The 68,343-nt window shown below is 39.4% G+C and overlaps 5 protein-coding genes across 19 annotated transcripts in view; 2 read left to right on the top strand and 3 right to left on the bottom strand.

Annotated features, from left to right (window-relative positions):
- Positions 1-12,961: 12,961 nt before the first annotated feature.
- On the bottom strand, positions 12,962-28,105 carry LOC105561768 (homeobox protein B-H2-like). 2 transcript variants are annotated; one of them, XM_012012061.1, is made up of 4 exons: positions 26,443-28,105; positions 24,249-24,326; positions 16,062-16,207; positions 12,962-15,965 (listed from the first exon to the last, which is right to left on the bottom strand). In XM_012012061.1, the coding sequence occupies exons 1-4, from the start codon at positions 27,827-27,829 to the stop codon at positions 15,603-15,605; spliced, it is 1,974 nt and encodes a 657-aa protein (XP_011867451.1). In that variant the 5' UTR covers positions 27,830-28,105; the 3' UTR covers positions 12,962-15,602. The 2 variants fall into 2 exon arrangements, with proteins under 2 accessions (XP_011867451.1, XP_011867452.1); XM_012012062.1 differs by lacking the exon at positions 24,249-24,326.
- Positions 28,106-36,981: 8,876 nt separating this feature from the next.
- Positions 36,982-50,458, bottom strand: LOC105561766 (phosphatidylinositol 4-phosphate 3-kinase C2 domain-containing subunit beta). 6 transcript variants are annotated; one of them, XM_012012057.1, is made up of 26 exons: positions 50,376-50,458; positions 49,603-49,844; positions 49,243-49,455; positions 48,732-48,969; positions 48,564-48,608; positions 47,990-48,260; positions 47,592-47,812; positions 47,417-47,525; positions 47,184-47,345; positions 46,868-47,097; positions 46,541-46,640; positions 46,029-46,448; positions 45,740-45,941; positions 45,490-45,663; positions 45,098-45,364; positions 44,827-45,015; positions 44,513-44,744; positions 43,933-44,079; positions 43,604-43,852; positions 43,080-43,516; positions 42,791-42,947; positions 41,629-41,864; positions 41,290-41,490; positions 38,999-39,195; positions 38,204-38,454; positions 36,982-38,093 (listed from the first exon to the last, which is right to left on the bottom strand). In XM_012012057.1, the coding sequence occupies exons 2-26, from the start codon at positions 49,842-49,844 to the stop codon at positions 37,920-37,922; spliced, it is 5,364 nt and encodes a 1,787-aa protein (XP_011867447.1). In that variant the 5' UTR covers positions 50,376-50,458; the 3' UTR covers positions 36,982-37,919. The 6 variants fall into 6 exon arrangements, with proteins under 6 accessions (XP_011867447.1, XP_011867448.1, XP_011867445.1 ...); XM_012012058.1 differs by lacking the exon at positions 50,376-50,458 and adding an exon at positions 49,939-50,150; XM_012012055.1 differs by lacking the exon at positions 50,376-50,458 and adding an exon at positions 49,947-50,150.
- LOC105561765 lies at positions 39,207-41,263 on the top strand. Its single transcript, XM_012012054.1, has 3 exons — positions 39,207-39,633; positions 39,726-39,876; positions 40,327-41,263. Exon 3 carries the CDS (start codon positions 40,332-40,334, stop codon positions 40,779-40,781), a length of 450 nt encoding a protein of 149 aa, XP_011867444.1. The 5' UTR covers positions 39,207-39,633; positions 39,726-39,876; positions 40,327-40,331; the 3' UTR covers positions 40,782-41,263.
- A 2,833-nt stretch (positions 50,459-53,291) lies between the features above and the next one.
- LOC105561763 (probable cytochrome P450 6a13) lies at positions 53,292-61,205 on the bottom strand. Of its 9 annotated transcripts, none has more exons than XM_012012052.1 (6): positions 61,113-61,205; positions 57,374-57,788; positions 56,689-57,268; positions 56,396-56,617; positions 55,954-56,205; positions 53,292-54,138 (listed from the first exon to the last, which is right to left on the bottom strand). In XM_012012052.1, exons 2-6 carry the CDS (start codon positions 57,722-57,724, stop codon positions 53,972-53,974), a joined length of 1,572 nt encoding a protein of 523 aa, XP_011867442.1. In that variant the 5' UTR covers positions 57,725-57,788; positions 61,113-61,205; the 3' UTR covers positions 53,292-53,971. The 9 variants fall into 9 exon arrangements, with proteins under 9 accessions (XP_011867442.1, XP_011867441.1, XP_011867436.1 ...); XM_012012051.1 differs by having other exon boundaries at positions 61,062-61,156; XM_012012046.1 differs by lacking the exon at positions 61,113-61,205 and adding an exon at positions 59,007-59,713.
- Positions 61,206-62,475: 1,270 nt separating this feature from the next.
- LOC105561762 overlaps positions 62,476-68,343 on the top strand; it is a 10,294-nt gene continuing 4,426 nt past the window's right edge. The window contains exons 1-9 of the mRNA XM_012012044.1: positions 62,476-65,557; positions 65,976-66,164; positions 66,430-66,665; positions 66,923-67,134; positions 67,205-67,281; positions 67,389-67,585; positions 67,668-67,828; positions 67,919-68,087; positions 68,165-68,343. The exon at positions 68,165-68,343 is cut by the window's right edge and continues 15 nt beyond it. Of these exons, the coding sequence (XP_011867434.1) occupies positions 64,159-65,557; positions 65,976-66,164; positions 66,430-66,665; positions 66,923-67,134; positions 67,205-67,281; positions 67,389-67,585; positions 67,668-67,828; positions 67,919-68,087; positions 68,165-68,343 (2,819 nt within the window). The 5' untranslated portion in view covers positions 62,476-64,158. The remainder of the gene's footprint in view (positions 65,558-65,975; positions 66,165-66,429; positions 66,666-66,922; positions 67,135-67,204; positions 67,282-67,388; positions 67,586-67,667; positions 67,829-67,918; positions 68,088-68,164) is intronic.

Here is a 68,343-nt window from a genome sequence, read left to right as displayed (position 1 = left end):
TGACTGGATCGGAAAACGGAAAAATACGTATTTCCTATTTTTGAAAGAGCTATCGAATGATACCAAAATTGACCCCCCACCCCCACCCCTGTGGGTGGGGCGGGGGGTCAATTTTGGTATCATTCGATAGCTCTTTCAAAAATAGGAAATACGTATTTTTCCGTTTTCTGATCCACCCACAATTTCTCGGGATATTCAACCGTTCCGGGACTTTTAGACCACCCTATATATCTTTATTATAAAGAAAATTTAGAAATACGACAAGTTTATCATACGATAATACGATTGTATAATTAACATTTACATAATCAGTATTCATACAGTTACGTATTGTACGTCAAATTTTGATATATCAAGATTAGAAAACAGGATATCCATACATCGTGCAAAATGATTTGTTACTATTTACCACAAGCGATCCAGGAAAACTGATAGAACACGTAGATAATTTCAAGTGCGCTTTGAGTAGAATGTCATGAATATAATTAACTTAACATCCAAACATAATGTAATAATGTAATACTGTGTGTTCATTAACAAAGGTATTCAAATACTAAATAGAATAATATTTCAATTTCCCTACAATTTCTTGCTAAAACTGAAATCATTCTCTTTCTGTTGAACTTTTATGAATTTTTCACATTATCCTTTTACAATTTTTAACATATGATATTAAATAATTTAATTAGAATATTAGAATCAAGTTGATATTAGATTCTTTTAATTGTAATTAAGAAAACTACGATATACAGGCAATGGGAGCCAGTCATGGGATTTTTAGTGAAGACATTTAAAAAATTAGACAAATGAAAAATAAGAAAATATTACAATAAACAATTTGGTCATTAAATCTGACCCTCTTCAATAATAAATATAAATTAATTATAAATTGCACAAAATGATCTCTTACATAGGAATAGCTCGGTTAGGCAACAAAAGTGATAATGTAGATACAGTTTAGAACATGATATAGCGGTGTGATTCGATTTAGAAATAATCGAAGTTCCGTCGTGTTATCCACTCGATGCAAACCGTCGACTTGGTGTTTACAATTAGTGGGGTACAAGAGTTCAGATGAGATCAACTAAATGAAAAATAATGTGCTAAGTCGACGCATTAAAGAAAGTTGGTGGAGAAAAAATTACTTACAGTGAAGAATATAACGGGAGGGACGATCGACAAGTTATATACGACGTGTTTTCTTACTGATGTTTCAATTTGAAATGTCATACATGTGTATAAAATTTGGACGCAAGTCAAATTAGTTGACGCTATGATTCGATTATAGTGAAGTCATGAATAAAAACTATGTACGGGAATTTGCGCACAGAGTAAAGTCACAGCGAGTTTTTAAATTTGTTTATAAGCGGGAGATATGTCACCTAAAAATAGCGTGTTTGTTTGAGTTGACGCCATTATCTTGTAGATTAATACACGTATAACATTTCTGAGATTAATTACCTCAAGTAAAATGGTTCTTTGTCTAAAATTTTTACATTGTCAAAATCGAATTCATGATCGTATTGTAGTACATGTGTGAGTGTATGTGTGTACAACTAACGGGTTTATATGATTTAGTTTTTTGTGTTCTTTCACGCGGGTCGCTAATTGTACGACACATAAATTTTCTGACATTTGTTAAATAATAAATGATCGCTAATAGTCTGCCCATCTGTCCCGTATGCCGCAGCACGATTTCAATATATCCCTTTTCTTTTTATAACAGAGCTATCGAAAGCTGTTTATGCCAATAATATTTCGCTCGTACCACAATCATTTTTATTAATGCAGAAAAATTTCTCTTGATAAAATATTTAAAAAACTAATATGTGCACTAAAGACGCACTAAAATTTCTTACTGAATACTGTATTTGCTCTTGCCCGATAACCCTTGAAAGATCAAACGCTTCACTTATATCAATACGTCATAAAAAGGTCAACGAAGATAATAATTTCTTTTACAACTTTATTTAGTTTTCAATTGGAAAACTAAAAAAGTAAAAATAATAAACTTTATTTAGTTTTTAATTTTCAGAACAATCTTTATTCAAAAGGCTGGCATCTATGTTGATTAGTCTAATTAATAATTAAGTTTATTAGAAGAATTGAACTATTAAAGTTGAATAATCCTGCTAAGCAATTAGCTTCGAACAAAAAAGATCTTTTAATATAACGAAATTATTCAGGAAACAGAAATTATCATGTAAGTCCACATTTTGAATCAAACAAAACGGCGAAAACTTATCATTCTTATTAGTAAATAGAAAGTTTGAGATGTTAGTGACAAGCGATGTAGCGTATAAATGGCAAATGCATGCGATATATGTATAATATATCCAGTCAAGTATTATAGATAATAAAAATGAGAATTTTAGTGACACAACTGACTCTCTCATAAATTCGAGAACGTTTCTACTGACCTCTCCTAAGTTTTCGTCAAAAAGATTTCTTGAACAATAAACGGAGACAAATTTATTTAAGTCACGTTTCCATGCGATCACGCTTTGAAGGAGAACGATTCCATAAAGCAAATCGACACCTGCACGCGAATCAAAGTATCTTGAGCCTTCCACGAGCACATATTCATCTTGCACCTTGGTCATTTAACAGTCGTCGGACCAAATAACGTATATCCCCGCTTAATTAAAATAAACTTGAACTTTTAATCGAAATCACCGCGTGTAACTATCTTCACTTTAATAGTGGGCTTTACTATATCTTTGGTGACAGTCGACGGTACCAATTATCATTTTGTAACAAAACACTGTAGTGCATTGTATGCTTTCTGTGCCTGGGGCACTCTCGGTGATCTCTGAAGCGCTTCTCGATAGTCCGCAATTTCCAGCGAGGGATTCAACGCGGCGACGACCGGCTGCAGATATTCGACGCGCTAATTCTTAAAGCCACGCTCCCACGGTTTCACTGAACCTTCACGAGACTGACCAGCTGTCTGAGACTGTCTGAAACGCCTCGGAGAACACGTTTCCGCGCCGAAGACGCGTTCCGATGATGCGGTAGTGGGGTACCGCGAGTCGAGACGACCATGAATCGGGTCATATCATTCAACTTGTCCCAGGTGGCATGCAGAATATCGTGGTCTGACGAGTGCAATGAGGAAAACAGAAGATAAGTGTGCCTCGAGTACCCTCTCCTCCCGGACGATTTGACACGAGAAGGAAGAGAACTGGGGAATCTGCGGATGCACGTTCCGATGAATCACGACCAGCTCGGCGCGTCGCTTCGCCATCAACGCGACTGTGATTACAGAGAAACCCAAGACTTATTAGTGTACCTTCTCGACGCGCGTATCCAACCAGTTATGCAAGCACGCGAAAAATCACTGTCATGCACTTTCCTTATTTTTCTTCTTTCTCTTTCGTATCTTCGTTACTTCTTGCTTGCCCTTCCTCCACTCGCGTCTAAGTGACGTCGAGCGACGGCTAAAACCTCTTCAAGGTCACTCAAGAGGGTGACCTTGACAATATATGAGGCCAAGATTATTGGGATTAGGACCTCTAATTGGCTAATTTTACTTTCTTCAAGTTTCAAACGAGCCAGAAGATATTTCTTTGCTCTTTCTTATATGAAACACATTTATTATGCGGTTACCCGAAAAAAAAAAGAGTATTATGTTCAACTCTTGAAAGAAAATGTGAAAAAATTGCGCTTGACCGTGCAAATTTCTTTGTACAAATCGAAATTGCTCATTGTGCAAACTCGTTTGCAGCATCGGCACAGAAAAGAAGAACAAGAAAAAACAAGATACTCGACAATGTGGATTGTCCGTCCCGAGTGGTTCGATGGGTCGAAAAATCCGGAGAATCCAGAGACACGTTGATGAAACGCGCTACGTGCCACGTGTACCACAAAAAATCAACAAAGAGACGCAGTGGTCGTCACAAAAATACCTCACCATACAATAAAAATAGCAAATACGAAGGAATAAATCATCGAAATACAACTCGTCGCTTATATTTATGCTCATTGGGATCTACAGCATGTTGCATGGCACTTCAGTCACGCTGGATCAACTTTTAATGGGAAACTCTTGATGAATTAATGAAATTAACTTTCCTACATCAAGTATATGTCAAAATAGATATCTCTTTCAACTATTCCCAAAAGAGTCCTATATAAAATTTAATCTCTTCTTAAAGAGATATTAATCTCAAAATATAGCATCTACTTTAAATGTAATATTACACTGAAAAAAATTTCTGGTTGAATATGGACGAATCAGATCATTCCTTTAGGATTTACCAGAATTCCTTTAGGATTTACCAGAATTTTTGTAGGATTACAGGAATTCTGGTAAATCCTAAAGGAATTCTGGTAAATCCTAAAGGAATTCTGGTAAATCCTAAAGGAATTATCTGATTCGTCCATATTCAACCAGAAATTTTTTTCAGTGTACGAAAGTAAAGTGAGAATTTATAAAATTGTTAGATTTCTCCTCGTTACTTTCGATTGCGAAAATAGAAATAGATATAAGCGTGGTTATACTTTCGGTACAAACGGCAAGGAAGACAATGTAAAATGGAAATGGTACATTGTCAGGAAAGAAGTTTATCTTGTAGTTGAATTATTTTTATTACGAGTTTCGGTGCAAATAATAGGTCCAATATTCGAGACAATTATGGTACAAAAATTCTCATTTTTCATTACTCGATTTTTAAAAATAGGTTCTATATAAATGAAATAATTGATCAAAAAGATTTTTGTTCTTGTTTCTTCGAAGAGTGTACATGTGTGTGCTTATGTAAATGTGTGTTGGAGAATAACGGAAACGCTAAAGCTTGATTCATAACTAAAGAGGTTAATGCATCCACAACTTTTTTGCTGATTCGCCTCCAAATTGTGCTAATGATGCAAATTACATGTCTTTACTTTGCCTTCACCAAAAATAGAATATAAGTAAGGTAATATACATATATAATCTTATAATTTTATATTTTGAATAGTCTAATAATAAATGTACACGAAAAATAGAATAGTAAGAGCTTGTTCTTTTGTATAGACTATATAGTTCTTATTAAAAACTGTTTAAAATACATTAAATTGCACTCTTAAAAGGGAAGCTAAATTAAAAGTGTTGTCTCCAGTAATAATTAAGTAGTAATTCCATTCACGTTATTTTACAAATAATATTATCATTGAAAATGTGATCAATCGACATAATAATTTTGATTTTAACACTAAAATTTTTCAAAATTTTCTATAATTTTTCAACAATGTAAAATTTCAGATATTACCATCGAATATCGTGATTACTACTTCGATTGTAAATGTTTAATTTGTATTCACGTTCTTTATTGACGTCACTGTTCACACATTTAGCACCTCAATATTATGGTACGCGTCACCGATGACGTCTGTCAGTAAAATGTTCCTGGAGACTTACGAAAATTATATTTGATTATACTTTGATTATACTCTGCATGGTGTTCCTAAGAATTTCATAAGATATATAGTTTCCTCGTTGAGTTGCGTTTAATTAATGCAGACTAGTGTTAAGTCGATAAGAGAATCATAGATTTACTTGCATAATAAGCTGTTCGGGAATTCCCTATACATACGTACTGCAACATATGTACATTGATAATCGAAGAATTCGCAACAAGGAATATACAACGTGCAACCATGTTGAACAATATGTGTTTTGCATTTTAATAATACTTGATTGAATATTCTTGCTAAGAAAATTGCAAAATTTCAAAGATTTCAAATTGCTAAAAAAATATATAAAACTAAAAATTGCTTACAGCCAATCCACAATTCGGCAAGTACATACTAAGAAAATTGCATAAAATTACAACGAGTCATTATGCTATACCGTGCTACACGAATAATAAAAGCAACAAGTTTCTGAACAAAGAAGCAAAGCGTTTGTTATCAGATATTTCATGTTTTATTCAAGCTTTAATATTCTAATGTTTTTCACGTTTTTAAATTCAACGTTTATAGAGTTAGATTTTCAATGTTTATAGAGTTAGATTTTCAAGAAAAATTACCACATTGTAATTTAGTTAACCGGTTAAATTGCATAGCAGAACTTTTACCATCTTTCTAGTGAAATCCAGAATTATCTATTCATTTCACAGAAAACTCACTGAATCAAATGTCTATAATAATTTTTAATTAAATGACACTCGTATTAGATTAGATAGAATAGCTATTGCGATGTTATCCTAAAATTTTTTTTACAAATTTTATACAATAATTGTGAAATGTAAATATAGAAATATCGGTACAATGAGATATCCGCGAGAAATATTTTCTGGAACATATCTTGCGTTTAAAATAAAAATACACGTTTATTAACACTTGTAATGTAACTTTTATAATATTTATTAATATTATATTTATTAATATTATGAAAGTTACATTACTTGCTTTAGCTTTCTTTACCATGCTCGTATATGCAATTTTTGCAACCAATTGAGATACGTCTTGGATAATTTAGTTAATGTGTTTTTACGCTTGCTCATACTGTCTGCGCTTATTCTAAGAATAATATGCGGAAGAGACGATCGTAAATAACCAGATATTCCTTACGTTTATGGTATTCAATCATTTTATAAAATTTATACAGTTTCTTGTTACGATGTACGTCTTTGCAATTATAGAGATACGAAAATAGATATGATTTAATAGTACAGACAAATATCCTAGCATACTAACTATCAGTTGAAGATATTGCTATACCCTATACTTTCGGTATGTGTGCTATTATTTTTGTTGCAAAGAGCGAAGTTATGAGAATTATTACAACATACGCGTTTCAAGTCAATGTATCGGGGTTTTCTTGAATCAATTCCTAGAATGTTGAATGTGCAGACTTGAATATAAAAATATAAATGTTAAGGAAAACCAACAAAGTATCAGGAAAAACATAACGAAGCGATAAGCGAAAAGATTGCACTATCTAAAATAATAACCTTTCAAACTTCCAAAAATTACGATTTCGAGAATTCAAAATTGTGAAAATCATGAAAGTTAAAATAAGAAATCGCAGTATCAAGAAAATATAACGTACATGTTTATACATTTATTTTTGTATTATATATTTAAATTATGTACATATTTTAACGTCAACATTCTTTATGAATCATGACGAAGGGAAGATGAATAGATTTGCAATTATAAACTGCAATTATGAAAAACAAAGATATAATTTACCAACAGTTTTGAGAGATAGATGTGGCTACGTAGTTTATATCTACTTTCTCAGTTGGCGGTAGTGTACAGGAGATTAAAATGATCTTGCGAAATGAATCGGTGTAGCAGCTTTCTGGCTTCTCACAGGCTGTGGGTTTCTTTTTGATATTTTTCAAAGTAGAAATGACACAATGTAATAATGAAAACGAATGAGGAAAATATGCCCAGAAATTTATTCGGTAAATTAACTTATTAGTAAAACTTAACGAAATATGATCTTTGCTGACGAACGATATCCTTTCTAAAGTACTTCTTCGTAAACTTAAAAATATCTTGTACTTATTCATTATAATTAGTTATATTTAATTAATTGTTACTAAACGTAATGGAATTTTTATTTTTAATTAATTATATTTAATTTTAAATTGTACAAACAGATGTGATGAGTTTATTAACTACGTACGTTTCATTTAAATTATTTTGTATGTAGTTTAAATAATGTGACAAAATTTGTTTTCAACAGATTTGATTATTTAAAAAATTGTCAACATGTTTCCAACAGTTTGCTCACTGAAAACATTTTGCTGACGGCAAATAAAATTTTCTTTTTATATTATATGCAACCGTAAAATTTTTATCAGCTTAAAACTTGACAAAATAAAATTCGACAGCAAGAAATCAATTAAGTACTGGTCTCCGACTGATGCGATAAAGAAATTGATTTGCATAGGAAACACACAAACATATGGAAAGTATCATGTTTTTCAGGAGTCGTGCGGCAAAAGAGCAGAAGATCTACCTGATCTACCCCGCGTTAAGTGTAAGAATGCGCAAAAGGATTCCAAAGTACGTACACCGGGCGAACGTTTTATTACAGTTTTCATCCGCAGATTAGCCCCTTTGGAACCATCGATACTCGAGAATCGAGATTCCGGCAGTTTATAGCCCCCTCATAAAATCTATTTGGTGTTTCCGACTTGGGCCGACTGGACTCAGGCAAGATTCGAACAAAAACCTTTACGTACCTTGACGTTGGGCGTAGACCCGAAGAATTTCCAAGTATACGCGCTACGTAAAGTCTGTGTTACGCGGTCTCCGGGGTCTCCAATTACGCGCAGGTTGCCGACCGGGTGTCCCTTCCTTTCAGAATTCAATCCTTGAAGATTCCATAGGTTGACGCCGATGCACCCATCTCCGGGCCTCTATCCCACCCATTTTTCCTCCCCGTTATCTTTGACGCCGTGTTTTCACATGCGTTCCGCGAATATCATGACAGTCCCTACTGCCTTTTGTAGTCTCCTCGCGTTCCGAAAAATATGGCAGGGGTATCTGCCTCTCCTCGATGCGGCACAATGGTAGACAGATGCGCTACAAATGTATACTCTCTTTCGTACCTTTTTTTATTTCAAAACTTAATAATTTCTTAACTTGAAAATGTATAAAAAATATTTCAGGATCTATCAAATATATTCATATAATTTAAAAGGTGCGCAACAGTCTTAGGGTGTGCACAATTAATTTTCTTCGCATTTGCTTATCGAGATAAGTGATTTCGTGTTAACACCTTTATCGGCATAAAGCACGACTACGCGCCTCAGAATTTATATTCATTTTTGTTTGTTATGTCGCGGTTTTAAAATGAGCAGCGAGCGGCCTTTGTCGGCACGACGTCGCTGAATACATTTAATCCGCCTCCTTTTCGGCTGTACCTAATGCTCGCTACCTCCGATACACCGCGCGTAATACATAAAACATGTAACATCAAATCGCTATTAATGTTTTCTAAAATACGGCGGGTAAAGGAGTAAAAATCACGTCAAAATCTAGATTACGAAATTTTTATGAGACGCGATGTCGCGCTATTGTAAAAAATCTTTATGTATTCGCGGTATCCGTCTAGATTCTTCTGTCTAGACGTGTGAATAAATATCAATCGATTACTCCTCCACGGTCGTCCTTGACAAATAAGTTTGAGTGGAAACACGACGCAAAAATTTCGACGTATCTGCGCTTTTAATGTCGCTCGCGCGGTACCCATCCCTTCGCGTACCTTTTTCGCTAAAACAATGATACATCGCCGACGGCGAGGTATTATATCGAACCCTCGTATAATCGACACTAGCGGTAATTGGAGCACGGATACGGTTATGCATAGCACGTCCATTAATTCTCCGCAGCGCTCATTTCTCATTCCGTCGGGCGCAATCGTCAGACTCATCCGAGACCTTGCGTTGTTTGTTAACGAAATTATTCGGGCACAGATAGAGCAGAATAGTTAGACAAATAATATAAATATTTATATATTTCTTAATTGGGTGTACTCTTTACATATTTAATTACTTATCTTGATGAATATTTGAAATATATTTCTTCTACATAAAAAAAATAAGATGAGAGACACCTCTCGATACTCTCGATGAAAAAAAGATTACCTTCATTCGCTGGCAATATCGTCTGCGGTTAAAAGTAGAGCGTTCCACGTAATGTCGGGAATTTCTATCGAAATATCCTTTACACATTTTTTCCAATTTTTTTATGTTGCCATATTGTTGTATATTATACATAATAATGATTTATATAAATTTAGTGCTGATTGAAAAACCATTTGACGTAAAACGTCTAATTAAAACTTGCTTCATTGTAGATTTGTTTTCTGATTTTAGAAAAGATATAGAGGAGAGTTCCCTGTTATGAGATAGGCTTCTGGTGTGAGACAGCAGGTTTTCAACATCTCAAATTCAATCACAAATTTATTTCCGCAACGATTACGCGATTGAACAATGAATTTTTCACGAAACAAAAAAATTTTACTCCGAGGACAATAAATTCATGGTGGACCCAATAGATGATGTCTAACTTAATAAATTTGACAGGAAACCCACTGTCTCATGTCGGGATCCTCTCTCATGATAGGGGACTTTCCTCTATAAAGTTTTCATTGTTCCCCTAATGAGCACTAAAATGTACATCAGCAACGCAAAAAAAAATGCGTTTATCTGCGTTTCTTACTCGCCTGTGATTTTTACTACCACTAGCCATCGTGAAATGCGAGGAATTCTTTTAAAACCATCACAATCGCGACAGTCGTGTTTACGGAGCTTTCGTCTCGCCGTCGGCGTAGAAATCATCGGGCTCGAGCCGTGCCGCATAAACCGCGCAAAGTTCTCGGTTCGCCACGACAGACCGACTCGATTGCGTCGAAGTGCCGGGGGTTGGTTTCAGGCAGAGGGAGGAAGGGGACGAAGGGGGACAGGGTGGACTGGGGTCGGACATCGATCTGGTAGTTAACTTCAGTGCCCCCGCGGGACTCGTTGCCACCTTCGTCTGCGCTCGCGGTATGCGTGGATGGGGGATCGGGACCAGGACGGGGGGGGATGATTCGCGTGCTCGGATAAAGCGCATTATGCGTTTTTACGTTTGTGTTTACCGCGGGATCTCTAACGAGAGATCGTTCGCGCCCACCGCGGCAGCGGGCCGTCGCCGGGGAGCGACAAACAATTCGCTAAAGGATATGCTCCCCCGTAATTCCTAAATCGGGATTAGACCGTCCGTGTGAATTGGATAATCTCGGTCCGACCGCTTACAGTCGCGTTCGACTTTCACGACGCGAAGAACGCGATTAACTAACGTATTGACCATCGCGTTCGAATCGATATATTATTTCATATTGTAAAATTATTATTGAGATAACGAACGTGCATTGATTATATGCTTATTCATCTTATTTCGCATTTCTAATTACAATCCGACGATTGTCTAAAGCGGACTCGGCGCTAAACAAATTTATTTACCGTAATTAATATTCCGTTAATTCACTGTCCTCTTATTCTTATTCGCTTCTGAAGCTTTCCCGTATATATGCATGTAAATGTACACGTGCTCTCTAAAAATCAATCAGTGGATTATCACTGAAAACGGTGGATAGTCACTGCAATTTTCAGTGGTACACTTGTAACTGCAAGTCAGTGACTATTCACTGACTTTTAGAGACTGCATATATAAGTAAAAAATTAATTTTGCTTGCCTAAAAAAAGAAATCTTGTTCATTAAGAAATGACTGCCAACACTGTACCCACTCTTCTATCCCAGACAGAGATTCGCACACACGTGTCGCGATGATAACGTACGGAACAATTAGCACACTTCGGCGCTTGGCCATCGTTCGACTTGCACTCGCGAGACCTGTTCGCGCTCGAATTTCACGAGAACAATCGAGTTCACTGTCTCATTTTTCGACGCTCGATTGGATTTGCACAAGTGCGACGTGCGGATAACATAAATAACATAGAATGCGGCACGCGTCGACGATTATATAAATTTCGAAATACACGCTCGACCGCGTCACCGCCGCCTATTAACGAGATCGAGAGGTGCATTTTCACCCCTTTAGAAGCGACCGTAATTTTTGTTACGTGTTTGAGTTTGAGTTTGTAGGAAGCGCCGAAAAGTAGTGCACATTTTTATAAAGATGGAACTCTCTAAAAGTCAATCAGTGGATTATCACTGAAAACAGTGAATAGTCACTGATTTACAGTTACAAGTATACCGCTGCGACTTTCAGTCGTATACTTATAACTGTAAATCAGTGACTATTCACTGTTTTCAGTGATAATCTACCGATTGACTTTCAGAGAGAACAGATTCGCAAAAATGCCGTTCGAAGGTATCCATATATGGCGCGTATATTAAAACTTTTTAGTAATTATCTAAAAACAATTGGAAAATAACGTACTATCTTTTCGCCCGGGACTGTACGTAATGTTCGAGTCCGTAATTTATTCGCCCGCGAAGCGATCGTATTCGATATCAAACGGATGGAGCTATCTCTATGATAATCAGTCGTTTCAGAATCGCGATCGATCGCTTTACTTTTCGATTATTCTACAAATCCTCGATCATCTACTTTAGTCGCCTCCGATTAAATGCGATAGCGATGTCAAGGGACGAGAAAATAAGCGAAACAATATATAATCTTCATAATTCGTTAAGAAATACGAAGAAGACAATCCGGTCGTTTCGGGTTGAAAAATCCGACAATGTATCATGCTAGAGGCTGGTACACATGGGCCATGGCATAATGGCGAATATTTTAGAGGTTCTCGTCGGTGTTTTTTCTCGGTTTCTTATACAGTGTACCCTTCCGGACTTTTCAAAATCGGCCAAACAGTCAATACCGGTCCAACCGTGAAGTAATAAACACATCATCGGGCACGTTCCCGGCATTGTTCTCTGTCCCAATGTCCTCACGTACGGTTGCGGAAGAACTTAAAAACACGTCGCCGACGGAACGACTCGCCAAGTTTTTATAACAGAAACGGCCTTTTTCCAATCGCGAAGGGAAGATTTAGTGCGCCGAGGAAAAAGTAAGTGCGCCTGACGCCACGTGGTCCAGTCTCGAAATCACCGAAATCTTGGACTGGTCGGATTCTCGTCTCCGCAAGATGAATGAGATCCCCCGCATATATCTTGTTTTTACGCGCGCGGTCCACATTGCATTCGTATTTGCATTAAACATGTGGAATCATCGAACAGAGACATGTGTCGAAAAGCGATTAATCCAAAGCGACCGCTCGAATCGATCGAAACAGTTTCTAGATATTAATAATATTCGGATAACTGATAAAACGGATTCGTGTCCGCCATGATGGTGAACGTGGTCGCACCGATGTTAGCGACGACTGATATAGGCTTAGTGAGTTCCGGTCCATTGCTGTACAAATATGGGAAAATAGGATTGGAGCAACGGCCGCTCGGTCAAACAATATCGCGCGACGGGAAGAAGCAGCAATGATGAGCGAATAGTGAGTCAATTCTTTTTTATTATAAAGCAACGTAGCGACTGTATAAAATTGTGTATGTTTAAATGATAGATTATTCGTCAATAGGCGAGTAAAAGATATATAATTTATTAAGAATTGACAAAGAGATGGCTCGGACAATTGAAAATTTTACTTAGTTTCTTTGCGCGAATATATGCGGCTATTTACAAAAAGGAAATTATATTATTACAATACATGCTATTATTATTATAAAATACTGTACAGAAACGTTATTATTATTATAAAATACTGTACAGAAGCGTTATTATTATTATTATAAAATACTGTACAGAAACGAATCACATCTCTATAAATATTACGTTAACAATATCACTTTGTATTTAAAGAATGAATTAAAAATGCAGGATCTCTCGTCCACGAAAGCGGCGTTTACTATAACAATATAATCCAAAAAAAGACTGGACAGTTTTTGGATTGCAATAGAAAAACATTCTTATAGATAAAAGAGGATTATAACAGATAAGATTTATTCCTAACTATTATATCGGAGATTTAAATATTACATCGTTACTTTTCTCATGTTATAAAACAATGAACGATGTCGTCTACTAATTTTAAAAATTATGGAGATAGCGTCCCGTCGATGCGATCACCATTTTCTTCGTGTAAATATTCGCTATAAGAAATATACGAAAAGTCTAGGGAAAATATAGACTTCGCGGACGTTATCGTAATATTTCAAGCAACACTTGCTCTGCTATTAACAAATGTAACATTATATTGTGCCATTTCTAGTAAAGTATCGAATTAGAAATGATTATCCTCATATCGACATTATCCAGTATTCGATCTACATTTTACCTTAAGGCACGTATCCCTTTTAATTTCATAACTTATGACTTCATTTTGTTTGCACCACGTTTATATACAAATGCATGTATTTATAATATACTATATTAACAGAAAGGTCTGCGCTATTTACGTACGTAAGCGGTTCCGACTTGATCTCTTTCGCAAAATCGTATCTCGATTTTACGCAATTTTCAGTTTTTCCTGTTCAAACGCTTATTTAGGACCAGAACGAGCGTTTGAACAGAAAAACCGGAAATTGTGTAAAGTCGAGATACGACCTTACAAAAGAGATCAGTCATGTTTCAATTGCCGCTATTTTCTCCATCTCATTGTAATCGTCTGATTATGAATACTCACTTATTGGCTTTTTCGCGATGATAAGAGAAAAGACGATAAGAGAAAAGACGCTCCAATGGACCGACACGATGGATTTTCTTACCGATTTGTTAGGAAGGACAATTAGATTGAAGAAACAATGAAAAAGAAAAAGGCGCGCGTCGTAACGGACATGAAAGTATGTGCTTTCCGCACGCGCGGATAATGTCGATACAGACAACTAACGATTAATCACAACAAACGGAAGAAAGAGTAATTTGTGTAATGTCATGCGCACTTTTCGTCTACACCTAATACGTTCCATCGTCACGTGTACACCTTACCAGTGTGCATCGTACGTTTACGAGCGCCGTAAATTAAGTTGACTAGTGACATTACGAGCGATATCCAAAATTTTCAACCGTCCAACGTTCAATTTCAATCTCTCTTTGTTTGGAATTGAATCTGGTCCGAGTTCAATTATCTCTTCAGCTACGAATGCTGTGCGCGCACCTTTATTATTTATATATTAAACACAATATACATTTAATGTATATTCATATATGTATATAATAGGCGCGCGTGTGTGTAGATGTGACAGAGGAATTGAAACAGTTGCGGTAAAGGCAAAGTGAAATTTACGACGCTTCTCGCGGTTAATTTACGACGTCGTTTTGTGCCGATGGAGATAATAAATCCGTGCAATATGCCATAATTGCGGGATAATTTTCTTTGTAAATTACTTAAGAAAAAAAGCACTTTTGCATGCCGTGAAAAGAGTTAATATATATTTGTTTGGATAACTCGATTATTTTCGGATACTATCCCTATCTTAAAGCTAGCGTCAAGACTACACGCGCGTACCTCTCTAATTTCGCGCAGACGGTCGAATCTCTATTATCGAGATAGTCAAACAAATTCTCTATTTTTAACTCTTCCCCTCAAATTCCTCCTAATATCCAGGTACAATTACGAAACACGATCGTGTAATAGGCTGCATGAATATCTAGATACACACGATGCGAGCGTACATTTAGATTCCATTCGGAATTGCCAAGTGCGAAGGCATCCATGCAGTCCGCATTCGACATTCGCTTCCGGCGTGGACTCTTGCGGAATTAACGGTGTGCCGAATGCAGAACGTAAAATATCGAAGCACGACCGTCATATTAACGGGAAACGCTGTGGACGTGTGAACCCGACGAGATTAGCGTGAGATCAGAGCGTTTTCTCTTTCTCCACGATATCTGCAATCCACGAACGATCCGTTTAATAACGGTCGCTTATCACAGGCCGTTGTGTATCATGTGCGAGCTACACTTAATTACCTTACGCCTCCTAATTATTTTACGCGGTGTCCAGTTTGCTTGTCCGTTCGCGAACCCTTTGTACGTTGTGTCCGTGGTGGCGAGACGGCGAATGAACGCGCCACCATCCCATCGCCCCACCTCGTGAACCGTTCGAATTCCCGAGGAGTCCTCGACAAGGGAATACCCTTTACATTGGATTAGAGGGGCCCGGATATTGCATAGGCAGTGTCGTGGGCAGCGACCCGGGCTGCGACGTAGGTTGCGACGTGGGCAGAGATGCAGGTAACGCGGGCAGAGACGTCGACGTCGTCGACGTTGCTGGATGCGGTGCGGAGGAGGTGCTCTCGTTGGCCTGCATCAGACCGCCCAGCATCCCACCCATCTCCGCGCCGGCGGCGGCAAAACCCATGATTCCTCCAGCCATCGCCTCCATCGTGGCGGAGGCCGCCACAACGTCCTGCGCTCTCATCTGCCGCTCTCTCGATTGCTCCTGCTGCTTCTTCAGCAGCTTCCGCTCCTTCGCCCGTCGGTTTTGAAACCAGATCTTTATCTGCAAGAAAGAAGAGAGAGAGATGGTTACGTTAGGCGACTCGTTCCGCCGTGATAATTCGGGAATTTTCACCGATCGAAATGAGCAATGATTTACCTGACGCTCCGTGAGACCGAGCTGCGTCGCGAGGTCCGACTTGCGTTTGATAGTGGTATAGTGATTCATGTGAAATTCTTTCTCGAGTTCTAGTCTTTGATAGTCCGTGTAGACCACTCGGTATTTGTCTTTTGTGCGAGTCTTCCCTGAAAAAGACGCAGATAACGGCCGGTGTTATTACGCGGTTAATATCTATCGTGCTGATTCTCTTGTCAATAATGCGTTAAAGAGATAACGTTTTCAGCGAGCGCGTATACCGCGTGGCGACACTAACAAAGTAAAGGATGTTTCGTAATTAATTTTACGTAGAACGAAGAAATGTGGAGGCGCAATTTGCTTTAGCCATTTCGCAAGACGATCTATGCCTAAATAATCACCTGCCAATTCTAAGTGCAAATAACAAATATATCACGTCCAATACAGTAGGTTAAAATGAAACAAAGGTGGGGGAAATAAAATGGTAGGAACAGCTATGTAAATTTTTGTCCAAGAATGTTCTGATTGCAATTCGTTTCGTTTAAGATTTCGTCCAAACGCGTATTGTAATAAAAATTATTCTATTAGCTACAAGTAACATTAACTGTTAAAATAATATTCGCCGTGTAAAAAATAAAACACTTTACATTTAGCACAAATTTAATCCAATAATGATATTTACAATAATTACATTTAATACAAATAAAGTTGCAAGAAAGAGAGTTTAAAATAGAGAACAGCCGCGTTTACAATTTAGTAATTATTTCTTACAATGAAGGAAATTGATTATCTTAGAGTGCCAAACGCTTATTAGGTTACAAAAACAAAATATTAGAAAAGGATGACAATTGAGGAAGATAAATTGCACATCATATATAATCCTGCCTTTGAAACTATTACAATCATGCTCTAAGCACATAAAAGTTATGAGAAGACGTGGACAGGGAATAAAGAAGATGATCGTTAACTTCTAATGCGGATTAATTTATACTTTACGGTAATTATAATTATTATAAGTAAAGAGCTTACACACATACAGATACATATGCAAAATTACGGTAGCTCGAAGCAACAGCATTCGCGGAACGACAGATGCATTTATTTATTTGCAATAAATAACGCGAAGCACGATTAATTCTTATGGGAGAAAACGACACGCCAGAAAGCGGCAAAAAAGAAGAGGTGCGTTGGCAATCGCACGGTGTGAATGCGTTTCTTACGACGTGGTGTCTTGGCGGTAACATACGCACAAAACACAGGAGAGAGACAGAGAGAGAGAGAGAGAGAGAGAGAGAGAGAGAGAGAGAGAGAGAGAGAGAGAGAGAGAGGCGCGGGAAACACGAATATGAGTGTATACGTGCATGTGGGAACGGCAAGAGATGGCTCAAGAGAGAGGGACACGATTAGATAAGACTCCGCCGGCGAGATCAAAGGCGTGCACGTTAATCCACCACTCCTCGATAAGGGAACTCCGAGGCCTTCGCAGCGTTACGAATAAGCAAGCGACCTTAGACTTTTCGCCGGTACACAGAATGGCTACAGTCTGAGCCAGCATGGCTGATATCGGGTCAGCAGGATATCCTCGTGGCAAGGATGCGCAGCAAGGATGGCGAGAATAAATAATGCAGTCAAAGGAATCCATAGAAGCCGGATGCTTCAATGAAAGGAATTCATAGAATCGTATTGACATCCATTCCCATCTGATATCTGGTAATCTGAGAGATTACTTTGTTTCTCTTTTTGAATTTTCTTTGTATATACAATATATGTATATATTTTTTTTAAATTGATGCGATTGATTGCGAAATTTTACCATCTTGATGAACAAAGGGAGATAAACTGCCAATTTACAAAATAAATGTTTCATTAATTTGTTTTATCTAATTAATTGTCTGATTGAGGATTCCGTGAAATGCGAACTTTTACGAAAACATCATGTCGGTCAGAGATTTACAAAGCAAGAAAGAAACCTTTCATAAAGTCCCCCTTACATTTTCTAAGCATAAAATAATCATATATTTCAAATATATATATAAACGCATTTTAAGAAAACATGGATTCTAAATCGAAACTTATACACGCGATTTAAAATATGAACTTTACATATCTCTACATATGTCTTTTTATAAGTCCCTTACGAAAGATTTATCTTATTTGTAAGACGTCTTTCTTATATACGATTGTGTAAAAAAAATTCATGTAAAGTGATGTGAGAATTTGTGAAGAATTAGGCGATACGTTCGCGTTTAAGCGATATATGTACACGTCGACGCATGCGGTGCGCGTTCGCGGTTAAATCCGTGTAATCTGTTCAAATAACGCGGCAATATATTACGGACTGTCTGGTTTTGAGTTTTCATCTACTCAGAATGAGATTGAGAGATCGTTATCGCGGCCACTTCCAGCTCTCCGTATCTATGATAATGCTTGAATCACGTCTTTCTACACATCCCGTGTGAGAGATGTGCTGTATAATAAATCGACATGTTCACCACTGTATCTTATCCGCTACCGAGATTTTCGATCAGCTGGTTTCCAACTTCGATCCCGAAATGTAAGCTGCGACGAACGTCAGACCTCATTCGCGCACTTATATCAAAGTGCAATGGAAATAATACACGTAAAAGAGGCATAAGTCAACTTCCATACGATTATATTTTTAGAACTCGTGCTGTTTCTTTTTTAAGAAAAGTATCGTGTCCAATTTGAAGATATTAACTAAGCGCACCTGCCAACTACATCCAATCCGTAATGATTTTGGAGAGAGAAAAATCTAAGAACAAATAACTTCCTCTGTTCGACAAAAAACAAAATGTTGTCACTTAGAATAGATTCATTTTACGCGATGATCAATTACTTTTGTGGCTGCGTAATACTTAGTTTAAATCTCTGTTATATCAATAAAGTGTTACACCAGATAAACGAGGAATAAATATTAGACAGCGTTCGCCATGGTTTTTGTCAATATGATATCACGTAATGTAGCTCGGATTTTTTTCTTTCTCCCGCTTTTTTTTTCTGTTACGTTGCACGCATTGTTAGACGTGCAAATATTTGACGCGTTAAGAGCAAACGTCGCGCAGCCTGATGCACGTAAACAAACACACATGAAACATCCTTAAACCTTATCAAAAGGCAGACTCTTTATCTTTGGAGATTGTAATCGAATCAAAAAAAAAATTCCAAACTGTATGCGGTACTGGCCTTAATTGCGATAGATTTCTCGTGCGACAGGCACACTCGCCGTGTTACACTCGCAAAGATAATTTCGCGATTCCCAATCAATTTTTATCGCGAGGCGAAAGAAGTTACACCACTCACGTATAATAAAAATTGAACTGAAGAAATCAGCTGTTCAGAGGTAAATATTAACAGCAAGCTGTCGTAAGAAATAGCAAATTAAACTTCATCGCTATGCAATTTCAGTTGCGATGATGTAAAAAATTAATATCGTCTTGTATAATTTTATCAACTAATTTTTAATCAAAGCTGTATTCACATAGCATATTAGCCGTGGCAGTGAAAAAGACGAATGATTAATATTTAATTAAAGATGAGTAATATTGAATGTAAAATTGAATTAAAACATTTTAATATCGTAATACAACAAAAAACTGATAAAAATCACTATTCATTTAGTGGCAAATATGAAAGCAAACTAAATTCGTACGAAGTAGCAAATTCAATTTCGTCATTGTGCAGTTCTTGTATTGATAATTTGAATAAGTGATAGCATTGTTTCTTAAATTTTACCATCAAAGGTATAAATGTAACAATTAACTATAAAAAGGAGAAAATAATAGTAAAGTCGAATTAAAATATATTAATATCAATGGTGAATGATTTGGCTCTCTCTCGCTGTAGTAAAACTCGACACGAAGGGGAAGATTTAAGAAATCGACGTTTCTAGTCCCTGGAACTTTTTCACGGTTAACGGAGCAACTTTGTGCGAGTTGAACTTTTTACATTCGGAGACGTCCGTCGGCAAGTCTCGGATGGTTTGCGTTGTTCGAGAGGGCAAGTCGTCGATTTTTTTTATTCGCCTCACGCACAGACCACATAAGCGTATGAGTTAGGGAAGGATTACCGTCGGCGTTTTTCATCTTGCCGATATCGCACCTACGGTCCCGCCTATCCGGCCCCGGCAACGCGTCGATGTACCAGATGCTCTCAATAGCTCTCAAAATTATGTAGGAAAGTCCCTTATTGTGTGAGATAGGTTTCTAAATATGAAATAGCAGGTTTTCAACATCCAAATTCAATCACGACCTTTCTTCGCGGCGATTACACAATCTAACAATGAATTTTCCACTAAACAAGCTCTCTCACTCCAAGGACAATAAATTCATGACGTCTATTAATTTAGCAGAAACTCCGCTATCTCATGTTAGGAGCCTATCTCATAGCAGGAGACCTTCCTCTATTTTAACCCGGAAAGAAGGACAGCAATCGACATAATTTTAACCGAGCCTACATTCTGAAATCAGCAATTAACATTCCTCGTCATTCAATCTCGAATCTAACGCGACGTCGGCTATTGCTCGCTAAAGTTCATCGCCGCGAGCGGAGCGTCGGGACGATTTCTTAAAATGTATCTAGCTCGTTGGTCCCGTCATTGTCTATACTTTCGAACGAACGAAATCCACCGGAGCTATTTCTCCCGAGTATCCGTGCGCGAAATACGAACGAGCGCGACGAGCGGCGAGAGGGAGAGAGCGAGAGGAAACGCGACGGATTTGACGAAGGCTACGAGACGCGGGAGGACAGAGAGACGCGGGGGAGAAAGACGCGAGCGAAGGGGACGAAGAAACGATGCTCCTGGGACTCGTTGCCACCCCATTATAGCGTTTGCTCTTCCATTTCACGCCGCGGAATGGCAAAAGCGCGTGCCCCGCTTTTCCTGCGGGCGTTTGACAACCCCCGACGATATCTCGCGTCGGCCTAGCCGGAGCCGCGCGCCGACTCGCGCGGGTGCCATTCGTCAGCGGCGTCACAATTACCTCTATTGTGCCACCTCGCATTTGTATATCGCATATCAAGTGCCTGCGAACGAAGAGAGACGGAGAGAGAACGAGAGGGACGGAGCTAGACATTTTTTTACCGCGCACTGGTAGCAGTTTATGTTGCGATGTAACTGCACGACTATTTGTTTCTTTTCAGCATTTGAAAATTCTTTTCACTCGTTCTTTCTTTTTAATATTTAATATAACTCGTTAATATTTTTGCAATGCCCAAAATGTTGCCATATAGATAATATGTACAAATATATATTATAACGTCGTAGAATTATAATCACGTTTGACGAATTTAATTTAGTTATAATTTTATTTATAAAAGTTTTTGAAATTCTACTTTAAATTATATCGTATCTTGGTGAACATGGATAAGATGTACGACGCAGAGACTAAAGAGAAAAACTATTGAGGATTAAGAAAGAATAAAAAGTTTAACAATGCGTGCTAATTGGTGGGAAAAAAGCAACAAGTATATGCGATAAATAGATTAACATCTATTTCTCCTACGCTCCTGTACTCAGTGACGAATCGCAATAAACGTGTACTGGCAGACAAAAGATTAGAAACTGTAGAAAATTTCGTATACCTGCGTAATCTGCGGAACACGTGGGCCAAACGAAACTCAACAGTTTCCAGACATGATTGATGCGTCGTCTCGTAACATTTCAACTCTACGGCGAACGATGACAAGAAGAATATTATCGTAAAATGATTAAAACTATTACCTAACCCTGGACACTTAGCCGACACACCTGATCATAGAACTATACAACAATAAAATTAAGTGTCGAAGCTATTTGCCAAAAGATTTCTGTAAAGCCCCAAATTTCTCAATGGTCGCATTCCATTCTGTCCCGATCAAAACTGACCCAGTCTCGAGTTGAATTTTTCATCGAATAGCCAGCGGAGCAGCCTCGTGAATGAGCGTTGAAATTTTCTTGCGTGTCGTCAACACTTACTTTGCGTCCACTGCAACCCGGCTCGAGACCGACCTCAGGACCCCAATAATAAATCGTTTAACTTCTTTTAACGCGACGGGAAAATGTCTGATGGCGTGCTGCGAGTCGAATGCCGAACCGAAACTCTAGTGATTCACAAGTTCTTGCTGTGGATCGGCTGACGCCAAGGTTTAACAAAAATTGATCTTTCGAAACTGCTGTCAAAACACTCGACCATAATGAAGAGTTTTAGTTACGGACACACAGTAGGTGGACTCCCTTTTCCAGATTCGTAACAAGATTTCACGTTAAATCCTCCTCTAAAGAAGACGTTCACAGGATTAGAGTTCACAGGATGAATGACGAAGAGAATGCGAAACTTGAAGAAGAAAGGACCTTAGGTTTTGACAAGATGCGAAACATGGTACACAAATAAAGGGCTGATTATTTTACTTTGAAATGATTACTTTCCATAATTATGGATAGGAATAAAGACCGATGTCTTTAGCTGAGCGATATTGAATCTTTGCTCTTTGTTGTTCACCCATAATCGTGGGTTCACCCATTATCGCCGATAAGGGGATCGTGGCCGGACGAAGGCGTCATAAAAGCAGTAGAAATCGCGTGCTCGCGGAGGCTCGCTCTCACGGAACGGAACGGAACGGAACCGAACGGCGGCGGCGATTCGCGATGCGCGAACGAGAAAGCGTATGCACGAGGCCGTCCCTCACGAAATTGTAATGCACGCCTCGCGTTTTTGTGTCGTTGTGGTGAGAGGCTCTGCCACGCGGCTTCTGCCCGCAATATAGCCATAAAACGCAGATAATTGCCGCTGGAAGGTACGGGACGCTCGTTTCAAGGTACTTAACGTGCGTACTTGCTGCACGCGCGTGAGGTAAAATGCAAATAGGAGAACAGAAGGGGAGACGGCGACGAAGGTGAAGAATTGGGATGAATTCTGCGAAGCGCCTGATGGCGAAGTGCATCGGGCGAAGAATGACTTGGGATTTGGGGCAAAGCGGTCTGAATGTATTAGCATGTTAATCCCGAGAGCGGTTAAAGATTGACCGACACAAGGAGAACAGAGAGAAACTGACATTATCCTCACTTTTCCGTTCTCCTTCGTCCACGAGGGCACACCCGTGGCTCTGAGCTTTCATTTAGAAAAGGACATCCCATGTTGACAAATTCAAAATGCACCTTTCGACACGCTGTTCACGTTTTCGCCTACTTTTATACCTGACTCGAAGGCTACTGCAAGAAACTGACACGAGCGAATTTTTGGACAAAAAGTTATCAGATTATCGTTACTTTAAGTGTGAACGCGTGGTAAAAAAAATGGCGTAAAGATGAATAGGTATTAAGGTCTCGATAAAATGTAGGCAGAAACACGTTCCTTGTGAAGGAGCACGTCGAGCAGGCGACCATTTTTTTGCTTATCCCAACCAAGTCTTTTTCTCCGTGCACGGACATTGCCGGTTTTTTCGGAATCTTCCGAAGGGAAGTGGCAACCCCCGAGAGAGTATCCTGCCACGCAATACCCTTTTAGGGGTACAGCTCTCCAGATTGGAGGTTTCCTTCGGCAAGGTTCAGCAGCCCACTCTGAGGATGAAGTAAAAAAATGCTCAAAGTACCAGAACGAACTGAATAAAAGAGGCTTTAAGCCTAATACCCGAGGACGAAGAAGATAATCTTTATTATCATCTGTTACATCGGTGAGTTTCAGGCTGTAGTTGACACAGTTTCTATAGAAGTCTGTGGTAGTACGTACAGCCAAAAACTCAGCGATTTGTACAGATGAGAAAAATGATGATAAAATGCAGGTCCAGGCATTAATGAATAAGACTGTACACCAAAAATTGATTTTAGAAATCTACAGGTTCTCTAAGGTCTTTTAAGCCAGCGGCCCACGAGGCTTTTTCGCTTGCTGGTTTGCTTGCGCGCACCTTTACTAACTGGTGAGAGCCAATCAGGATGCAATCTTAGCTCATCTGACCTATCACGTGGAATCCCGATTGGCTCTCACTAGCCAGCAAAGGTGCACGCACGCGAATCAGCAAGCAAGAAAGCATCGTGTGTCGCTTTACTCTTGATCGTTTTGCGTCATTTTCCTTGGACGTTTGCGAACCGACGTGTAACTTCAATGAAACGTTTCTACCAAAGAACAATCGGAAGCTGCATGCACAATCGAGGTACAATGCATGCAAACATCAAAGATAATACGGCATACACGACAATCAATTAATTGTGATTCGTACCGAGAATTTCAAGCCGGCAACAGAGTTCGTTAATTGGCGACGTTGAATCCGCGCCGCCGACAGTCTCGGCGTTGCATGCTGCAACAGTGGAAAGAACATCTCTTTCGTTAAAATGCTGTCTCTCCAGCATTTCTGTAAATCTGCATTTATATCAATAAATGAAGGAAATTGACCGGATTTCGCGCGGCTCGTGTGTTACGATCCCGCGAAACGTAGCGAGAGTTAATTCTTCCTCGTCGCGCGTGTTGATTCAGGACGCGTTCCGTGCGAACGGATGGGACTTTCATTCGAATCCGGTGAAAAATCGAGGTGGACGACGGCGAGAAAGAATGGGAAGGAAGGAGATTATCTCACAAATATTTGAGAGCAATTAGATGTTTGCTCGTCCGTTACCGTGTTTACATGGTTCGCCGTATCTAGACCGCTGGAGACGTGTTTATGACCGCGCGCGATATGCACGAAAGAAGTGCTCGTTAGGTGCGTAACTTCGTCACGTGGCTTTGTAATCCGATTTCTTAATCGAGCTCTTGAAACGGAGGATTAACTGTTCATGGGCAAAGCTCGGCCACGCGAGTCGTTTGCACGAGGCTCGCAATCGCGATTTGGAGAATCGCTATCTCAGCACTAAATTTCGTAGACACTCTAACAAAAGTTTTATTGATACAAATCTGCAGTATATACTGTCCAAGTAAATATTTTTTCAGAAAATACAAATATATGTGAAATATCGAACCAATTTTTCGTTTAAATTGTTTCGACGATATTTGTTCAATTTTCTCAATTCAGAATTACGGCAAAATAAATAATGCTAAAACGTGATTTGTTGAAAGAACCGCATCTGACAAATTATATTTGAAAATTTCTAATATACGTATATTTCATGAGTCTTTAGGATTTTGTGTTACGTTAATAGATATTCATTATATGTTCCTAATACTTATCTTTAATAAAAATTTATGCGATTTAAGGCCGTAAGAGATCTGTATTCTTTTCGCGTTAAAAAATAAATAACAATGCCATGGTGAGAAAGAAAGAAGAGTTTATGTTATACATTCGATATCTAATAATGTTTAATTAATTTCGCAATATGAGAACAAATAATTACATTCTCGATTATTTATTTCGTTTAATTTTATCAATAAAATTACCAGTATACAGGTAGTTTAATTAATAATATTAATTGTAACCTAAAAAGAATATATTTATATGATATCTTTATCATTTCATATGAAAAGCAAAATACGTACACTGATGAAGTTTGATCAGATATTTTAGAAATATTCTGTACATCCTAAAATAATTGTTTTCACCTCTCAAGTTAAATCGTTTAATTGTGATCTACAATAATTTTCACGTAAACGTTACACTTCGTCAATTGCAAGATAAGATAAAAATAAAGTGGAACCACGAAAAGAGAAGTGATAAACCGAGGTATAAAATGATTCCGACGGCGTGCGCTGTATTCATTATTCACGTTGTTAAAATTTATTTTTACCAAATCAAGATCATTGCAATTTCACGAAGTAAAAGAGAAAAGGAGAAAAACAGCCTTCAATACATACAACGTAAATTATAATATGTAATCTATCGAGTTTTGATGGATAACAGATATTTCCGATATCTATCAATTATGCTGTGAAATGAATCAAATCGATATTAATCAAATTTAATATTATTTTCGATGAATTTTAGCGAACCTGCTTGAAAGAGATATTGAAAAAGTACTCTTCACTTTTATTTTACGCTACAAATTTTGTTATAATTTAAAAAACTTTTTATAGTAAGTGAATTTCTTTCTTTTAGCATAGATGAGAATTTTATATCAAATATAATATTTATAACAAAAATTTTATATATGTAGCACGTTGATTTTTTGCTAAGAAAATATTTGCTAAGAAATAAAACACAATTTTTTTCTCTAGTCCATCTTTTTCCGCTGCTTCAACAATTTTGCTTCTTTTAAATGTTTACTGTCAACAATTATTCTTGCGTACAAAAGAAGAAAAATAGGAGGTGAAAATACTATTGTATGTAGCGAGTGTATTCTTTCAGCGTTTGAAATTATTATCATTTGTTATTCGTGTATGATTTTGCAAATTAAGATTAACTTTTAAATACTTTTATGTTTCGTTTTTAATTTCTCGAAAGCAAGTTCAAAGAAGACTTAGTGATGGTAAGGTGAAGTTTCACTAACCTGGTTTAGGTTGGCTTTGGTACGACGGCCTCTTCATCCACTCGTACGGACTCCTTCTCCCCTGGATCCTATGGGAGGTGTACAATTGATGCCGTCTTGTGGACATGTCTCTTGATGTGGACGGCATATCTCTGGACGGTATGTCTCTCGATGTAGACGGCATGTCTCTCGATGTGGACGGCAGGTTCATGCCTGCCGGTAGCAGGTTTACGTTGCCGGATGTGGACGACAGGTTCATGTTGCGAGACGTACAAGGCAAGTCATCGTATGGCATGTGGAAATTGGTTGGCGTTGTGGGCGAAGTGCTATTGTTGCTGTTGTGACTGCTACCGTTCATGCTACCGTTCAGGCTGCCGTTCATACTGCCGTTCACGTTGCCGTCTACGTTGCCGTTCATCCTTGCGGTCGCTGACGGATGTTGATTACGGAGCGCCATATCGATGTTCATGTTTCTGATGCCCCATTTCAACATCCGTCGCCTGTAGGAAATTTCATAGTCCTGTTCCCTCGATGGCACTTGGGACTGGAGATATTGCGGCGGCGAATTCTGCTGGAAGAACTGCGGCGGCGAGTTCTCCTGAAGATGGTGGTGCTTCGGCAACGATCGTTGCTGGATGCGTTGCTGCGGCAACGGATTCGGCTGGGTGTGCTGCGGCGGGGAATTTTGCTGCAGCTGTTGCGGCGACGAAGCGGTCAGCTGCTGACTGTGCTGCTGACACAGCTGAGGCGGCGAGCTTTGCTGCAGGTGTTGATGAGGTGACGGATGCTGTTGGCAGAGCTGTTGGGGCGGCGAGTTGTGTTGGAGGTGTTGCTGCGGAGACGGGTGCTGATAGAGTTGCTCGGGCGGTGAGCTCTGTTGCAGATGTGACTGCGACAAGTGTTGCTGGATGCGCTGTTCAGACGGTGAATGTTGCTCCAGTTCTTGCGTGTGATGTTGTTGCGACTGCGATTGCGTTTGAAAGTGTAGGTGCTGCGGCTGATACTGATGTAGGTACGGCGAGTACTGGGTCGTGTAGTGCCATCCTGATATCATTTCCGGGTTGAAGAACTGCGGGGGAATCGGGCTCGGCTGATGCTGAGGATGCAACGCCGGTGTCGCGGGTATCGCTCTGGACGGATATCCGTACCAATACTGGGTCCCCTCAATGGCGGCGGGAGCCGCAACCGCAACCGCGGTGTGCGGCTGGACCTGTTGCGTCGATGCTTGCTGATGTGCTTGCTGCATTATCAGTTGATGTTGCTGCTGGTTGTCAGCGACCTGTTGCTGCTGTTGGCGATACGCGAGGCTCGTTTGATTATAATGCGGCACCATATTGGCGATGTTGCTGAGGTTCGATATAGCGTTCGAAGATTCTCCAGAGATGATGTCGTCACGAAACGATGGCATGTCGGTCTCCTGCGAACTTGAACTTGGCCTGGCACAAATATAAACGTCTGTTTCTCATGCACTACTAATTGGAGTCACCAAAAAAATGGAGGATTAACGTTTGTCATTCACGATTCACACTTAGCCGATACACAAACGACGAAAATCCGGCGCACATGAAAACGTACGTACGTTATTTCTGGTGCCCGACAAACGCGTTTTGTCCGATATCGATATTGAACTGGCACCGTAACTCCGACGTTTACAAGCCGAGGAGTAAATCCAACAGACACGGCTTGGTGGGGATCCGCTGGTAGGCTCCGCCCCTACCGAGCGGCATCGAACGACCAATCTACATCCGGCACCCAACATAATGGTGTCCAACGAGAACGTCGCCGAACAGTAGGACTGTCGCCCGCCTACAAAAAGAGAACTGGAGAAAGAGTGGGAAGCGGTTCTCTTGTAGCTCCACCTTCTCGATAAGGCACGCTGTTGCTAGCTTTAAACATTTTTCAGCAAGTTGACCGGTTGCTCTCCTCGTGTCGACTCCATTACGAAGATACGACTAGACCTTATTACTAATCCTCCAATGGCGAAAATTAATTCCTACTTGTTCATTACATTTTAATTTGTTTATTCCAAAGTGTGATGTCCAGAGATGTCCGAAGAATATTCTGATTTAATTGTGCATTTATTTACAGTTTAGATAAAAAGAAAAGTTGCAATTAAATTTGATAACCTGGAATTTTAGGATATTAAAATTTGCGGCCTTCTAAACACAGGTGGTGACGATTACGATGGTATCGATTAAGTAACCCAATTTTCCTCCGATGACGCGCATGTAATTATTTTCACACGCGCCGTCTAATGAACAAAATGTTTCTTACTTTCTTCACGCTTTCTTTTTCTCAGGTAGCTGCCTACGAGAGATTTTTAAAAAGTGATAGGAAAATTTGCATCTTAATATTAATTATTTAGTTTTATTTTTCTAGTGAAAACGAGTTAGCAGAACAAAAGCTGTAATATTCTTAAACCCTTGATTAGCATACGATGAAAAAATTTCTTATTCGCGTCCGCAACATGCTTTTCTTTTTAGCATAATATAATTTATTTTATAGTACAGTAATATTATAAAAATGTAATTTTCTTTCTGAAATAAGGTACTTCTGATTGTTATTTTAAAGTTAATACTTCATTATTAATAAAATATTTAGTATTCCTACATTATGTTTTTATAATATATCAATTTTTTGAAGAACTCTTATTAGAGAAATGATAAGTTGATATCAGAATGGCACATAAATCACGGCACGGTATACGCATCATATATCTACAATATCCACACTATTTACAATATTAATCGGTGCATTTGCGTAATATATTATTTTACTGCGTGGTCGTAACAAAATCATATACCAATTCTGGGATGTATAACACTTATAAACTGTACGAGAAGTCCATAAATCATTTCGCCGCTTAGATGATTTAGAACCGAAAACTCAAGTTTATCGCGGCTGCGATTAAGATCGATAATCATTGTTTATTGCGTTTACTTAAGTTGAAGTGGGAACGCTATGTGTTTAATAAGAGATGAGTGTGTAACAAACTACTTATACTGAATGATGCTGATAAGTCAATGACTTTCTTACTTTGCTCTTAACGCACAACGTCGATAATCTTGAGTTTTTCATTTTATAAGAAAGTCTTACGTACTTTTTAATTAACGAACTAGTTGTAATTTTAGGACGACGTAATTATCTATTCCAACGAAGCCACATACTTGAAAGTCTACTGCGTGCTATTGCGCGATGAATTTAAGTCGCTCATACACTTTTCAAATTGATTGCATATGTATATCTATATATATGTATGTGCATATCATAATTATTATATATAGTATATCTATATTCATGTAAAGAATTTTATCAAAAAATCGGCCAAATTTGATGAAATTCTTGTATGTTTGCCTTCTACTCTTTTAATCTTTCTAAAAAAATTTTTCCATTTATTCCGATGTATTGGAAATGTTAAATTTTATTTGATTGCCAAAAGATGCTTGCATGTTAACAAGATATATTTTAGACATGATTTTATATTATTCTAAAGTTATTTGCTCTGCTAGACATTAATTAATTATTTTACAATTATCTCATAAAAAAACGAAACAAAATATTATTGCGTTTGCTTATATAATTAAATGTATTAAAAATTAGTAAAAAATTTTGTATAAGTACATAATTATATAATATTTATAATTAACATGTATAAAAGATATAACATACGTTTCGCCTGTATTTTAACTTTATGATTAATCCTACGTTTAAAAAAGAGATTGCGAGCGCAAATAAGTTTTGCATTTAAATCGCGGCTGCGATTAAGATCGATAATCATTGTTTATTGCGTTTACTTAAGTTGAAGTGGAAACGCTATGTGTTTAATAAGAGTTCTATTTCGACAAATATTTTGCATTTGTCTGACTTAAAAATTTGGTCTCATTTTTATATTGCAGTGTGTTTTACGGGTAGTGAGAGATCTACCAGTGAAAATTAATATTAAATTGAAATGGAATCAAAGTAGAAATTAAAATAAAATGTACTTTGAAAGGGTTGAGAAAATCTCAATAAATGGTCTAGACCTTATTATATGCAGCCACTGGAAGTCCTATTGTAAGTCTTTTGTTATGGATGATTTTTGTTCTTTGTTGCTGACATGTATTATTCTTATAATAGGTAAGCGTAAAAAAGAGGTCAAAATTATGACTACATTCTATTGTAACTTTCATTTCAGGTTCGCCTTTTTTAGGAAAAAGCGATCCCGCATAACTCAGTCAGAGAGCAGGCTTCCTCACGTTCACAATGTGAGACCTTTAGTAGCTAGGCAAGTTAGATACGAATACCACATTTTCGAGCACTGTTCTACAATAATTATGAATTGATTAATAAAGAGATAGTTGAATGCACTTTTGGATGCAATAGCTTATCACAATTTTGGTTCTTTTAAAACTCGTTTAATTTCTTCGCAATTTCGTATTCACAATTGTGCACAGTTATATTTATCCCACAATTATTTATTAGAATGTTTCATTGCAAATAATGAATTCTATCTCGTTACGTATTTGAACGTGATAATAATGTTTATATTACGTAATGACTTTGTAAAATTGCAGTGTATACATATACTTTTTCTCCATTTTTAATTATATTTAACATTATTTGCGTAATGAAAATATTGCAATAAATCGCAAAATGCATATGAAACCTGTTTCTTGTTTCTCAAGTCTGTAATTTTAACAATACTTCTTACAAATTTTCTAAAAACATACACTCATTATACCTGACATTGTAATCGAAAGATTAATAATAGATGTATTCGCGACTCACCAAGAAATCGAGTAAACATGTATTTGTCTTCATAAGCGATTATACGGTAACTGTCATGAGTAAAATTTTCGCTGCGATAATGGAGGCTCACCACCAGTCAACGCTGTGTCAAGCATTTACCACTTTATGTTTATTTTTATTGCAGTAATTTAGGTACAGAGAGCAATATACCCAGTTTACCTGTCGAATAAAATCGCGTAATAACGAAACACACCTGACTCTGTTGTTAATAATAGAACCAGTTATATAGGAGGATTACCTAGTATTTACAGCTGTCACGCTGTTACAAACTGCACCTCCGTATTTCTTGTCCTGTGGTTTCTTTTCTGTACTAATTCTGTATAATATCAGAATACCATAGCTGTATGTTACAAACATATGAAATCTCAAAAATCTGACCTGATGGCGGGAAACGGGCGACGGATTTGAATTCGGCGCGCAAAAATACGTGAAAAAATTCTCTTGTCTTCTCGGGTCCAAGAGTTGACCGATATTTGTAAACCTGTGTAATTTTCCGCGACTTTAAGTTACATGTACTCTACTTTCTTGTCCGGAAGCGGTCAGTTTTGATCTTCAATTTACGTATTTGGAGGATCCCTACCATTCCTTTCTCTCTGGTCACCCCAACAATAGCCACAAAATGTTCTTACTGTTGGGTTAGAATCTATTGATGCCTTTGTACATCTAGGTTTTATGGAGTCCATTTTTTCTACGCAATGCCAGATCTCTGTTATATTTAAAATAATTAATATAATTTTATTTACTGTGTGTGTGTGTGTGTCTGTGTGCGCGATGTAAATGTTTTATCGAGGGGTAAACCGCTGAGTGGTGTACAGATTTGCATTACTGGACATTACTAGGCATTTTTCGAGCACTGTAAAATAAGATAAAATAAAATAAAACAAAATAAAATAAGCTAAAACAATATAAGTAAAATAAAATTTGTCACATAAGATAAGAAGTTAAAGTAATGTCCACTGTGCATTAGTAGGCATTGGTGTACATGATTTTCGTCAGCGGTTTACCCCTCGTATTCGACATATAAATATTCACGTTAACTTTCTATTTTTCTTGTATTATGATTTCAGCATCGTTGCATTTTTATTGAGATTATGTTCACGTCCTGTGCCTATGATCTGTCTTTAAAGGGGTTAGCCTAGGCTATCCTAGGTTAGTCGTAAATGTTTCAATGACTCAATCAGTTATAGTTAACCTCTCGTCCTAACAGTCACTTTTAAATCACGGATACTAAACTTTATGTCATACCAATAATATTTACAGTAAGGATAGACTGGAAGGTAAAAACGTCAATTTATTGAGCTCATGCCGTCAGTCGGACAATAAAACGCATAATTACTACACTTATCACGCGTGATACGTTCCTTTATTACAAATTGTGGGTCTAATGTACACATTTAGTAGTTTATTTTAGTTGTAAAATTTTTGTTTTATAATGTTCTCAATACGTGCTCGAAAATATCAATCACTGACCACATTAGGTTTGAAGCTTACCCTTTACAATAAACACCGACACCGAAACGTCTCGTATAATAATCTCTGTCAGCAAATGAATTTATTCACTTCTTTTGACACATCATCTGCAATAAAATTTCATAAAATTCTATAATCCCTTTTAATTAGAACAACACATAACCGTAACAGAGTGCAAAAGCCTGTAGAAAATGACAGAATTCAAATAATTCTTCAAAGGTTATCATTTTAATGCTATTAAAATGTAATCAACGAAGTCCCTGTCGTAATTAGTAATACATGCAATTTTCATAATTTGCAATCAAAAAATTTTAACCTCAGGGACTTTTCTTTATATCCTTTTACTTGTGTGACTTTTTGTCCGTGACTTTTAGCCCTGTTCCATTAATTTATAAGTTGCATCTTCTATCTATAATTTTATGACCCGTAACTTCGTGCCATTGAATATAGGAGAATAAATAATTTCCCTCTCTTACAACGCTAAACGCGCGAAAAGAAGGGAAAACTTGAACAGACGAGGATAACTCGATATACTCGTCGCGTTGTGCACAACCGGGGAGTTATAGTTACGTGAGGCTACGGACATTAATTGGCGGACATCTTCGTTGCTCCGCCGAGTCGGCTTTAATGATCAGCCCGTAAAAATGTTTCCTATTTTTATTTTTTTATGATGCCATAAACACTTCGCCGCTGAAGGCGCGCATAGTGCCTGTTGCAGCTTGTTTATACGGCGATATCTTTTCATAGCATTTGTAATTAATTCAAGTTTCGAAATATAAATAAATATATTTATAGTATAATTAAATAAATAAATGCATATATAATTAAATAAAAATCAACCAACATCTACTATGTATGTACTGTTCTGAACGAAAACTTCTTGCGAACAAATTTACTCATCAGAATTTCTTCACATATTTTGCTAGAGCAAAACAAGTCTTTCTGTAACACCTAACTATCGCAGATTTATTTGATCTCTCAAGTCACAAATGTGTATAATACGCAACGATGTTGCTGCGATTGCTTAATTGTTTTTTCTCTGCGTACGCTTTAGGGCCAGTTTTACAAACATCGATTAACTGCTAACCGAAAGTTAACTGATTCTCTGTCTCTTCTTAGATAATAAGATAGAAAAAGATAGGGAGTTGACTGAACTCTGGTTAACAGTTAACCGACGTTTGTGAAACCGGCCCATAGCGATTAAATTGTGCCCGAACGCTATTTCTATTCCTAAATCTATCTACTTTCGATTTTCACTTTTCATGTATGTGTTAACTTTTCACGGAGCTCGCGGGTTATTTTTATCGAAAGCTCTATCATCTCCAAAAGAGTCGGGATTTCTGGAGTCAGAATATTTAGTTATACTGCAGCGTGGCGGCTGTGTGGAGCGCAACCTCTCGATTACAGCACCTGCGGGAAACATGATGGCACATCGGAGCGCGCCGCAACGTCTCATAACTTTACATAAAATTAGTACCTAAAAGCCCTTCGGCCTCGAGGGCCGCGGAAAGCTCTCGCGCCGGCATTATGGCCGGTAGGAAGTTCAAATGTTTAATCGGCGAGCATAACATTAGATCCTGGAGATGCGTAATAACATTGCCAGATTTTACCGCAAATGTGATTCAAGATATACGATTAAATTGAAAAACTTGAATATTGGCCGCGTGCAAAAAAATTTCGCACACGGAGAGAATTTTCTCTTAAAATTGATCCCGAAAATCGTGTAACTGTTTCGAAGAATTTTGTGAGAGCTTTTTGAAATTTTACCATACATTTTACTAGTAAAATTTCAAACTGCTCTCATAAAGTTTCATAAAATGCCATGTTGTCCCATATGATTTTCAGGATCAATTTTAAGAGAAAATTCTCCCCGCGTAAATTTTTTGCATTTTACATTTTTTATTATATTGCGTCGCGCCGAAATAATTAGAATTTAATTATTTCATTGCATTTAGCCGTCGCATATCTGACGAAATATTGAAAAAATGGGCCTCTTTTTAAATTTAAAGCTAAAAAATTAAATGAAGGAAAAGTAACTCGTGAGAATTTTATATATAATATTTTCGTTACTGAAAGCTTACATTATACGTTGCGTTTATTTCGGGCAGCGATTCATGTCAATGTGTTTTTGACATTTAAAATCGTGTTTGCATCAAACTCTGCATACTTCGAAACTCGACGCTGTCGAAGAAGCAAAATTAACAAAATAGCGTAATTTTATACGCACGACTGAAATGTCTATGGCGTGCGCTGTGTCATATATGTCACAGTTGTCGCACGATCGCGCGTGTACGATATCTCGGTGAGCACACACGAAAGCTATTAATTGCGATTGCATAATATTTACGACGGCGTCTCAAATAGCGACTCTATCTCGTTTCGCGCGTGTGTGTTGCCGGGATACTTACCAGAAAATTACTCATTAAGCAGGGCCGCCGAGAACAAATCCGCGACGAAAAGTTTTTCTCCCCTCCCTCTTTCCCTCATTCGACAAGGATTTATCTAAAGGGTTGAGAAAGGGCTGTTGGGGAAACATTGAGGCGAAATGCCTTTGGACGGAGACATCCGGAATGCGCTTTATTTGATTGGCTTTTTCCGTGATTTATATTTAGACATTTTAGCGAGACGAGACGCAAAGACATAATTTTCAACCCGGCAGTCTAGGCGCGGGCGGGTATAAACGGTCGCGTTTTTTAAAAGAGCAACACAATACTTAATTTTTTACCAAAAGAGATACCCAAGGAAAATGAAAAGTCAAGATGATGTCAATTTGATGTCATATTGACCAAATTTATGTCATATTTTGGTCAATATGACATCAAATTGACGTCATCTTGACTTTTCATTTTTCCTTGGGTAGCTTTGAATCGGCCCGGCGTAATTAGTTTTCAAATAAATTGCAGCTTTCCGCGCGAATCGACGCCCCTCGCAATCATCGTCGCTCTTACCTTTCCGAAGCAAGGATCATTCCTGGCATGCGAAATAATTCACTTCAGAGCGCGAGTTTCCCACCGATAAGGCGACGTCGCGAGAAATGACGCATTATGTTTGCGGCAGATAATGAGTCGGACATTTCGTGAAGCGCCCACAATTAGCGGTGTCTGATGTTCTTAATGCTTCGCCGACGGAACGCGTAAAATTACGCTATATACGGGCATAAAGTGTAGGCATAGATTGATGATTATTTATAACTGCATTAATATGTAGAGGAGAGTCCCCTATTATGAGACAGGTTTCTAATATGAGATAGCGGGGATTCTGTTAAATTAACAAGCATCATCTGTTGGTTCCACCATGAATTTATTACTCTTGAAGTGAAATCTGTTTAGTGGGAAATTTATTAAGTTAGATCGTGTAATCGTCGCGAAAAAAGATTTATGATTGAATTTGAACGTTGAAAATCTATTATCTCACATTAGAAGCCTATCTCATAATAGAGGACTTTCCTCTATTAATGTGTAAAACTGTCCTTTCACAACGAACAGTTACATAAATATTATATTTTCCCACTCGATAATATAAATGTAATATAACACATGTACGTAACAGTTATATTGTTACATTGTTGAGTGGAAAATTATAATATTGATGTCACGTCACTGTTAATTTATGTTAATTGATGTTTGCGGTTTACGATAGTTTTAAAAGTTTTTAAAAGTTAATAAGTACACGCTTGAAGATATAAAAATTACAATAATCTTTTAAAAGCATTTCTATTTATGCGCGCGACTGGATTGTACCAGCCAAAGTATTAGCGCATTAAAATCTCAAACGTGGTGAATTAGAAATGGTATCTTGCCTCCATCTTTCCTCAAATATTTACTGCATTATTACTCATATAAACATATGTACGTGGTTGTATACGATGTGCAATGTGTTTGAGTCTGTAAGTTAGATCTAAATATTGTGTAGATTAGTTGGCGGTGCAGCACTTCTTTCCTGTCCAGTGAATTTCTGACTTCTGCCTTTGGTGGATCAGTAGTCATCCCTGTGAGAAATTCTGTGGCCAGGAATTGAAGTATTAGTGGCGCCTCGGCTACAAGGGAATGCTAACTAAATTTCATCGAGATTATATTTGTACGTGCGTTACCTTTCACTGATAAAGAGGACGATTAAATATGAATTATAATTATATGTATATGTATTAGAAACACATTTTTTTCGTTTGAGCGATACAATTGCAGTAGAGGCAATTATTTTTAAGATAAAATAGTAACATTTTCGGGACTTGTCAGTGATGAAACTAATCCTAAAAATATATAAATGTATAAGCAATACATGGTATAACATATATGCGACGGATAGTTTGAAAATGATTTATTACACATATTTAATAGTATAGTATTTACAAGTTTTATCAATAGTACAATGTTGTTTATTATAAATGAGGCCATTACATAAACAGACAATGTAGATTTTCCTCCTAATAATAAAATAACACCATAAAGTCCGTGAAACATGATTCTGCTGTATGTCGTGTATCAAAATTCAACTTTTATATACTATTTTTATACCTATTTTCATGTAATTAGATACATGTAATTAGATCTGTAATAGAAAACTGCAAACTCTTTTTGTTCGGATTGTAGAATTGTTTGTTACAAATAACTTCATTATATGATATAAAGTACATTCTATTTACAATTGGTGATCATTAGTCAGTAAAAAGTGATATAAATAAATAAGTGTATATAATTTTGTATAAAAGAGTAAGCTTCCAATATAAATCTAATGAATTCATGCTGAATGTCATATTTTCAGATATAATATGTCAAAGATACAATTAAAGGAGTGCGATATAAAATTCTAAACTATTGTTACAATTTTCTTTTTTTTTCGTAAATTATTTGTTATGCAGGCTTGATTTAGATGCTTTTTAGATACTTGCTGTACTATAGCCATTGTGTATACACTATCTCTTTTAGTAATTATTGTAGAAGATGACTCTCCTTCTGCGTATAATTATCTTCTTTCGAATATCACACAGTTTTTCACATTTATCAATTTCGGATCTTTACTCCGTCAAAGAAAAACGAAGCTTTGATAGATGCACGAAATCATATAAATAAAAGTTACTTTTATGTCAAAGCACGGTGATTATTGCACCTGGCTGTGCATAATAAAGAAGTTTTAATATTGTGCGCTAATAGTATGTCATCTATGTCTTAACAGCAATATCTCTCTTTATGAGCATTAAGGAGACTTCTATGCATACATATCCTCCAGTCTTTATACTTGCTTCATCGAACGTTACCTAGCGGGAACCATTCAATTGTTTCGTTCGTCAAGTCGAGACGTCCGAGCGGCAAACTTATACCACCGAGAAATTCATTCTCCTGCAAAGTATCGTGATTCCATATCGTTGCTTCGAGGGTTCTCTCTCTGATCACTTCTAAAGGCATTCTGTACTCCAACTAGTGCAAAAAATTCAAGTGAACAGTTACATGGTGGATTGTATCTTTGTACCTAGTGCTGACCCATTTTCAACGTTTATAATTTATTATAAAAACCTGTCTTCACTTACCATCTCCATGAATGATGGATGACAATTCTTCTTCACTACTTTCGTTTTCCGCTTCGTCGCCTTTGTAGGATCGGGCTTGAGGTATACTTTCACATATGTGTTTGGCTCTTGAGCATTAGCCACTTTGGGGAGTCCTCGGGCGTGACAAACCATGACAGATAAGGTGCCGCGAACATAGTGAAGAGCCAACTTGATCTGACCACTCTGGACGTTGTCTCTAACCCTCTTCTCGGCCCACCAATTGTTTCCAACTGTTATATAACAGCGACGTCATTTTACGTATTATTCCATAAATTATTTACTTTATTATACAAATTTCAAACGCTTGGACTGTTATAAAATCTCCAGATAAATTATATAATTTTTGGCTTAAAACACAATTTTATCAGGTATTAATCCTATTAATATATAGTACATATTTACTCTAATCATTGTAATATTTGTCACAATAAATATTCAGTTTCTGCACAATTTATTATTAATGCTGCAGTCGTAAGACTCGTAACTTGTTTTCGTAAGACTCATAAGAACTAACTTACGAGTAATTTGCAATTCTATGCGTACCGTGTACGTGTGCTTAGCATAGAATTGCAGTTTACTGATAAGTTAGTTCTTATGAGTCTTACGAAAACAAGTTACGAGTCTTACGATTTTGCTTCGAATTGCGGCATATATTTATTACAATTTATACAAACGTATAAATATTGCTGCATTTAAGAAGATATATTTCGAACTGCTTAATAAATGGCGCTTACAAATAATGATGATAATATATTTAGAGAATTCAAAGAATACCTTTGACTTTGCGTAAACGAATGTCGGGATTCTTTTGGTCTCGTAATAGCGGATGGAAGAAAGTGTACACCAGATCACTTTGGGATATTTCCGGTGCCATTTTAAACAAACTTACAAGAAACTTTTCTATATCCGCCCGCCGTTTATCGGCTACTTGCTTAATATTAGAACGTCCGACACTAATTCCACTTGGTAAACTGTAAAACAAATTGAGAGGATCAAGCTTATTCTCGCAGCACGAGCGAATACGATGTCCCTGTATTCGTAAACATTCCTATATTCGCGCCTCACTCGGTAGATTAACACAGATATCGTTAGACGTTATCGTTTTGTAAATAAACAGTAGAGGCCAAACGGCTACATTAAATAGTAGTCACTTTGTGAGATCTCTTTGTAGCATGAGGAAGAATGAGTTGAAACTCAAGTGGTTGAATCTGAATCAAGTGTCTTAATTAATTTCAAGTGTTTCAATATACGAAAAGAGTGTATCAATTAACTTCGGATTCGTCGTATTAAGTCCTTGCATCTCTTCAACGTTTAACGAATTGTACCAGGTTCGTCATTGCATGACTAAGTCTGTTAAATATGAGATATGTCTGACTATATCAGATGATCTGAAGATAACATATCAAAAGGTATGACATTGTGTGCCAAGAGGTTTTGCATTTAAGATATTCTTTCGTCACACTTCGTATGACATATTGTCTTCGTTCTGCGTCGTTTTTAGGATCGCAAAAAGTAGTTTGGTTTGTGACAACGAAGCACGCAGTTTTCCGTTCAAAACTGTGATTAACTCAGCTGAACTCAGATCAACCACGATATTTTTTCTTGTGAAACAAGTACGAGCGAGAGGACAGTTGTACTGACAGTTCTATATTGTAAGTACATAGATTATTTTTGGGAGTAGCAAGAAAACATTTGTCACTTTATATCAGGAAAATTAATATTATAAGAAAATAAAATAGAATATATAACGTAAATTTTTAGGAGATAAATTACGTTCAATAAATATACTTGACTCAGAGTTCTGTAAATATTACAAAAACATTAACATTAACATAAATATTTGATAGTTCTTTGATATTTCTTTAACATATAATTATCAAGTTGCGATTCCTCTCTTTTAAGAATTAGGTATATTTGTTAACCGTAATTTATATCCTAAACATTTTTGTAATATTTACAGAAAGTAAAAATTGTGAAATATTTTAATTAGTTATTCAGTAAGAATATGGAAATATTATCTCTAAATAATGTAATTAAGACTTACAAATCTTCAACACAAATTAACTGATTTCCAAAGAGACATTTTAAACACAAAATTTTAGAAAAAATGGGCCTAAAATGGTTTCGGGCACGTCTATCGATCGAGAAAGCAGCGGCCAAAGTTCCCGAAATGGCGGGCCTATATCGGAGAATTTCTTTCTCCGAGTCGTCAATTCAGAGAACTGCAGAAGTCTCAGTTTCGCCTGTTTCATTCGCAAGTTATTCAACGGCAAGTGACGATAACGAAACAGTACCATATGACCGTTCGAAAGAAGAGCTTACAAGTCAGTCATCATTGTCAATTAATGATTCGGAGGAAATTACGATAAAAAACAATGATAAGAAACTAAAGATAAATAATCATGCAGTTGAAAATGCGGAGCCTTCTACTTCTAACAAAGATCTAAATATAAAAGAGCCATCGACTTGCAACAACGAATCAAATAAGATAACTAAAAATCAGAATGATGTGTTAGATACAAGTCCTATCTGTGCAGATAACGAGTTAGTGATTTAATAAGAAAAGAATGTTAATACACGTATATAAAGATATTTTGCATGGAAGATGGATATTTTTGTCTCGATTTGGATATCTCTATTCACCATCTTCTTTCTTTCTATATGTTTACTTAATTCGCATTTATTATTATTTCTATATTATATTCGAAATGAAGATGTCACTAATCAAATTGAAAAATAATTAATAGAAAAATTTGCTACTAAATTAATTCACAGTATATCTTTAAGTATAGATATGTATTCTAATTATTATAAATCGAATATAATTTAACTATGTATGAGTTAAATATGCAATGTGTTAATGTTATACGTTTATACGTAAACGTAATGTTTATTTAAAGTATTTTAGTATATGAGGAAATGTTAATCACAGCTCGTACGTTAAAATAAATATAAGATTGCGATAATTTTATAATATTATACTGTATTAAGCATTACAAGATAAAGATGAGAATAAAACTGGGAATGTAGAAAGCAGGATGTGCGACTGATATACGTATATTTACCTGGTCACTTTAGCAAGTGGAAAATGTATGCACAATTTCTGATAGAATTCGCAAAACTCTTTATACGATCGAAATAGATATGTCGGGTCCGGTTGGCCCTTCCGTTGTATCCGTAAAATGTACATGTAATATTTCTCCGGATCGTAACGCTTTTGATATCCGTGAACCTGGACGCTTGTTAACTCACCTTCCTGCTGCATTCTAGAATAATTACGAATATATTAGTATGTGTATTAGTGGAAAGGTCAGGAAAAGTCTTTTATGTTTTCCTGATCTTTTGCGGCTGATACGGTCAGCTTTATGCTTGCCCATAACATTTAACGACGGTGAAAAACTTACGTGTACGTGCGTGGAATAAAGGATAATAGCTCCCCTTCAGTGTGCTCTCCAGAGAATCTCATCTGCGCCAGATTATGCAGGAAGAAGTTGAATTGCGTGAACCAGCTTTTCAATGAGCTTTCTATCATGCGAGCGAAGGTCGCCGCTGCTTCGGGATTCGTTTGTCCGGGGAGCAAAGCTTTCTGCACGTAACTAACCGCGTCCACGGTCACCCCCGGGATACCGGACGAAGTCATCTGCGAAGCCGTGTACACATTCATTCTTGCCTTGTTCAAATGATCCTTTATCTCGATATCGTGCAGCTTTCGCGCTATGATACTTTGCTTGTGCAGATCACTGAGAAGATTCTTTCGCGATATTAAATTATCCATCACGATTTACTCGTTGGATATTAAAAGAATGAATCTATTTTTTTGTACACCGTGCAATCTTTATGTAATGCTGTCGGATCTTATAATAATTCCTCAACTTTTTTCTTCACTCTCAACGGTACTTTACTGTTAACATGATTGACTCAGACTGCTGCAGCGTACGATACTATGGGAGTGCGGGCGATAAATACTAATTAACTACATCGCATATAGTTTCATGAGATAGCGGTCCAGTTTCTGATAAAGCACACGGATATGTTCTTCCGTTGTGGTTTTATTGTTTTCATAGCGGTGTGGTAGACCACATAACTGATAGTGACCATACAACTGATAAATTCCTTACTCCAAATATATTCTAATTGCTTGCAAAATTAGCATAAAACGCATTTGCATTTGTAATAATAATTAATTCAAAACATATCATCTAATCATATTGAAAATATATGTATTATTCCAACATGATTTATTCAATAGCACTTAAATTTGTACTGCTTAAAGTTCATTCACCTTAAGTGTAAAATTTAAAAAAGTCACGTTAATGAAATTGAAAAACTGTGGTATAAAGCTATTTGCGTAAAAAATGTATTAGACACTAAAAGAAAGCAATGTTATGATTCATTATGACACATATTTTGCACGAAGATTACAGAGAAAGATGTAGGTGATTTTTGGGAAAGATTAAGTTCGATTGTCAAAACGCACTAAATATATGTTCTTGTGTTTTCTATGTTACTTGTGTGACATAGTAATCAATTATTCTCCTCAAAGAATAAAAATATTTTAAAACATACCAATCCAAAAAGATGAAGAATAAGATTTCCATGTTTCCGCACTATATTAAAAGCTTGGCAACACAAGTCCACAAAATGATGAAATTTCGCCGAAGGTTTATCACCACCGTTTATAACGTATGCCATATCAGACGTCAGCACAAATGGCGTCCTATCTCTGATTAAAAATATAACATAAGAGATAGAAAGAAAGAGAGAAATCTCATCCTTTTTATTTAAAATAAGGATACAGTACAGCAGTGTAAATTCAGAAATAAATTAAATGCAATATATTGCGGCATGTACTCACCTTTTGAAGTTTCCAAACATTTGTGCGTCACCGAGAAACTTTCCAAAGTCAATGTGAAACAAGTGACCAGACGTCTTCAGCATGATATTATCATTATGCCTATCACAAATTCCTAAAATATAAGTGGCAACGCTATAGCCTGCGCAAGAGGCAGTGAAGTTTTCCACCGCCCGCTCGTATTCCAGTTCCGAAGGGTTGTGTTTCGCCAGCCATTCCGCGATCGGTCGATCTTTAAACGACCCAGTTAGCCCAAACTCGACTTGGATCTTCCGTAACGTTTCGGCATCTGTCACCATTTCTATCATTCCGCGTTTGTGGCCGGTGGGCACACAAGCGAAGGTGACCATTTTCAGATCGAGGCCTTCCTTCAACCATAATTTGTCCATTATGCGTACCATCTGGAGTGTCAACATATCCTGCTGCAAATCGTCGCCAACCTGAAATTGAAAAGTACGATATGTGTTAATGTCGAAGAAAGTAATGTCCTGCACAACATTTTTACGGATTATTCATCGAAAACGTACCTTGAAGATTGCCGGACTTATAACATTGTCACAGCTGATAAAGTTAATTTTCAACGGAAGAGTAAACGACGGGAAATAGGCACATGTCTGTACGTTGATACCGAACACTAGTTTACTGGGAGACAGTGGTAAGCACGTGCCATCGTCTTCCATTAACTGGCAGTGTATATTTTGTAAACCAGTTTTAAGCGTATCCATTCGTAACGATTCCTTTGTAACTTTGATATTTTCAGCCACTTCGTGCAGATTCTGTACGGATTATGGCTTAAGATATATTTGAAATAGACGAGACTATTTGAAACAAGCAAGATACAAAACTTAAGAAGCACCTTAACCAGCAATTGTTGGGTGAGGAAACTCTTCCTCAGCGCGTCTCCGATAATAGCCAATAACGCTCGCAACATTAGCTGCAATCTTCGTTGATAACGAGCACAACTGATAGCTTTGTCATCTTCCGCGGCAATTTCAGCAGAATTCTAAAAAAAAAACATACTTTATTTAATATAGAAAAGTTTACATTACTAGAGGAAAGTCCCCTGTTAAGAGATAGGTTTCTATTATGAGATAGCGGACTGCTAAATTCTGCTAATTAATAGGCATCATCTGTTGGTTCCATTATGAATTTACTGCTCTTGGAGTGAATCCGTTTAGTGGAAAATTGATTGTTAAATCGTGTAATCGTTGCAAAAATAGATTTGTAATTGAATTTGGATGTTGAAAACCTACTATCTTATATTAGAATCCTATTTCAGAATAGAGGCCTTTCCTCTATTAATATACATTGCATGAAGCAATTCTTTACTGCGTTAATTATATAGTTAACGTGATCTTTCATCAGCAATCTGTACTGTAAGCATTGAATGCGAATGCGTAAGCATTTAATAACGTCACCAATGCTGATCACCCAACCTGTACCTGGGGACTTTGTCCCGGTAGTGCTTGATTTAGTAACCAGTAGACATAATGAGCCACTCTCGGTGAAAGTAAGGCACGTTCTAATAAGAATCGAGTTAGAGGCGATGCTTCGTACGTCTCGTGTTTCATCGCTTGAAGTAGCTGCGGCAGATAATCGACCAGTTCGTCATTACTTAACTCGCGAATCCAGTCAACTGCCATCTCTCGAACTTTCATATCTGGAAAGCTGCGAGAAACAGAAAAGGCAACGTTCTACGATAAGATTCTTCAGGAACCGTAATAGAGAAATGATCAACAGAAATACACACCATGGTAAAAGTAATTGTAACGCTTGTACTGGCGGTAATGGACTCCAAATTCTGAGCGACGCGTGTAAATCTGGTAGACACGCCCAATCCCAACTGTGTGCCGCTAGCAATACTTTTGGTAAAGCTTCAGGCCTGTTGTGCAAATAATGCCTCTTCTCCCATAGAATTTCCCTTTCATCTATAGGCGGTCTGGAAATAGGAATTGATCATTGCAAAATGTCATTTGAAAAGTTTAAATCTTGCCATGGTTTTAATCACATTATTAACGTACCTCGAGAATGTATCTTGCTGTGTAATGTCTATCAATAGTTCTTGTGTATTTTGATCTAACGAATTGAAGTCTAACGAGTCCACGTCGTAATCTCGCAATTCCGAGGAATTGGGGAATAACACCTTTCCCCCATAATCAGGCAATTCTACTCCTATTATGGGATAAGTGTCGCCACGTGGATGAATTCCAAGCGCTGGCGCCGGACCTAATCGTTTGTCTGCAATGGCTGGCCAGAGGGACAGAAAAAAACTGCCTTGGCTCATGACGCTAGAATTAAAATGAAGGTAGATCATAAACACGAGACGGTGACGCAACGAAAACACGTGGTAATAAAAGGATAAAAAGCCGAATGAGAGGAACAATTTATGAAATGTAACAGGCACGTTAATTACCCGTCATAATCGAAGAATTGTATAGCACCCCATCCCAACTCTTCTTTCTGCATTGCGTTTTCCGAGGACGAATTGGACTCGTGCTCCGCAGGCTGTAGCGTGCGTCCGTAAAGAACTAACACAAGTCGAGCTTCCCGTGGTACTTGACACACACTTATTCCGCGAAATTCCAACCTAGTACAAAGTATAATCTTTGTTAAATGTCCAACTGGCAGTCTAGAGCCATGCAAGTGCGCGTTTTCGTACTCACCACGAATTAAATAAAATCCTTGGGTGAAAATTTGTGCTAACCGTCATTGGTTCCGATAAAACTGGATTTCCCACAGGTCTGGTACCGTGAAAGATTTGAGCTGCCACTATATAATCGTCATGTTTCCACGTGGCCGGTAGCCTATGCAGAGCTCCAACGCGCACCAGAATAGTGTCGATTACTTCCGTCGCAATCAGTGTATCTGTTAAGAAAAAACGTATTATGATTATATGATAATTTTATCTTATACAAAGTATATTATTGTATATAATTGGATTGGCCTTCTCACTTGTCGAAAATTCTCCTTTGTTATTTAATTGAAAGTCGACCTTAAATGCATGGCAGTACGTCTCGATGAGTTCCTGAATAGCATCGCGAAGTTTATGACAATGAGAGGCGATCACATCAGGGAACTTCTTCCTTAAAGTGACCACAGCATAATCGCCATCTTCGTGTATAATCTCGGGCTTTTTACACTCTATATTAGCTGTGTGAGCTTGCGGCAGAAATTGGCAGCAAGCATTCACGAAATTGTCGACAGCTTCCGTGATCTCGAACGTCTCGATGTTTCCCATGAAGGCACACACCGCTTTAACTGCTTGTACCACGTAGTGCGGTTGAAGCTGAGGTAATAAGGTAGAACCTTGATTTGTGGTTGCCAGTTGTAACGCTGCAGTTTCCACGCGTCCCATTTCCCTCTCTATTGTCTCTATAATTGATAACACAATATTAAAACAATGTTATATAAATATTTTATGGACGAACAATTTCTCTTCACATATATGTATTTGTATAATATACCTAATAAAATAAGTAACGTATTATATGAAATAGGCTGCGACGGTTCGCTTGGTAGAATATCTTCTAATTTTAGAGACTGGTCACAATTATCATCTTGTAGCTGGAAAAGAAAGAGCAGGATCATGATTTAAACAGTCTGCTTGCTACACATTGCAATAATGTTTAGGCCCGGTTTCACCAAACGTCGTTTAACTTTAATCTTAGTTTTATTCACGTTTGTCTCTTTCCAAAGTAACAGTTAGAAAAAGACAAAGAACGAATTAAGCTAAGTTTCAAGTTAAACAACGTTGGTGAAACCGGTTCTTATATAATATGTATGATACTGACCGTTCGAGCAATGGATTGTTTAATTTGTGCCCTGGTCATTATAGCTAACTCGATATCCTTTTCTAATTTAATGCATAGATGTATGTACTCGTATTGTGCTAACGTTGTGTTAGGTGCAAGGTATTCAGCTAATCCCCACACTCTTAAACAGTATTTTTCTATATTTACTGTATCTTCATCATCCAAGGAACAGGCGACGTTCAAGATAACATGCTCGACACTGCAGTTCACTGAAACACAACGTTTGAAACGATTTGCTTTGAATGTAAAAGAAAGCAATTTTTCTTAAAAAAAAAAAATTTTCTTTTTAACTTACCATTACAAGTGAAAGTAATAGATGGTACGGGATCTTTGTCGTTATTGGGTAATAGTGGATGAACTACTAATTTTATACTTGTACCATCTGGATACAGATTCTCCATTATTGGGCTAATAACGTATCCAATATTTGTACTAGGATTGTTAAACGGAAATTCGCCTAAAATTGAACAGAGTTGTGAGCGACAGAGTGTACCGGCATACCATAATAAAACAAAATTCTCTACTAACTTCGTATAGACTTTATCATATTGTGAAACGCCTTCAGGTCACAATCGTGCAGAGATGTTCTAGTTTTTATGACTGTTATATTTTCATTTAATCGTGTTTGACGCTTCTGCTAAAAATAATATTCAAGTATAATAATTATTTTATGGAAAGTTGGGCAAATTTCCTCGGAACTTACTCGACGGTCTAGAGAAGTTCTTCGTCGCTCTATGGTATTCCATGCAGCCGAATTTCGAGGGGGCAGTGGAGGTGGTGCAGCTGGCGATACAGCTGGCGATTTTGCAGATTTTTCCACAGCAGCATAAACTGGATCCGAATTGACGCTTTCATTTGTGCTATACATATAATCAAACGGATCGAATGGATCATATACACTGCCACTAACTTGTGATTGCGAGTCTGCAAAAATTATTCAATAATATCAGAATAATAGAACATACTTGCACTTTCAGCCATAGTTTGACATGTAAATTTGGCATTCTTTTATGCTACAATTGTACTGTAATTATTGTATTGGGTGTACAACTTTGTATTATATTAAGAATTTAGAAAGGACAGCAAGAGTGTGACGTTTACCATCTTTATGCTCTTGCAGGGAAGTATGTCCATCGTCAGTCTTAATAAGTAACGGATCGAACGCTTCCAATACGCTAACTCGTACATTTGTTTTGTCCTCTGTTCTGTCATCTGTTCTATCCTCTGACTCGAAACTATTCAAATCTATAAGATTGCTATTTGGTTTTTTCTCTATCACTTTTAATACATTCAACTGTTCATCATCCTTACAAAACGGAGCACATATGGCAGGTGTGACAGTTGGTCTATAATTCGTAGGCAATGGAGGAATCTAAAAAAAAAAGTATATAAGTATGTACATATTTAAGATAATATTGTCAGACTGTTTCATTATTAATTAATGAATGAAAATGTCTTGCTTAAAAAAGTGGCAAAACTAACAATATTTGTATTTCAAATATTTTTGCATCTGAAAAGACTTTGCATTATATACAGCTATATTTTTAATATTAAAAATTACTTAAAATACAACTTATTAATAATACTATAATAAATACTAATAATACTGTAATAATACTATGCTAAAGAAGAAGAAAAAAAATGAGCATCTACCATATCTCGGGATATGATATACCTGCGTGAAGAAAAAATGCTTAAAGATAATAGATTTCCATGCAGGCTGCAAAGAAGAGTGTTTTAACGAACTCTGCATTAATTTCCTCCACAAACAAATTGAAAAAAAGAAAAAGATTTTATGAGAGAATATTCATTTCAAGGCAAGAGGGATAGAAGTCTTTATTACCTGTGGTGCAATATCAGGTACATCATTGCTAACGCTACTAGCTCTCGACATGATGGGGCTAATTCCCGGTGTTCCTGGCGTACATGGTGCTGTGGAAGATCGCGGGCTTGGGGAAAGAGAATGATACCTGAAGTCCCTAGAGTGATACCCGCCGACTGAGCTATTGCTTCGAGACACTCTTGATTGTTTCTTCAATAATGACGGATGGGTATCCCATTTAGGTTCTACCGATGCTTTTCTGTCAATAAAAATGAAAATTTTAATAAATCCCAATCTCTCATGTAAAAATAAACTTACGAACGCGTTTCAATGAAACCAGTAAGATTCATCAGACAGACACTGCGACGGTTGCTTGAATTGGTGCTGTACACGCTTCATGATTTATTTCAAGATCGAAATAGAAATAATGCATTGGAGTAGAAGAGAATTGCGAAAACATGTTTGCACAAGTTTTTTGAATAATTGTCCTGTCGCTTGCAATTAAATGTACTTATTCAAAAAATATATTTACGGCAGTGGCGGAGGTGGAGCCGAACAATATTCCGCCAGATTATCCTGCTTTACTGGGCTCGTGAAGTTGATCAGGTCCCTAGAGGAATCTTGATTTGACGCAGTAGTCGTCGAATTTCTTCTACACGGTATTGGCGGCGGCGGTGCCAATATTACGGTACTCTTTTGATTTGTGTTAATGGATCCTGGTCTTGGCCGACTTCTGCATTGAGACCTACAAGCGTAGCACAGTGAATCATCTAGTTATCGTCACACGGTGAAGAATTGCATTTCGAGGATAAAAATTGTCAAACTACATGATTAATGTAGCCAAGTTAGAAGCATTGGGAGCTACAAGCGTCGAGCGCTGAGGAATACACACCTCTCTCCCTGCGAGCTGTCCACCTCCGACGCGCTGTTCGCATTGCACACATTGTTTTGCGCGACACACGCCTGTTGCACGTTACTTAGCTCCAGCCGCAGTTTCTCCAACCTGTACTTCTCCAGCGCCAGGCTTTCCAGACTGAGGGCCTTGGCCTGCTCCAGGTCCTCCTGATACTTTTTCTCATGATCGATCACCGCCGTGTTTTGATCGCAGGTGGTGTCTCTACTGTAGCGTGACATCTGGAATCAGATTTCGACCATTACGCTCGTTTCAACGCGCGGAGTAGAAGAAATCGGGAGCGGCGACGGTGTTGCGTGTCCCGGTAGGTCGTACGTTCTAACCCATATCGAGTCGCGGGACATCGACGGGACAACGGGAGCGGAGGCCTCCGGCTACGACGAGTGAATCGCTGTCGGCGAGTCCACGAGGACGGGAGTTACCTATCGGCCGTGGTGCATCTCGGACGCGTCTCGCGTCACCCTGACAAAACGTCGCTGCCGCGTCGCGTCGGACGGGTCTCTCTCTCTCTCTCTCGGGTCGTCGCGGACGACGCGTAGCGACGCGTGCGCTACTGGCTGCCAGCGCGGGTGACGAAACGCCGCGCATGTATCGTATCGACGGACAACGCGACCGGGGGAGACAGGGACTAATGACAAGCAAGAGAGGAGAGATCCGGAGCGGTGCTCCGGTGTGGCGGGCGCGTTTAAAGGGCCGTCGGTCCGTGGGGCCACGAGGCGAACTCTTTTGACAGGCGATCCGCGCACGCTCACCGTGGCATTATTCCCCGAACAGATGCTCGTCGTCCCTCGGCTCGGCTGACAGGTGCTCGCGAAACACCGCGCCTGCTCTCTCTCGCTCGCTCACTCACTCTCTCTCGGTCCTCCGCCTCCGTCTCGCTTCCTCGCTCCGCCGACGCGTGACGCGCGCGCGTTCGGGAAAGTAACGCCCTCGGCCGGCGCTTCGTTCCCGGTCCGGCTAGGCGCGATTTTCGTCGCGCCCGGGATCTCGCTCCTCTTCCCGCGAGCTCCCGAGCCGCTCGCCGAAACCTCTCGAGACTCTCGAGCGTCCGGCGTCACGGCAGCGGACGCACTGACTCGCGACACTCGGACTGGAGTACTGTTACGACCATGAACGTAGGAAATATCTGGACGGAGCGTAAAGTACTCTTGTGGGCGCGGGGAGTTGGCTCTGAAGGGTGAGGGGAACCTATCGTAGCGACCATCTTGGTGCCGGATATTCAGTGTCTATTGCCAGATCACGAGGCATTATACCGATTATACGGCGTGAACTGAGGCCGTTGCAGTAATTGCTATTTTCTGATTCCAGGTATTAATTCTCGATAAATATTAAAGTTGTGATTATTTGATATGTATACATGAATGTTTATTCAATATGCATTTACGAACGTTTATGCTATTATATGTATATAACAAATTTGGTTATCCGCATTATTCCGAATTAATGCACATTAACGGTTGCGACATGAAAAATACATGAAAGCGATGGCAAAAAAATTTATATTTAACACCATATAATAAAATAATATTTTATACTTTTACATTTTAATATAAAATTCCAAGAATTGGAAATCCGAGAATTTTAAACTGCAAATAGCGAGAATTGAGAATCTCGGAAACTGACAAAGTATCGGGAGAACATGATCAGCAAAGAGGTCACACTATCTAAAATTCCAAGAATTTTAAACTTCAAATAGCGAAAAGAATTTTTGAAAAATTCTTGGAATTTTAGATAGTGCGACTTCTTTGCTGATCATGTTCACCCGATGCTTTGTCAGTTTTCGAGATTCTCAATTCTCGCTATTTTAAGTTTGAAACTCTCGGATTTCCAATTCTTGGAATTTTAGATAGTGTGATCTCTTTGCTGATCATGTCTTCCTGATACTTTGCCAGTTTCCGAGATTCTCAATTTTCACTATTTGAAGTTTGAAACTCTCGGATTTCCAATTCTTGGAATTTTGGAAAAATTCTTGGAATTTTAGATAGTGTGACCTCTTTGCTGATCATGTTCTCCTGATACTTTGTCAGTTTCCGAGATTCTCAATTTTCGCTATTTATAGAAGTTTGAAATTCTTGGAATTTTCGAAAAATTCTTGCGCGTGCGAGGGTGTGGGTGGGTGTGCGTAATTGTGGATCGGCGTGTGGTGATTGTGGGTATTCGCTGTTCGGTAATATCGATGGGTCTTATGTCTACAGCTCATTTGCTACTATTAACAATGCCTTAGAAGCTACGGGTTCGCGCAGGTGTCACGGTCGTGATGATGGTGTCGGCGCGACCGCGGTCGCGGGGTCGGCGAGGTCGCGGAATCGGTGTGGTCAGGTCTGAATCACTCGGAAGCACCCGAGTGAGAAATCTGCACACTGGGAGCGCCTGGTTGAAGGCGGGAGACGTCCGGGAGCACCTGGACGGTAGGTATAGGGAACGGTCAGGTGGGCCAGCCGGGAGCACGGACGAGGAAGTGGCTTCGTCGATCGTGCGCTGATCGCCGCAAGCGGCCACGTCGCGTCGCGTCGCGTTGGCGAGCCTTATCCGATTCAATTTATGGAGCGCGTAGGCTCGCGACCAGTTGCGAGTTCCGTTTACCGTATCCGCGTCGCGAACCGCACACTGTATATGTAACTGACAATGAGCCGCGTTATGTGCCTCCTTCTCGTATATGGAAGCGCGTAGCTGCGAGCTCACGCAATTTCGTTTGCTTATACCGGGTGATTCACAAAGTCGGCGTTCGTTCGCGCGCGCGCGAACCGTTATCGTCGAAAGAATGACACGGATAAGGAGAGAAAGAGGATTCGCGTCGATAGAATACATTCGCCGGTACTTTATTACGATAAACTCCGCGTTTACATAAATATATTTTACAAAGGCGAAGATGAAGTATAATACGCTGCCCCACGTGGAAACGAGTCAATTCTAGAATTTTATGTGGCGAAATGAATCTTCGGTGTACAACAAAAACTGTATAAGTATAGCGACAGGCAGAATTGTTGCGACACTTTTTTTTTTAAGGAATTTAGGAACGCGCATTTCTTCTCCGAGGAATATTTCACTCGATGGCCATTCCGAAATCATTTTGAGCGGTTCCGATCTGTTTCTCGAGTTCCTAAACTCATTTAAAAAAAAGTGTCGCAAGCATTCTGTCCATCACTGTGCATAGAAATGGAAATCGCTGACAGCAGTGACTTAGCGTTTCTTATAGCAGAGATACATGTCGCTTTTATACATTGATATCTTAAGACCGAGTCATTCCTGCAGAGTTTTTTCTTTTCTGCTTGATAATGAATAAAAATTTAACTATTTGAACGAGTAAACTTAACTCGATTTGCCCTCATCTTATACACTTTTCATCTTTCAGTTAAATTTTGTGTCCTCCGCTTATATTACTGTAGCGCAATAAACAACTTTATTCTCCTTTCTCTTTTAAGCGTCTAAAAATATCCCGCTACTTATGGGGAATGACGCGAGCCACTCGGAACCCAAACTGATTACAACTCCATGAATTAAAGGGTGCGTTTGGAGCTCACTATCAGCGCTATTTAGCGCTAAAAGCGTCACTCTATCTTTGCTGCTGTTATGCGTCGAAGACAGACGATATTTTCGGCGCTAAAGCCTGATCTACAATGTGCTCCTTGCGTCTAGAAACATTCTAAAATAAAACATTTTACAGATTTGTGCAAGTTGATAAATTGTATACTATACATTGTACAATCGTACATTGTCGGCAAATTTTTTAAGCGTTCTGATTTGTGTACATAAAGTAGAAGCTTGAAGCGCGCTCCGCGAACGTATCCAAAAAGGAGGGAAAATTGACGAAGTTGTTAATCGTGTGCTCTGGTACTAAAATCGAGAAATGTACGAAAAGTGAAGAAAATCACGTTTGACTTATTCTGGCAAATTCAGAAGTGTATCAGCTCACTCGCTATTTCTTTGACTGAATACGATAATTTTTCGCAGATATCGCAATAAAAATTGTATTTATGCGCGTGGCATAAATCCATAATGCGCGATTGCAAAAGTTATACAGGTGGAACATAAATCGTCGATAGCTTCGATGATCTTGTTTCGTTTCCCTTTTCAAACGACGAGAATTCTTTTACGGCTCTAGATATCGGATTTCGACTCAAAGCGTCAGAATTAGAAGGAACCAAGACACAAAGACTTGTCAGCAGAGCGAAAAGAACTGATGTGACTGTCCGATTGAATTCGCAAGAAACAGCCGACAGCTGACGCTCTATTTTCCCGTCACGGATTAAGTACATTATCGTAGCGAGTTTATATACGCGTCTATTTTTAACGTCATTCACCGGTTTCTCGAAGGAAAGTCAAAGAAATGCTAAAATACAATCTGCACCTAGGAGAACGAGGTGATGGCGAGCCAAAATCCGGCCTCGCTCGTGGTCACGAGACTCCGTCTGCTGAACTTGATCGGCACCGTCGACTTGTCGCACTTCTCGACCCGATGATCCCTGAGGAACGATATTATCCCCATCTTGATCTGCAGCAACGCGAACCGCATGCCTGGAAAGGTTGCGAAACCGTCATAATTGCGTCGCGATTACGTCGGTTAATTGCCGACTTAACGACGAAGCTCGAGGCGGGCTTATCAAATCGGGATGCGAAGGCGTTCCCCAGCGAGAAACGACTCGTCGCTCGACGCCGAAACGATGTCGAATCGACGTCAATTTGACGGCGTCGACGTCGATTCGACATCGATCGACGGATCATTTCTCACTGGGTCGCATCGAACACGCGCATACGCTACACTATCAAGGTCGTCGTCCTCCGCCGCATAAATATGCACGCTCAGGCGGTCTCTCGGCCCTCCCGAGCTAATAATTGCCGAGCGAGTTATTTAAACGACGAATTTCGCACGCCACGCGACAGCTACAATACGCAATCTGTCGTCTCCGTTGATTATTAGTTGAATTAACGATCGGTCTCCAAGATAACGAGTCGGAATATTGGCTGGACGTGATTCAACAACGTTGGCACGCTCTCGCGTCAAGTTGTGACGGGCGGAGATAAGGGGGGAAAATGTATGAATCGATAAGAGGAAATATATGAATCGATAAGAGGATCGACGCGCGTTTGGGAATTCTACAGTTGGAGGATTCTAACACGAGACAGCAGGTTTTCAAAATTCCAGTCCAAATTCAATCGCAAATTTTTTTTCGCAACGATCACACGATCTAACAGTGAATTTTCCACTAAACAGATTTTACTCTACAGGTAATAAATTCATGATGAAGTCAAGATGACGTCTACTAATTGAGCGGAAACCTCGCCATCTCATATTAGGAGCCTGTCTCATAATAGGCGACTTTCCTCTATTATTTCTTATCGACATTGTGAATAATTCTGTCGCGGTCCTCGAGTGCTGACACCGGAATCAACAGGCTTTTTTTTTATTCGGACGACGTAGCATGTGATATCGCGCGACGTAATACTGAGTCAGCGGATTATGTATTCTGGATTGACTGTTTGCTTAATCCGCTACTCGAGATTGTACTGCGATACCGTTCGCAGCCGGCTTATGGAAAGAAAGAAATAATTTCATAATTCAGACTCTAGCGAACCGCTCGTGCGAACGACACGAGAGTCCGAGAGCTGCTCCTAAAATATATTTGGTATAAATAATGTCGAGCAACTCCCCTCGGATCTGATAAAAACGTAAAATTTACGACATTTCAAACGAAATTCAACGCCCGCGCTAACACCGGCGATTCGTACCAAAAACCGTTTTTAGAAGAGGAAATAGATACCGTGAAAACATGCTGTGATAATAGAAAACTTCTTGAAAGTCTTAAAGTCTTTCCGCGATGGTCGGAACGAAAGTTCAACTCAAAGCGAAATATACACGGAGAGAATTTCCTCTGAAAATTTATCCTGAAGATCGCGTGATCGTCGGGCGACATGGTATTTTGAACAACTTTATGAGAGTTTGTTGAAAGTTTACCATACATTTAACTAGGAAAACGTATACTAAGTGTAATTACTAGTGAAACGTATGGTAAAATTTCAAAAAACTCTCGTAAAATTCTTTGAAATACCGCGTTGTCTCGCGATTACAATATTTTCAGGGTAAATTTTAATAAAGGAAAATTCTCTCCGTGTAGTAAAAAAGGAAACTAACAGCGAATTCGGTTGCTTGCACTAGTGCGCACTGAGTGCATACTAGGGCTTGTTTACAATTAGAGAAAATAGTTCTAGCAACTATAATACGACACTGGGATATAAATACACGCGTAAGGTTTGCTTCATAAAGTCGTGAGGACTGTCATAGAATGTAACTACACTGTTCCTCTCCTAGCCGCTTTCTCTGAGAGTCGGTACCTATGCAATTTCGTGGCCCTTCCCCAAATGGAAGATACGTGTAGGAGTGTCTCGTGCGTTTATTCTCCTCCGTGAATCTCTCGGGATTGAATCTTGCCGGATCGGGATAGTAATTCGGGTCGTGATGAAGGCCGTAAATCGGTATGATGACCCGCATGCCGGCCGGCAGCTCCACACTGCTGTTCGGTATCTGGTACTTGTACTCGCATCTCCGAGAGAGCAGCGGGGCCGGCGGATACTTCCTCAGGGTCTCTACGCATTTTGTTTTATATTTCTACAAAAATTTCCCGATTATCTACGACGTTTTTATTTTTACTGCCGCGGCCGGCGATTTCTATCGCGAGTAAAAGCGAGGTCTCGTTGCTCGCGATAAAAAGATTACGTTCGGAGAAATACTTCCTTACTCTCGGATTTCTCGTCAACGATACCACCGGGTCCGTACCTAATATTACCATGTCGAGATACTTCATGTCCTGCACCGCGTCGTAAGTTAACTTCCCGCCTCGTGCCTGTATGGCGTCGCGTACTTCTCGCCTGGTCCTGTCTTGGATCTCCTGGTTCAAGGCCAGCTCGTACAGGCAGAACGCGATCGTGCTCGATGACGTTTCGTAGCCGGCGGCGAAGAAGACGAACGCTTGTGCCGCGATACTGTTCTCGTCTAATTCTACAAATAACGCATCTTTTAGCCTTCGTGAGCATAAGTACGTACACTCCGCATCGGAATCGGCAATTTACCGGTCTCCCTCGCCGCTTGGGCGTCCTCGTCGCTGCAGATCGTCGGGCTGCCGGCTTCGTTCTCCAGAGTACCCTTGTTCCTCAGCTCGATCAGCAGGTCCATAAAGTCGTGCCTGGTCGTGCGGCCGTTGTTCTCCCGCTGGTTGATCATTTGCGACACGACGTCCATGAAGAATCTCGTGACGCTCGGATCGACGAGCTGTACGTCCAGCAGCTTGTACAACCTCGGCATGGCCGTTCGCAGCATCCTCCAGAGGGAGGTCTTATAACTCGGCTTCGAGAGCATCTTCGCCGCCCTGTGAAACTCAGACTTGTTGTCGGTGAGCGCGTTTATCTGTATGCCGAAGGCGCAGCTGCCGATTACGTCGATGATGAACTTGGCGGCCAGCTCCCGCACCTCGACCGTGCGGTCGTCGTTGCGGCTCGCCTCGCCGATGAGTCTCCGCAGCTCCTCGCTGCACTCCACCAGCAGGTAGAACATCCGCTTCAGCTTGCCCGACGAGAACGCGGGCGTGAGTTTCGACCTGAGGCCCTTCCATTTGCGCCCTTCGAGATTGAACAGGTGCCCGGAGAGCGGATCCTGGCGCGTGCACCAGATTAACGTATTTTACCAAATATCCTAGGTAGCAGTTAGCGTTTCGGCGATCGCGAGACGGGAAGGAAGAACCTATTAATTGTCGCGTACCTGATCGTTATTGACCGGAATCCCGCGATTCAAGAAGCAGGGGAAATCCTTGACGAATATGCTCCTCACCAGATCGGGATCGCGTACGATCAGCACGGGCGATCTCACGCGGAACGCGCCGAAGAACCTTTCATCCTCGAACCACTGATACATCTCTTTCACGCCTTCCGGCAGCGACTTTCGGAACAGGAGCAGGGGGCCGAAGTTCCCGACGAGCACGGTCGGCTTTTTGAACGGTACGCCGCGGCATTCCCAAAAGTCGAAGGTGGCCGTGAGATAAAAGTACAGGCTACCGAGGAAGAGCCCAATAAGCAGAAAAGGGTCCAGCAAGACCGCTACGATGCCGAGCATTTTCAACCTCTGCTCAACGCGCAAGTCTCAAACAGCAGCCCACCGTCTGATCTCTAATTTACGGCTGAAATAATAAATGTTTTACCTTCTTATCAATTTCATCTTCAATATAGGTATGCGATTAATGCGTCTTGTCCGTATGCCCACAGAAAAGATTTCCTGATCCGATGCTACTACACTTCGATCTGTTATAAGATAAGATCGATACAGCGATAACCATACTTATTATTGAGAAGGGAATATTTTTTAATCTTAAGTGGAAAGTATTTAAATATAGAATAAAATAACATTGGTGCATGTGCTACAACTTGTAACGCATCAAAAGAAAATTTATTCTAAGTGTAAGAATATATAATCTTTAATTTCTAGAGGAAGGTCTATGAGATAGGCTTTCAACGTTCAAATTCAATCACAAATTTTTGTTTCGCGACGATTACACGATCCAACGATCGATTCTCACTAAACAGATTTCACTCCGAGGGCAGTAAATTCATGGTGAAACCATTGATGCCTATTAATTTAGCAGAAACCCCGCTATCCCATATTAGGAGCCTAACTCATAATAGGGGACTTTCCTCTATATGTCATCCTTATCTCAATATAGTAAGTCAATTTTATTTAATTCGAGGGAGAATTATTGATCGTAATATTGTTTTACTTTTTTTTACCACATGTTAACATTTTCTCTAATAAGTTTAAATACGTCAAGGAAATTGTCTTACTATCGGGAATTCTTTCTGAGTTAGTATCGTGCGTTAAGTTGTTAATGTATACTGTTTCGTTCGATTGTTTCCTCGACGTGAACGGGTTACTCGATTCATGCCGCGCTGAATCGCTCGCGTCGAGTATCGATTCGCGACGTCGTTGAATCGTCCTCGTGCGGTCGGCGGGCTCTTCGTTTGGCTACCGAGATCTATTTTTAAATTCGTTTTACAAACGTAAACACTCGACCGCGCAAGGGAGCGTCACGCGCCACGAGGAGAGATTACGATGCTCGTGAACGCGCAGTGTTTGCGACAGATCCGATTACGCGCGAGAGCCTCCGGTTGTACATACACAAAGTCGCGCGCGCGCGGATGTTTTAACGCGGACGAGTTCGCTTCTTAACCACCTGCTGCTTTCGAGAGTCAAGACACTAGCCGCCCGCGTTAACCAGTTTCCGTCGATTTCCGCCGTGCAAGTGCCGCGCGAACGTTTCAGAGATGTGTTTCATATATATGGAAACAGTAGTATTTTAGATTTCTTTGTCGTAATTTTACAGTTTATATCAACGTCAAGTTACGTCTTCTATGCGAAATGAAGAAAATCTTGATGTGCGAAGGATAAATACAAATTGAAGCTAGATAGCACGCGCAATGTTACGGTCAAGTCTATTGAAATTCCTGATGTCATTTCGATAACGGAGCAATATAGATTGGCCCCGGTATCCGCTCTCTTACGCCAATGCGATAACTTGAAATTCCACACATTTAGATAAGCGACAATCGCTCATTACGTCACCGCGTAGTTCGCGGCCGCACTCCGTGTTTTCTTTTCCTCGCCGAGAGGATGAGCACTCACTCACTGGCATTCCAAGGAGCAATAATTCAAACGGCACCCAAGTCCCGTCCGATCTAACGCGAGGAAAAGTCAATCGCACCGAGGGACATTCCACGGCATAATTTCACCCGCGCCGGTCGCGAGTTCTCGCTTCGCGCGGCGCGATCGCGGCGATCTCGAGCCGGCGGTCGGAGGACCGACCGCGGCGGCTCGCGAGGAGACAGCTCGCGGGAGAAGAGACGAGGCGCGACAGCGGGAGAGAAAAACCGAGTATAGGCGCGTGTATTCCGAACGTGTAACGCGGATATCGTCGCGCCGTATCGTTCCCGCGGAAAGGCTTGACCTCCCGTCGGCTGACTGGAAGGCATGAACGATTGGCCACGCATTTATAGAGACCCTCGCGGCCTCGGTCTCGCGCCGAGCCCGTACGGCCGATCTGATACCTCCGCGGATACGCTCGCGGGTTATCTTCAAGAGACTCGCGCATCCCTCTCCGTCGCCGGCATCGGCCGTGCCAAGCGAAACACCTCGCGCGCGCGCTCGACTGTCCGTTCATCGCGTAAAGGTCGAATCAGACTAGCAATTGCTAACTCGGATTGGATCGGGATTGGCGATTGACGATTGTCTTCTAGTCAATGAGAGTCGATTAAATCGCTGGCTGGTTTGCTCTCATTGGCTGAAAGACAATCGCCAATCCTAATCCAATCCGAGTTGGCAATTGCTAGTCTGATTCAGCCTTTAAGGTCAAATCAGACTAGCAATTGTCGACGTGAGTTAGACTAGGATTGGCGATTGACGATTGTTCTCTAGCCAATGAGAGTCGATTAAATCGCTGGCTGCTTCGCTCTCATTGGTTAGAAGGCAATCGCCAATCTCAATCCAATCCGCGTCGACAATTGCTAGTCTAATCCGGCCTGAAATCTTATTCTACAATGAACGCAAAATGCAAGACGCTAAGCCGCAACGCAAGAAATCGACCAATCACAGTCACATATGACAAGAGTAATCGACTGTCATTGACCGATTTCTTGCGTTGCGATTTAGCGTCTTGCATTTTGCGCCCATTGTAGAATAAGCTTAAACTCGTTACCTTGAACCACGCGCTTCGAGTAGCTTCGGCGGAGGATAGAGAGAAGCGAATCTGGATAAAGCACGAAAGAATGTGTATCTTTGCGTGGAAATGAATTTTTCAAAACACGGCCTACCGGGTTTAATAAAAATTGTCCCGCTGAACAATCTGACGGGTTAATCTAATCTTTTACAAAGAAAACGTTCACTCGCCCCCCGATGGCCCGCAGAACGTGACTGATTGTTATCTTTAAAATATCACTATGATACGCGCACAGATAAACGTAGATACTCCGATATATTTCTATATCCCATGTAAATAAAACAATACGGGACTGCAGCTCGCTTCCAGTCGTTTTTTCGCACTAGAGAAAAAGACTAACGATATAAGACGTTTTATTCTTCCTCCTTTTTCCACTCTTCGAGCTAGATCGGTTACTCGTCTGGTTAAACAAGCATGCAAAGCTGAGAATAACGCGGCTGAGAAATAAGCAAACTTCCGTTCCCCCACAACGTCGGTTGTTATTTGCGCATTTGCTTTGATATCGATAAAACATCAAGCGCGCAAATATTGCGTTAAGATCTAGACGCGCTGGTCCGTCTCTCTCTCTCACTCTTTCTCGCATCGCGACATGCATCGCAAATGAAAATAGATTTTCCTTTCACGTTTATCCCTGCAATGTTGATCTCCTCGATGGAAACAGATGGCGAAGCACGGGGAGTCACTTACATTCCTTGTCAACACTTATTCGACTTGTGCCTGCATTTTCAATTGACTCACTCTTTTGTTTCTGCCCCCAATTATTTATGATATAAAGACAATTAAAGTTGTAATGCGCTACGATCACTGAAGTTTAGGCTTTGACTAAAGAAATTCTGGAGAAATCTTGATTGATAAAATACAGATATTATTACCTCACGGTTGATAACGCTTCGCATTGTATTAGATGTGAATGCAAGCTTATTTTTCTCAATCGAAACTACTATCTTATCGAGATCTTCATCGCGATCGAGAGATCTCTTATTACATTCTGAAATAATAGGCCGTAAGTGGCAATAAAATATTATTTATTACATGATGAAATCTTGGAGTGTATACGTAAAAAGATCATTGACAATTGCGTTTTGCAATATTTCGTAAGAATTTCTCAAAATATCACTAATTTTTTTTAAAATCGTATTATCGTTAATTATAAAAATATAACTGTTATACTCTTCTCGTGCTGCACATGAGACATGAAACAAAAGTTGTATTAATAAAGAGCTGCACGATTATCCCAAATAAGAATAAATAATAAATTACTAATAAACGTAGTTTTATATTTATAAGTTTTGAATAAGCTTATCAAGTGGAGAGAGAGGAAAAGATATCACGTCACTGACCAACAGCTGATAAATGGCCGACTATTGATCCTGCTGCCTGCTACAGAAGCGACTGGTTCCGTTGCTTCGAAATGTTTCGCGAATTGTACAATACGCGGTGCGAATTTTGCGAATATTCTCCTATTTTCGTTCAATCGAAGAATTTCTGCGCCAACATGATCTCACTGATCGAGACATTCGAATGTTATGAAAAAAGCAAGCGAGATTTTCATAGATAAGTCACATTTTCGTGAAACCGTGTAATTTTTCGCGTATAAATATTTCCAAAAACTAACCGAAAAAAATCTAAAAAATTAACATGCTGACGTTATTGATAAAAAAAATTATGACTTACATTTCATGTAATGTTTCTTGATTCTTTTTACTCTTTACTATATACCTATATTAAAAATAACAGATTCTTCTTTACACGTGCTTGCAAATAAATCCTTCGAAGCAAAATAAATACTAAAATAAGTTGTTAAAGAAATATAAATTATTAGACAAATATAAATATCAATAATCAAGCTTTTTAGTCGACATTAACCAGCCAGTGTTTTAATACAGAAAATTTATTGGGAAAAATATTACCTCAGCGAGGGTTTGAACCTGGGCTTTTCTACTCTCTAGGCGGGCGTCTCAATATAAATATAGTAACATAATACAAGTAATTATGCATATTTAAAAAATTGCATTAACTAGCATGTTTTCAGAAGAATTTATTAATCTAAAGATTTGTGACTTGAAGACTCTGGACGTGCAAATCGCAGATTGCCCATTTCGTTCTTATTACTGAAACAAATGATCTTCGCTTGCACATTCTCCGATTTATAGCAATGTAAGTTTCGAGTCTGAAGAAGTGGACATTCCCACTGGCTAAACTTGGCAGCAAAATCTGAGAATTTGAACAGCTCTTCATTGTGTCTGCGCATTGTTCTACAAATTGCTAAACTAGACGGCTACTATTAGTTCAGCACAAGTTTACGACCTAAGAACGAGTTTTGAAAAATAGTGCGGGAATAAAATCGGCTCTATGTGATTATTACATCGTTATAATATCGTTGTACAATATCCATCATTATAATTATTACATCGTTATAATATCGTTGTACAATATCCATCATTATAATTTCATCTTTCATTGTAATTTTATGTCTGAAATATTTCGATGAGATGACGTTTCGTCAAACATATAGAGGAAAGTCGTCTATTATGAGATACACTCCTAATAGCGAGATAGCAAGGTTTCTGCGGAAATTAATAATAAAAAAAGATCGTGATTGAATTTGTACGTTGAAAACCTGCTATCTCATATTTAGAAACCTATCAATATGTGAAGAGGAAGCATACGCGAAAATACATAATGCTTTGAAATTCTTAGAATCGCGATTACGATTAGTCCGAGTACATGTCGGGTTTTACTAGTTGCAAAGGCCAGTGTGAGCTTTGTCCGTAAATTTCGCCATCGTTGTCGACCGAGATTGACTAAATTTGCAGTAAGCGGATCAGCGTGTTCGTTTGCTGCTGTCCCACGACCTAAATAGGACTATGAATAAATAATCAGCAATCGTATTCATTTGAATGCAATCACTGCTATGGAAGTCACATTAAAATTTCATTACTTGTTGCCCGAAAAATTATAAGATTATTCATATTTTAGTCATAATTAAAGAGAAGGGGAAGTTAATAAATAAAAACGAACATACGAGATTGTCGGCACATTAATGCTTATTAAAAATAACATCAATCCGCCAATTTTTCACCAATATAGTTGTAAAATATTATTGTACATTATATACTCAATAGCTTATTTAAAATGTTTTTCGCGATGGTATTTTTATTATTGCATTGTCACGAATCGAATTCTCACAACTGTACGCTATTTCCTAAATCTCGAATTATTTCGCGGCGACAATAAAAAGCGGCAAATTCGCCAGGTACGGCATGGGAGCATCACCGAAATTTTACGGACCACCGTCCGTGATCCTTCGATATCTTGCGTAATAAATCCGCGCCGGCCGAACCGCAGCGGCTCCGGCAGCGTCGATGCAGTCGGAGCCGCGGTTAGAAGAGGCCGCTGCCGCTGCTGGCGGTCGACCGCCTCGAAATGTTGATGCTAAATAAAACTTCTAGCTACTTGGGCCGATGCCATGCGCTCTAATTTCCGCGAAGGCACGGCCGGCTGTGGACGTGGTGGCCCGGGGTTTGCCACGTCGGAGGGCGATCTGCGCGACAGATCACCGATAGATCCTAGGGATTCTTCGCGATCGCGAGGCGGGAAGTGGAGATTGCGGAGAAGACGGAGAAGCCGCGAGTGAGAAGGCGCGGAGCCGTTCATCTTGGGCGGTTTCTTAGACGGGAAGTCGCTCTCGCGCATCACGCAACAGGCATCATCGGCAGACGGTGGTTCGAGCCTTGCGAACAACGTCCGGTCCTCGCCTCTTCCATGTGAAGGCTGCCCTGTCATGGCTATCGCCCTTCTGGGCAAGTGCGCCGCGCTGCTGGGTCTCGTCGTACTCTACGCCACCTGCTATGGCTTCCGGATACGCGATGTTGTACCGCAGACGCACCATCAGACTGTCTGCGTCCCGGCGCATGGTAGAGCCTGCCCAACGGACAAAACGGTGACAACTGGGGGACCGATGCATTCGGTCCGGAAATCGTACGAAGGCACGGTTCCGCGGACCATCGCTGGTGGCCGGAAACCACCTGCCGAGCCGACGTCAGATGCGGAAACGGTAAGAATTCGAATTGAGAAAATAACTCAACATTCAAGAGACAGGGGCACGACTGGATCTACGCCGAGGAGCTTCAGGATAGAAAGTGACGAGATGGATGACGACAAGGAGGAGGAAGAGACAGTTGTGGAAGTGGTAAGCATGGAGGAGGATGAGCAATCGGTGGGGGATTCCGAAAGAGACCAGGAGGACGGACAGACAGATGAAGACGAAGAAGAGGAAAAAGCAACTGAGACTGAACTATCAGATCAAGATGCTGAAGATAAGAAAAAGAAAGTAAAAAATAAGTTTTCTATTGACGATAATGATGAAGATGAAGATGATGATGAAGATGAGGATGAGGATGAGGATGAGGATGAGGATGAGGATGAGGATGAGGATGAGGATGAGGATGAGGATGATAAAACGACTTTTAAAGGAGATTCGAAAAAACACATTAAAGAAGAATCAAAAGAAATTACAAAGACTATGAAATACAGTAAAACCGATGATGATGACGACGACAAGGAAGAAGAAGGCAATAAGAAAGAAAAAGAAAAGAAAGTAGCCAAAATAGATCAACGCAAAGTAATAGAATCGCCTAAAAAACAACTTGTCGTATCACATAAAAAACAAGAGAAAGAAGATAAAGAAGAAGATGATGAGGAAGATGAAGATAAACAGTCTGATACAAAAGGAACCACTCCAGCACCCAGAAAGTTAGAGAAAGTGAGGCTCGCTGATAAAGATAAAGCAAGGACAGCTAAAATTTTACCTAGCAAACCCGAGGTGGAAAAACCAAAGCAAGAAGATAAAAAATCAGCCGATGTTACGAAACCAGCGGTTTCGAGCGTGAAAAAGACAACCGAAAGCGCGAAAGAATCCGTCGACAGCACGAAGAAATCAGTCGAAGATGCCAAGAAATTAACTGAAGGTACGAAAAAAGTTGAATCGATTAAGGCTACTCCTAAGCCTAAACCTGAAACTGCAACGAAGACAGTCGAAAAATCGAAGACATCAGTGAAACCGGAAACTTCACCTGCACCGAAGATTAAGGAGCAGGCGAAACAACCGGAGAAGGCGGATGTCAAAAAAGTAACAACGAAACCAACTTCGAAGCCGTCGAAGGAAGTTTCGCAAGCGGAGAGTGAGTATTGTGTGAAAATGGTTCGATACGAAAAGCAAATTTATCCGAAGATGTTTAGTGTTTCCGCGTGTGTATGTGTGTGAATAGGCGCTTGCGGAAGTATCTTAAGTAATAATCTAAGGTAAAATCCAACGGCCGTACAATCTTTTATTCGCTAAGCTTCTCCTACGCGTGGAAATTCCGCGTTATTTCCTTTGAACAGCTTGTGTTCTAATGGGCATTTAAAACGATTTTCCTTTTCAGATAGACAAATAGATGTTTTTAAAGAATGTACGTTCTTTAACTTTATTTCCTCGTTCATTATAAAAGTAATCTTAAAATTTCAAAATAGATAAATGCATCTCAAATGTCCAAAATGAGGTTTGTGAAAAAATTTCGCATTTCTATTTTATGTGATTAATCAGGTGGTATTTTTTAGAGCAAGAAACGAAGCCGAAATCGAAGAAACATACAGACGCGCCTGTTACATTGTCCGAAGTGAATGATGCAATTCTGCGTGTGCCGACCTTCGTGCCAAATTTTACGAACGTTGAAAATCCGGAATGTCAGCAACATGGCAAGATATTCCTCCGACAATTGAGAGGTTACAAGTTGTGGGCGCTGCAAAGTGAGTCGATTGACCGAAATAACTGTTTATGCTATTTTAGTTCAGACGCCAAAGTTATTGTGATTACTTCAACTAAAAGGCGTTCAACGTTCGAGCTAATAACGTTTATGTTTCTGAAAAGGATATATGGGCATTATTGAATTATCAAAGCTTTTTAATCGAAGCTTTCAGTTTGTATTTATATATAGATAGCCCGAATGTCTCTCTCTCTGATCTCGAAAAATTGCATCGGTCTCATCGATCCAAAGATCTGTCTTGCTTCCAGTGTTAGACTCGAGCGCGAAGATTCCGTCGGGCTTGTTACGAGGAAACGCGAATCAGTTCGGGGATTACGATCAATGTTTGGGTGTGCTGGCGCATGTTAAAATAGACGAGAAGACGATAAGAATTCAAGGGAAATATTGTCTGGCTACTGTGGACCTGCACGCTTCCCATTCGGACATGAGGCTGCCAGTCAATCTAATGCAAGCCCGCGCTTTTATACGAGGAAATATGTACGACGTAAGAGAAGTTTTGCTAAAGTTAAATGAAAATTAATTATGGAAACTCGTATCTCGTGCTACATGCGAGCGAAATTAAAGAAGAGATGCAGATAATCGATTTAAAGACTCTTTTTTTTTAATTCAGAATCTCTATTTCAAAATTGTCTCTCTTTGGTACTCTTCTTATAATAGAAGGTCTTAAAATAATCTTTTCTAAAATTTTAACAACGTTCCTTTGAATTAGAAACTTCCCAGCAACTTCGTTGAATGTTTCAGCCAGGTCATTTCATTCCAAAATTCACTACATTTAATTGGGCGCTGTGTCTACCCGCGGCGTGTTCCGCCGAAGACGCTGAACGTGCGTTAGAAAGTACCTTAAAGGATTACAATGGAACTGTAGGGATTAAATTTACGGTGAACGTCGATCCTAACATGTGTTACGTCAAGCAAAAGTCTCAGACCTACTCGAAAGAGACGATCGGCGTCTTGTGCGTATCTCTTTACTATACGACGAAGAAACGCAATTGATAAATCCATTGTTGCTAATTTATTTTGTAGGTACTTTTACGCTATGATTGTTTGTCTCGTTATTATAGCGACTGTGAGGGATTACTTGGTGAAGACGCGAGGGAAAGGTACGTGAATCTCGATAAGATAAATCTCTTACGAAACTGAAATTAGGTTTGCCGGAATATTACAATACAGCGGCGACTATGGCGTAATGCACGCATTTCCTCCGCAGGAAATTATTCTGAGAGGATAATCATGTCATTTTCCTTACGAAGGACGATTAAAGCCTTATTGAAGGAAGCGACGGACGCTGCGGATATTACGTGTATCCACGGAATAAGAGCGCTGGCTACCATCGTTCTTTACATTGCCCACCAGCTTATAACAATTTCCCGAATACCATTTAGCAACCGCGCTTTTCTTACCGAGGTAAGATCGTTGGAACAAAGTTCGCCTTTGCAAAGACCGCCTCGACACATCGCTTCATTTCTTGAAAACGTTGCTCAAACAGATCGCCAATAGTCCGGCCAGTTCTATCCTGCGAGTGTCGCTGGTTTACACGGACGCATTTCTGCTGCTGAGCGGTGTTCTCACCGCTTACAACATGGCGAAGGAACAGAAGACTCGCGGTGAGATTCGCTGGTTTTGTCGCTTCATTACCAGATTCATCAGGTATTTCAGATTCAATGGAAACGAGAGAGTCCTCGCCGTTTTCCGCCCGGGGGAAAAGGACCGCGTTGATCGTTCTGTCATGCTCTTCAGACTTTCACCGGCGTTGCTCGCGGTGGTTTTCTGGTACGCGTTCGTGATGGAGCACGTCGGCTCGGGCCCGCAATGGAACAGCGTCGTCACGGCGAACGCGGAACTCTGCAAGAACAACGCGTGGACGAACCTGTTGTACGTGCAGAACTTTCTCCCATTCGAGGAGATGGTGAGTAGATCGGCGGGCGACGGATCGAATAGTGTTTATAAGCTCTTATCTATCATGGGTCGATGGATCTTTTACAGTGTGCCACGCACACGTACCAGTTGGCCTTGGACATGCAGCTGTCGCTCGTGGCGCCTATCCTGGTCTTCTTCCTGCAATACAAGCTCCTCATCGGTATCCTTCTGATGACCTTCCTCATCCTGTTATCCGCGACTCTTCGTTACGTAGCGACAACGAGCAATTATCTGTCTCTCGTCAT

Source organism: Vollenhovia emeryi, unplaced genomic scaffold (genome assembly GCF_000949405.1).
Source record: "Vollenhovia emeryi isolate VEMERY1.0 unplaced genomic scaffold, V.emery_V1.0 DF939201.1, whole genome shotgun sequence".
In the NCBI taxonomy this organism is placed as follows: Eukaryota; Metazoa; Arthropoda; class Insecta; order Hymenoptera; family Formicidae; genus Vollenhovia; species Vollenhovia emeryi.
Note: the sequence above shows the minus strand (reverse complement) of the source record. Positions and strands in the feature narration are given on the sequence as shown.

Bases quoted from the DNA above. Each gene is read 5' to 3' on its own strand.
- LOC105561765 (XM_012012054.1), top strand. From the start codon at position 40,332: ATGGGCCTAAAATGGTTTCGGGCACGTCTATCGATCGAGAAAGCAGCG.
- LOC105561763 (XM_012012052.1), bottom strand. From the start codon at position 57,724: ATGCTCGGCATCGTAGCGGTCTTGCTGGACCCTTTTCTGCTTATTGGG. The intron at 57,269-57,373 runs GTACGCGACAAT...TGCACGCGCCAG, and splicing joins TTCCGGTCAATAACGATCAG to GATCCGCTCTCCGGGCACCT. The intron at 54,139-55,953 runs GTACCGACTCTC...CAACCTTTCCAG, and splicing joins AGGGCCACGAAATTGCATAG to GCATGCGGTTCGCGTTGCTG.
- LOC105561766 (XM_012012055.1), bottom strand. From the start codon at position 49,967: ATGTCCCGCGACTCGATATGG. The intron at 45,664-45,739 runs GTGAGTACGAAA...ACTTTGTACTAG, and splicing joins AGGATTTTATTTAATTCGTG to GTTGGAATTTCGCGGAATAA. The intron at 42,948-43,079 runs GTGAGTACATGC...ATTTTTAATCAG, and splicing joins ATGTTTGGAAACTTCAAAAG to AGATAGGACGCCATTTGTGC.
- LOC105561768 (XM_012012061.1), bottom strand. From the start codon at position 27,829: ATGCCATCGTTTCGTGACGACATCATCTCTGGAGAATCTTCGAACGCT. The intron at 24,327-26,442 runs GTTAGTGAAACT...CCACTGTTGCAG, and splicing joins CCAAAGCCAACCTAAACCAG to CATGCAACGCCGAGACTGTC. The intron at 16,208-24,248 runs GTACGAATCACA...CGTCTTTTTCAG, and splicing joins TTGCCGGCTTGAAATTCTCG to GGAAGACTCGCACAAAAGAC.